The sequence below is a fragment of the Trematomus bernacchii genome, unplaced genomic scaffold (genome assembly GCF_902827165.1).
Source record: "Trematomus bernacchii unplaced genomic scaffold, fTreBer1.1, whole genome shotgun sequence".
Classification (NCBI taxonomy): domain Eukaryota; kingdom Metazoa; phylum Chordata; class Actinopteri; order Perciformes; family Nototheniidae; genus Trematomus; species Trematomus bernacchii.
The window spans coordinates 474,345-546,433 of NW_022987950.1; the positions used below are offsets into that span (position 1 = coordinate 474,345).

The following is a 72,089-nucleotide window of genomic DNA, read 5'->3' on the forward strand; positions in this document are numbered from 1 at the left end:
CTCACTGGGGGGTCAGCTACAGTGCTCCCTGAATGAGCCACACAAAAGCAGAGCAATTGGGGGGTTGAAATATGGCGCTCTGATGAAGAAGAGTTTGAGCCAATCAGCACCTCAGTGCTAATCTACAGTATCAGGATGCCTTTACACACCAGACACTTGGTGTCATAAAGGGAGGACGAGTCAGGAAGCCTGACGGACATGTTCTTCCAGCTCTCGTACAAAGATGAACTTTGAATTGAATGACCAGATGTTTAAAGATGTACAATTAATGATTGTTTTTTATATTTCCAATGACCAGACATGTGTTAAATAGTGGTGATAAATATATTTTGTAAAATCAGATTACACTTTCACACTAAACAAAATTAATAAATAAATATTCTCAGATTATAAAGTATTGAATAATAAGGTATTTCTAATATTATAACAGATAATGTTAATATCCTTAATCATCCAGCAATCAGGCTTAACAACACTACTCTGTAATGTATTGTCCATGCACAGACAGACCTAAAATGATGTTTCAAGTACTGGATTAATTTCAGTTTTGGCCCAAAACAAATATTTATAATAATTAATATAACAATTATGTAGCATATTTGATCCTCAAATTAGAGAAGTATAATTTAAAGAAATTGATATTCTATATTTCAACATTAGATAAACACAGAAGAATCCTTTCCAAGTACCATAAGTAGATGTTCAGGTAAGTATGGCTAATAAGAATAAGTGATAGACTTAATTTGGTACAGATCAGTTGTAGCATTTACAAATGTATGAATTAAAGTTTTAAGAATGTTTAATCTTTCCTTTCCAGGTTTTTACAAAAGTCTTTGAATATTTGCCTAACTTTTCCTTTTCAGATTTTGAACAATGTACTTGACTAAAATGAATGTATTGATTTTACTAAGACTAAGTGCCTTACTCTTGACTAAAGCGTAATGAAGTAAACGTAAAGTAATCCTAAAATTGAGGACACTGCAACTTTGTGGATTACAGATTGATCAAATCACCACTGTGAATGTTATGCCTTAGCTGGATCTCTTATGATCCTAAGTTTTAAATGCTTTTGACTAGTGATTGCCTTAAAGCAAATCTTTAAGCTGCAAGCTGGTTTTGATTTTATAGTTTGATAAATGACATTAACTAATGGTTTAAATGATAAAAGATATTAGTTTAAAACAAATATTTTGCTATTATGTATCTGTGTTTTTATGTGTGTTCATTATTGTGTTTATTGACAAAAGATGCTCCAAACACTGATGAGAGATAATTGTTCCTATTATGATTGCCTGTATCAATCATTGTGATTGAATGTTTCAATCTTACTCTACTTTGTGATGTAATTGAATGTAAGGTGAGACCACACTCAAATCTGAAGACGCCTATTGATTTAAGTATTGACCAGAATTATTAGACTAATGTTTTAAGGTTATCAAAAATGATAAAAAGAGAGGAACTGTTAAGGAATAATTCTTCTAGATATCTAACCTTTTACTCTGACATGTGTTATCTCCTTTAAGGAAAGGCCTTGGTGCCATATGTGTTGTTGTCACCAGTGTGAGACCGGTCAACTTGACCGGCACAAAGGGTAATTGTTGTGAGAACACTGAGGCACTTCTTTATCGGTGTTTGTGGGCTCTAGGATGTGAAATCCTTGAGGCCATGAGTGTCGGACGCAGGTGGCTCAGTGTTTAGTCTACTCCTTCAGAGATGTTGATTTCTCTCTGTGAACCTGTTAAAAGGTCTAGCATAGAGAGAGGCTCTTCAGAATTGACGTGGCAACTCTACCGTGTGGTCAGAACCTCTGACTCTTTGATTTGTGATGTGAATCCTCCGGCCGAATACTCTGAATAAACCCATCAGTGTTTGACATCAAAGCTCCAACTCTCACCGTGTCTCCTTCCTGAGTCGGTGACTCCATGCATTACTACACAGAAGTTTCCTCCACAATATATATTATATATAATATATATATATATATATATAATTATAATAATAATAATATATATATATAATTATAATTATATTATAATTATATATATATATTATAATTATAATATATATATATAATTATAATTATAATTAAAGCTGCAAGCAGCGTTGAGCGGGTCTTCGACGCTCCGCAGGCTGTTGTCCGCACGTCGAGGTGTGTAGGTGTCTCGAGGACTCGGCCGTTGGCAAACGTGGGAAGTTTCAGGCCGATCGGACAACGTAAGTGGGAGTTACAGCAGTATCATACAGTAAACATTGTGTTTGATGGCGAGTGATCTACTGCCATGGAAACGGCATATGATGACATCCCATAATTGGCATAGTGCTGTTGAGGGGCGGACTCGTAGCCATCATCTGAAGTCTGGTGCAGTTTGAACCATTTTCCATTGACTTAAGACAACATCGTGTTTTACGGCGAGTGATTCGTTGCCATGGAAACGGCATACGATGAGATCTCAGATTTCACCTAGAGCTGTTGAGGGCCGGACCATTAACTGTCATCTGAAGTCTGGTGCAGTTTGGACCATTTTCCATGGAGTTATGACAACACTGTGTTTCATGGCGAGGGATCTGTCGCCATGGCAACGGCATATGATGACATCCCATAATTGGCGTAGAGCTGTTCAGGGCCGGACCATTAGCCATCATCTGAAGTCTGGTGCCGTTTGGACCATTTTCCATCGAGTTATGACAACACTGTGTTTCAAGGCGAGGGATCCGTTGCCATGGAAACGGCATACGGTGAGATCTCAGATTTCACGTAGAGCTGTTGAGGGCCGGACCATTAACTGTCATCTGAAGTCTGGTGCCGTTTGGAAGCTTTTCCATTGAATTAAGACAACATGGTGTTTTACGGCGTGGGATGCGTTGCCATGGAAACGGCATACGGTGAGATCTCAGATTTCGCGTAGAGCTGTTGAGTCATGGACCAGTGATATAAAAGTGAAGATTGGGGGACGATGGGACCGTGTCCATTGGGGTTACAGTGACACCGTGTTTTATGGCGAAGGATGCGTTGCCATGGAAATGGCATACGGTGAGATCTCAGATTTCACGTAGAGCTGTTGAGGGCCGGACCATTAACTGTCATCTGAAGTCTGGTGCAGTTTGGATCATTTTCCATTGAATTAAGACAACATCGTGTTTTATGGCGAAGGATGCGTTGCCATGGAAATGGCATACGGTGAGATCTCAGATTTCACGTAGAGCTGTTGAGGGCCGGACCATTAACTGTCATCTGAAGTCTGGTGCCGTTTTGAACCTTTTCCATTGAATTAAGACAACATCGTGTTTTACGGCGTGGGATGCGTTGCCATGGAAACGGCATACGGTGAGATCTCAGATTTCACGTAGAGCTGTTGAGTCATGGACCAGTGATATAAAAGTGAAGATTGGGGGACGATGGGACCGTGTCGATTGGATTTACAGCGACACCGTGTTTTATGGCGAGGAATGCGTTGCCATGGAAACGGCATACGGTGAGATCTCAAATTTCACGTAGAGCTGTTGAGTCATGGACCAGTGATATAAAAGTGAAGATTGTGGGACGATGGGACCGTGTCGATTGGATTTACAGCGACACCGTGTTTTACGGCGAGGAATGCGTTGCCATGGAAACGGCATACGGTGAGATCTCAAATTTCGCGTAGAGCTGTTGAGTCATGGACCAGTGATATAAAAGTGAAGATTGGGGGACGATGGGACCGTGTCCATTGGATTTACAGCGACACGGTGTTTTATGGCGAGGGATTCGTTGCCATGGCAACAGCTTTTGAGGAAAACTCACTTTTGTCATATTAATGTGTTGAGGGCCGGACCATTAACTGTCATCTGAAGTCTGGTGCAGTTTGGACCATTTTCCATCGAGTTATGACAACACTGTGTTTCAAGGCGAGGGATCTGTCGCCATGGAAACAGAATTTGATGACACCCCATAATACGCCTAGATGTGTTGAGGGCTGCATCGGTATCAAACCTGTGAAGTTTTGGGCCGTTTGGAGCATGTTAACTGGAGTTATGAGAAAACCGTGTTTCACGGCGACCATTTTGTTACCATAGCAACGACATTTGACTAAATCTCAAAACTGACACAAATATGTCTTTAGGGCTGTACACATGTGAAGTTTGGGGCCGTTTGGAGCATGTGCAATTGAGTTATGTGGAGTTAAATGAATACACTGTTCAAATTGAAAGCTGCTTTATTCTGAAAACCGGATGTTCACACACTCGACTTCCGGTTTTCGCAGTCAACTTCAGGTTAGCATTGGCAGTTTCCCAGCGGAGTGAAGAAAACACATGAAACTCACGGGACTCACTCCTCAGTTTATACTGTGTTTTGTTTCAATTAATGCATCATTCAGTTACAAATATGTGATATATCTGAACAACAAAGTGGTCAAAAATTATTTTATTCATTTATTGGAAACATTTTCATGATCACTTTTTCGTTTTACATTTTCATTTATTGTCATTTCCATTCAGTCAGTCATTAAGTGCTATTTAACATGTTAATGTGCTACATATCCACACAAACAAAGTGTGCAATCCAATGATTAATGAATGTTAATCTAACTGGGTTTTGATAGATAACATATCTCTTTTTCTTCTCTGAATTATTTTATTTCTATTGTGCACTCTAATCAATATTAATCCAACTATTGTTCGTTTATACATTTTAAGAATGGCGTTCATCTTTTTTGAGAATGAGTTCTTATTTTATTTAATGTATTTGGGTCTACAACAGATGATACAAATGTTTGTGTCAGTAATGTGTACTAACAGAGGCGGGGGTGTTTGTGAAAATAACGGGGACAGAGCTGCTGTCAGACGAACAGCTGTGCGGCGTCATCACAAACGGACGTCGCTTCACGTGACGCTCCGGAGGAAAGGACGACCCATTGCTCTTAAAACTCATTTCCCTGCTTCTCGTGGTTTCCTTGCGTCTCTCCATGCTTCCCTGGTGGGAGGGACTAAACGCAGGGAAACGACGTAAGTGAGGGACGCAAGGATTCCATTTAATCGACCTGAGAAGGACCCCAACTCAGTGAAAGCACCGCCTGATGACCAATCAGAGCTCAGTGTGCAGAGTGTAAAGCTATCAAGTCATATTACAGGATAAAATAAATACAGTTTAAACTGCTGTAGGCTATGCAGGAAAAGAGGTCCGGCAAAAGATCACCGACTGTGTGAACATGAAACAAAATAGAATATCACTGCCCATCTTCAGAGCAATCTGAATATTATTACATTTGCAGCAAGCAAGCTTACTTAAATATCTGCCACAAGATAAGTAACCGGAGCAAAGCAACTCAGAGCATTGCGTAGAGTCTGCGACACTGTGCAGACGTGTCGCACTTATCATTCACATCACATCATCTCACATCATATCATATATTTCCTATCTGTATCAGATTCTCGAGCCGTTTCTGGTCGTGCACACTTACATTGTCACATACTGTATGCCAAAGTATGAACTGCAACACATTAAGTTGACGAAACACTCGAGTCAAACGTAATTAAAGTCAGATCCATTCAAACCTGTTAATGTATGCATTCAAACACTCGGTCATTTTTGTACCAGCTGTTATATTTTCACCTTGCAGCTATGCTGCTTTTACTCTGGATTATGTGTTAAAATCATGGATGTTTAAAGTTTATCTTCTTCATATTTGTCTAACATACATGATAGTTTACTTCATTCATGAAGTATAATGCTGCGCTGTCAGTAGTACGCTTCTCCAGGTTTGTGATTGGTCAAATGTTGCTAACCCCGCCCCTTTCACGTAAAAGCGCTCAGAGAAACCCTGGGTTGATTTATCGATCAGGCTAACGTTGTATCTGCTCCGTCCACACTCACAAGAACATATACAACAGCGACTGTATTCACCATGACACAGACAGTCTGTGTTTTGTTCATGTTTAACTTTTGTCCAGTTTCTGAACAGATATGAGGAGCTGTAAGCTCTGTGTGCTAACAGCTGATGGTTTTCTGATTCAACGTAGGTGACGGCAGGCTGAGATCCTCATCGCTGATTGGCTACCGCGAGAATGCGTCTCACACGCGCACACACACACACACACACACACACACACACACACACACACACAACATTAGCACAGCAACCACATCATTTTTTTACTGTAAATATGAACTATTTCTATTGGAAGGCAAACAAAAAATGTAACAGAAGGAGAGCTCTGATTGGTCGCTCATTTTTTTAAATGTGATATTCATAAATGCATAACATTGCTAACCCAGCAAGCAGTTGATATTCAAATGTAAATATTATATATTTCGATTTTTGTAAGTCATTCAACTATGAACAATTAAATATATTTCAAGGTATACTATATTCAGGGTTCCTGCAGGTTTCGCCTACTCAAATTTAAGGGTTTGTAAGACCTTTTTAAGACCACTGAATAGAATTTAAGACCTATTTCACGGCAAGAAAGTATGAAGGAAAATTGCTATGAAAGAAGAAATACGTCCCATAATTACTTACAAAGTAAATGTAAAGGCATAACAGTACAGCACTGTGTTAGGGTGTTAGACAAAAAGTGTATGTGTGTGTGTGTCTGTGTGTTAGGGGTGTGCAATTAATCATATTTTAATCGCAATTACGATTTTGGCCTGCCACAATTACGAAATTATTTTGCTTTGCTAGATTGTGACAGTGCACTACAACATATTTGATCTAATTAATTTTAGTCTAATTTATTTTTATTTATCATATTTATACATGTTTAATAGCTTGTGGAAGTGCGCTCCAAAATATTTGTTGATCTTGTTTATTGGTATTTATTATTTTGATATTATTTATTTAAATGTATAATTTATTTAATTTATTTTTGCATTGGTTTTGCAGTTGAATTATAGGTTCAGGGTAATCAACAGTTAAAAAGATACTGTTCAAATTATTATTTGTTTTAAATAATTAACACATTAGCAAAACAAACGCTAATTTATTTTTCAAAAGGTGCAGCGGGCTTCAAACACGTTCCCCTCCACTGGTTTCAACCAAGCACTAAATTCGATGTTTTCCAACCAAATACGGTTGAACTTACACTTCCCCATATTTATTTGTAAGTAGATTTGAAGATACATGAGTTTCTGACTGTCGCTAGCTGAAGCTTGCTTGCTAGCTTACTAGCTGGGTGTTCTCCAATAAGGGGCCGGGGGAAACAAAGTTAGTGATTACTGGTTCCATGTTGATTTATTTCAATACAAATTGTTGGGGGGAACTGAAAGGCTCTTACCGTACTGGTTACTTTGCAGCCCGGACATTTCCCCCAAAACACATTTAGACGCTATCGCAACACAGAAGTACCTTTCAAATCCCATCATTTTTAAAACCTTCTAAATCATATTTAAGACCTTTCTTATTTTTTTGGTCATATTTAAGACCTTTTTAAGGCCTTAAATTCAGATTATAAAATGTAAGACTTTTTAAGACCCCGCGGGAACCCTGTATATTTCTATATATATATATATATATTTATTTGCTTTCATTGGTTAGATGACAACAACATGGCTGACAGTTAAGACACACACAGACACCCCAGATAGCAAAAAGTAATTGAATCAACATTGAGATATTGTCACGCTGAAGATTGTGATCAACATTGATGTCAGACACACAAAATGAACTAACAAAAAAAGAGCCATTCAGTTGATTATTACGATTTAATTCAATTATATGAACATTTTGTACATTTTTTGTCTACTTTAGCACACAAAACATTCTCTCTTTTAAAGGTCTTATCATATGCTTTTCTGGTTATTACCCGTCCCCTTGTGTGTTATGTAGGTTTCTCTGCATGTAAACGGTCTGCAGAGTCACAAACCCTCAAAGTACACCCTGTAGCGAGTAAAACTCTAACACAGAAAATACCTGTCTATGCAGCGCTGTATGGAAGCTGTCAGCCGACTCGCCCAGCCCAGCTGTGTGTGTGTGTGCTCAGGCTGAGTTCCTCTGTGTCTCGCAGACCCCATGCCATCATCATGTTCTGTTTAAAGCAGCTTTGCTAGACGTTGATAACATGCATTCTTCACATGCTGAATATATGGATTTGAAAAAATGCACGTTTTGCAACATAACACAAGTTAAGGACATTTCTTGACATAATAAACATCTAGCAAAGCTGCTTTAAACAGAAAATGACGATGGCCTTTGAACACAGATTCTGAGGATGGTTTCTGCTTCTGCTTTTATCCATCAGGTCAAAATAGGATTCACACACCTGGCATCATTGTGATATATCAGGCCTCAGCCTCTTCAGCACATCACAATCAAAGAATTTAAGAATAAACAAATATAACAATTACAATCCAGTGCCTCTTGTCAACTGGCAACTCACAATTCCACACATTTCAATTTCACAGGCAAATGGGACTTCATGCTTAAAATGACTGCATGTGCAAGTACATACATTGAAGTTTTACCTGATCACTAACAATGAACTTGAACAGTAGAAATACTGGATATGCCCCTCTTTTGAACTGGCAACTTACACATCCACACATTCTTTGATTCTCTATTTCAGAAGGGAACTTATATGCTTCAAATGAAATGAATGCTGTGAGGTTTTACATGAGCACTAACCACAATGCACTAGAACAGGCGAAACATAGGTTAAAGTCATGTCTGGCTTCCCCATTAACATTCACAGCAAAAGCTTTGTTTTCCGAGAGCTTATGCGCTGCGAGCGTCGAGAGCCAAGCTCTTAAAAGATAGTCTGAATGGCTTCAAAGGTATACCTCATTTCCTTTGGAAAACCCATGTTCATTGCATAAAGTAGGCCAAAGAGGTATGCAAAGGCAGTAGAGAGGTCTGGTAGGTCATGCAGTACAATGGTCCCTTCCAACACAACAGCCACGTCTCGCACATTTGGCGATATGGCGGCATCATCATCTTCAATGACGGTGAGGATGGCCACAGACACACCTCTGAGCAATCGTTCTTCATGGTCAGTGTCCTGAGGAAAAGTAAAATATGCATGAATGAGTGCTATGGAAAACTAAACAACAAAATACATATCCACTGATTCTAACTTTAGCACCAATCTACTGAGTCTTACCATTCAGCTTGTGGAAGTTATAATTGCAAATCAACAGCACGGCATCTCTGGGCTCAAAATTAAATCTTACACAAAGTGTATTGTGCATAAAATGTATAACTAGTTTAGCTAGTTCCAAAGGTAGATAAAATAGCTAAGTGTGTTTGGTCTAACTTGAAACGTGTGTTTTGCTCCGCTCATCGGTCCGTCAGCGGCTGAGCTTTAGGTGAGCACTGAGCTGCGTGACCTAAACACGGCAAGTGTTGCGGCAAAGTATATATTTTTTCTCTCTCTCTTAATTCCCCAAGCCCCAAAATTCACTCGATGATTAATATACCCGTTTTAGGAAAAGTCACGAAGTTTGAGATGTGTTTTACCCTCAACTAAACAACAAGACCTGTAACACAACAATGTCAGAGTCACCGGCTGCCGGCTACCCCAATAAACAGACGTTAATAACCGGTGTAACGGCGGAACAACAATGCCGCCCCCCCCCCCCCGTTCCGTGTATCGTCACACATACACACAAGTTCTGTATAAAACGTATGAACACGGCTCACAGCGAAAATGTATAACACATACATTTCCGCCAGTCAAGGCTAAGTTTCAACACAGTGGCAACGTTGTCATATCCCAATCAATGCTGTGTGTAAAGTTATAGCGTTATATGTCTGGCTCGGTTTACTTTAACACCGGTCATCTCACCATTTAAATGCATTATAGACGCCTTCAGGTGCTTGAACATAAATTCAACGCCATCTGTAGCTAAGCTAGCAAACCTAACTGTGGTGGGTAGTATCTATCTTTTGGTTTAAATAGTACAGTGCACTTTACTGTTAACATTCCTTGTTAGGTAAAACACACACTTACCTGATTAGGCAAACGAGGTAGACAAATGTCCCAAGAATCCCCAACGTCACAGCGATGTGTCTGACAAATTCACTCAGCGCAGCTCGCCCGCTCAGAGACAGTGACAGCCGGGACCCTGCAGAAACCCCGTAGACGAAAGCAATGCGCATGCGCGCACTGCATAGCAAGCAGTTGACATTCAAATGTAAATATTAACTATTCTGATTGGAGGGGAGAAAATACATATTTTAAGAAGGAGAACTCTGATTGGTTGCTCATTTGATATATGTATTGACGTTCAACTTTTACTGGTTCTCTCTTGCATCTTGTCTGAGGTGAGTGTGTGACTGTTCTTATAAATTCATTGTGAAGCTGGTTAAGATTTGTTTCTAAAATAAGGGCACATTTATGTCATTTATTAACAAGCAGGTTAAATAAAGTAATGTTTGAAGTCATTCAACTATGAACAATTAAATATATTTCAAGGCATACTTTATTTATTCAAGGTTGGAAGAAGTAATCTGATCCTTTACTTTAGAACAAATACTCATTAGCACATTTCTTTGCTAAATATATTTTGCTAAAGTATCAAAAGTTTCATGTAGATCTGCAATCAAAATATTTTTGGGGTATGGGGGGGTCTGGGACCCGGAGTAATCCCGGCGGGCGGGAGCTGTTATGTCCCATCATGACACGTATGGTGTATATATATTATAATGCAGCGCAATCTGTGTGCTCCCTGCCTGTCGGCTCTGCTGATCGATGTATAATAAGGCTCTGCTGCCGTGATGTGCACTGAAAAGTGTTTCTGTCGCAATATTATCGTTGTCGAGCTAGCTAACTAGCATACATTGTCACTATCTGCTAACGTTAGCTTTAGCCTTCGTTTTCTAATAGTTTTTTTCATAGGCTATAAACGGAGGTGGTATAAGTAGGCTATAGATCTTGTACTTGAGTAAAAGTAGAAGTACTCAGATCTTGTACTTGAGTAAAAGTAGAAGCACTCAGATCTTGTACTTGATTACAAGTACTCAGATATTGTACTTGAGTAGTGGGGGGGGGGGGAGGGGTGCAGAGCTTCGTGACCGCGGAGCGTGTGAACGTTGTGATCAGCTGTTTTAGAGACCGACTCTGCTTTGTGACACAAGTTACGGTAAGCATTTCAGATTGTTGCCGCGCATGCGTACCTGCGTACCAGTTATGTGCGCCCCTGGCTGACATGGATGACAGTTAAGACACACACAGACACACTATAGCTCAGTTATATTTTTAATCAAAAAACTATTGAACACTGAAGTAACTATGATTGAATTGACTACAAATATGGCAATGGTGGTAAAGACTACAACAGCCATAATCCATTCTTTGTTTCAGGGACCTCTGCACCTGACCCTTTGATGTGTGATATTTTCATAACATGTCTGCATAGCAAGCAGTTGACATTCAAATGTTAATATTATATATTTCGATTGGAGGGAAATTACAAAAATATTTTAAAGAAGGAGAGCTGTGGTTGGTCGCTCATTTTTTAAAATTCGATATATAGTTTGGTTAAACCAGAGACTGTCCTCTCGTTCATCTTATCTTGTCTGGGGTGAGTGATCATTCCTCTTGTGAATTAATTGTGAAGCTGGTTAAAGCAGAATGTCTAAAATAAAGAGCTTATTTTTGTCATTTATGAACAAAGGAAAGCTGGTTAAATGATTCCATAGCTTAAATAAAGTATTTTTTGAGTCATTCAACTATGAACAATTAAATATATTTCAAGGTATACTATATTCAACGTTGGAAGAAGTAATCAGATCCTCTACTTTAGTACAAGTACTCATTAGCACAATTGTTAGCTAAATGTACTCCAAATATCAAAAGTAAAAGTAGTCTTTATGCAGAATTCATATTTTCACAGAATGATATTATGGTAATTGTATTATCCTGTTTTTATAAATGCAAGAGCATTTAAGCATTTACAACGTGGACCAAATGTTTAATCACCATGTGTGCAAGCATTGTGTTTGCAAGGTTTAATTTTAATTTTATTTTCACAGAGTGACGACTATTGAGCAGTTCATTACTGGTGAGTGTTGGTCAAAGACAGTGTTTGTAGTAACATATACCATGACAATATGTGGAACTTTCCAGTCTTTTCTTTGCAGGGTTTAATGCTGTGTTTTCCCCACAGATTGACAGCTTTGAGCAGTTCTCTACCGGTGAGTTGTGGTCCAAGACACTGTCAGTAGCATAAAGTATAATGAAAACAGATAGGCCCTTTATTAGTGTAAATCTAAGTGATTAGCAGCTTCTAATACAATTGATAATTTTTTTGTTTATAACTATTGTATGCTAAGCTATGCGATTGTATTGTACATTGTGTTAAGTAATTATATTTCCATGTCTGTGATGCTGATTAGTTTCTTCTCTGTTCTAGTTAAACAACCTACCGGCTTGACCAGCTACCCATCTACCTACTCATCTACCTTCTTCACTAGCTACCCATCTACCTTCACCACCTTCTCATCTACCTTCTTCACTAGCTACCCATCTACCTTCACCACCTTCTCATCTACCTTCTTCACTAGCTACCCATCTAGCTTCTTCACCAGCTACCCATTTAACTTCACCGGCTACTCATCTACCTTCAACACCCAGCTTTATCTCGTGAGCAGTTACAGTAAGTACATTTTTGTTGAACAGGATGCATCAACTATTAATGGACTTGTACGCTTTTGTTGCAGTTGAAATAAGTAATTGCGTAATTATTTGTACTATTTAAGGGGTCTGCTAATGTCTTTATTAATTCTAACAATGCCTACATACTTTCAGATGCCACGTGGTAAATCGTCCCGCCGTTCCCAGGCTGCAAAGCTACGCGTGGCTGGGACACGTGTGGGACATCAGCAGCCTGGCAATGCCAGTTTCGCACGTAAGTAGTCGAGGATTTTGTCATTCAATTTTGTATATGTTTAGGGTGTCCATTTTGGTTGTATCATTGTAAAATGTTTTTGCATGTGCATTTTTTACAGGCAGGCTCGTGCACAGATACACCCCTCTGTGGGCAAGCGAGCTAGTTATGATGAGGAGAATTGACTGAAATACACTTGATTTCTTTGCATTCATTTTTAGATAACTATCATGAAGCAGTGTTTGAAACATGGATTTGTTTGAAATATATACATTTTAAAATTCAATCACCGGTAGGACCCTTTATGCATTTGAGCCCTTTCCCTTCTAAAATCCTCTGCACGTGCCCGTTTACAGGTGTTATTGTAGGAAGGTGTGTTATTATTGCTTACATAATTTAAGAATTGTAAAGGTTCGTTAAGTTTAATGTCGGTGTCATTTTCTCTGTTTTTAAATAGCCGCTGGCGGTACGGGTAACCGCCATAGAGTGCAGAAATGGCCAATTTCGTCCCTGACAGGACGACAACACAAGATGGTCATACCAGCGGAGTCTCCAGACAAGGAAGTATGAATTGTTTTCAGATTTTGTTAACAAAGTCTGGGTAATCATTAGTGATTTTCATTTGAAATAATGTCTTCTGTTGTTACAGTTTGTCCTCCTTGTTGGAGCTTCACATCTCCGTTCCATCGTCGATGGAATTGTGAAGATGCCAGAGGGAAGGTTTTCCTTTGGTGCCATGTCCACACCGGGGGCATGCGCAACCCAGCTGCGAACCGAGGCAGCCAATGCTGTGCTGCCTAGGACACCAGATGCAGTCTGTGTGATGGCTCCGAGCAACAACCTAACATCCAGTAGGACCATCACCGAAGCAGGAGAGGACTTTGCGGAGCTCCTCGCCACTGCCCGCAGTCGCTGGCCCAACGTAAGCTTATTTTTTATTGTATTTATTATAGTTCTTATAATATTACATTTTGTATTCTTATTGATGTGGTTGTATGTTTATGAATTTCTGAAAAATTGACATTTTTTTTATCAACAAATTGTGAAAAATAGCGTACCTTTGTAACTTTGATTAGGTTTTTGCCATGGACTTCCCCCCGCGCCTTACCGTTGACCCTGACTACCAAGACATGATGCGTCAGGAATTTCGTCGTGTTGCGGCACGTATGGGTATGTTTAACAAATATTTAGGTTCAAGTACTACCGTAAATCATTTTCCTATTTTTCATTATTCTTTGTTTTAAAAGAGCAAAATATAATATCTGTGTGGATATGTTAGTAATCTTGATCTTGTTGGTTTTTTTTAGGCGTGAAGTACACACCGCTTGCTGAGTACTTCCCTTTCAAAGAACTTGACCTGTGGAGCAGAGATGGCGTGAGTGACATGGCAAATGGAAACGTTTTCTCTGTATACTTGTTTGTAGCTGAAATTCCAAGTTCCGTTCTTGAAAAAACATATTGAAGGTTATGTGCTATTTGTAAATGTATTTGTTTTTGCAGGTGCACTTGAGTGACAGTGCGGGAATGCCAATCCTGGTCGGTTCTATCTGGAATGCAACATACATGCAACTTGTTCCAGCCGAGCCGAAGCCATCTCCTGTTGTCCACAGAAGATCACCGCCTGCGAGGAGAGTCACTCCAAGGGTGATTGTCAAAGGAGAGGTTGCTAAATCACCGCAACTGGATCCTTCCAAGTGGACCGTTTTCGGCCAGGGCAGGAAGGTAATTGTGTGGCAGACATCTTTCAATAAGAGTGATATTCCCTGAGCAGTTTGCCTTGATAATGATGGAAGAGTACCCATTTGATTAACACAAGCTATGCTATTTATCTTTACAGAGGAGCCAACACGATGAACCTGAGCAGTCCATTGATGCACTTAAAGAAGCAGGGACTGTTCAGCAGGAGGTAGGTCAACTTTGTAGTATGCTTTGAAATCATTGGGGTATGTTTATTGCAGTTTATATGTGCATTTCTTTTTCTAAAACAGTGTTTCTTCATTTTTATTTCACAGGAAGTGGAGGAGAGTTATCTTCCACTGACACCTGTGTGGTTTAGCAGTGCAATGTTGGTTGAGATGGACAAGATTAGTCCATCCCATCTTCCTGGCCCTGATGAGTGCACACCACCGGTTCCAACACCACAAAAGGTAATTTGTTTGTATGTTGGTTGATGCCCTATTATAAAATGTATCCTTCCTGACAAACTCTACAGTGAGGACAACTTATACTGTCCATAAGGAGTTATTAGTGGAGGATTAATCATTTTGTTTTCCTTACGTTAGAAAGCAAAGTTGGAGCTGAAGCAGAGGGCTCCTGCCTCCAAGAAAACCCTGGCAAAGCGACAGGTTGTTCTTGTTTTCTTCTTTTTTAAAGGCAATATAGGACTTGTTTAAAACTAAGAAGTTACACGAATATCGGTGGTGTTATTTATTCTCAAGTTTACTAAATTGTTTTGTTTTTTTTAGGGGGAGGCAGCTCCCATTGTTGTGGAGGTGATTTTACGGCCACCTACCAGTAGAGGGACAGTTGCTGTGGAGCAGCAGGTCTGTGGTCTTTGTGTGAACGATGTGCTTTCAGAGTGACATTTGAATGAATCATGCTAATTTATTGACATAGTTACTTTTGCTCATTGTTAAAATAAAATAGTTTCAGTTGTTAGCCTGCATGCAGTCAACGTTGTTTCAAGTGTACACAATCAATGACAAGAAACCTCTCTTTTGAGTTCCATTCAGTATGTGTGTGGGTAAGTAGAAAAACAAAAGTTAATATATAACAATAATCATTTTGTATTAGTAATTGTATATCTTTCTATTATTTAGTTAAACGTTTGTGAAACAATTTAAGACACATAGTGTTTTTAGCAGTTTTTTTATATATGAATTTTCTTCTAGGAGGAGCCATTGCCGGGGTTGGAGCCATTGCCAGGAGTGGAGCCATTTCCAGGGGTGGAGCCATTTCCAGGAGTGGAGCCATTTCCAGGAGTGGAGCCATTTCCAGGAGTGGAGCCATTGCCCCGCGCAGAGCCATCACTGAGCGTGGAGCCATCATCCAGCAAGGAGCCATCATCCAGCAAGGAGCCATCATCCAGCAAGGAGCCATCATCCAGCAAGGAGCCATCACCCAGCGTGATAGTGGATGTTGATGAGGACAACGGATGCAGAACAGGTAAGGGCTATGCTTGCATGTGTTCAGAAAAAGTGCAGCTGGCTGTTGTCGCAGGGACTGTTGTGAGGTATGCATCCGTTTCTGACGATAAAATATCTGTTGCATGTTCTATAGCGGCTGCGATCAAACATTTGATTGCGCCTGTGTGTTCGTGGAGCAGTACAGATATCGATGCCATACGTGTTGCAGGGTCAAAGCTTAACTCGTTTGTATTAGGGGAAGCCCATAAAATGAATGTAAAGCCAAAGAACTTGTGCAGGTTGGTTGAGCAGACCAGTGTGTTTGGACGTAAGTGGAACGTCAATATGGGTCTGCCAGTGTACGGCGAATTTAATTTGTCTGAAGGGGAACAGGTATTGTCGGAGAAGCTGCTTGAACACTTATCCAGGGATGGCATGTGTCTGTTTAGCCTAAATTCCGCAGCCAGTGTCATTATTCAACACAATGACTGTATTGTGGTCGTTGATTGTGGCACACGTGCTGCGTCTGGGTTAGCATCCAGTTATGGCACATCTGTAGCCGTGTTCAACACATGCCTTAATGACCTGATGTTTTACATCAGGAATCTCAATAATTCATTGAATGCACAGAAGTTTAGCATTACAAGACTTTCTGTGAAAGCAGCTGAAGTTAATTCGGAGACGGCTAGAGTCATTGATGGGGATATGGGGTGTGTCAGGGGAACATTCAGTCAGGGTGATCAACGCTTTAAATATGCAGGACTTCAGTGCATGGCTGTCAGTTTGGTAGGCATAGCCAAACACAACATTGACAGCGTGTTTACATGGCAGACCGACAACCTGGATAAAGTTGTTGTACTTGGTGACAATCTGTACACCTCCCTGCGTGACCAACAAGGTATCAGTGGAGGATACAGTCTACTTTCGATTCCAGATCTGCCCAAGGAGACCATTATCGACGGACAAAGATTTCAGTTTCAATACAGTGACTTTGTGTCTGGAAATGTGGATGTGGTTGAGGGTGATCTCATTAAAGCGGGTGTGCAAACCACTTTAAAATATGCACTGGAAAGCATGTGTAGTAAATATGACACATGCTTTCTGACAATGAATGGCGCTACATGTGCCATCATTGGTCAAGGTGGACACTACGCAGTGGTCGACTCCCATGCACGCAGTGCGTCTGGGATGAGCGATGGCGAGGGGCGTAGTGTTGTTCTGTATTTCAGAGGCCTTGAACACGTGTTTGAATACATATGGACATTTGCAGCGTTCCTCAAGAAGTCTCAAAAACAGTTTGAGATCGCTGGTGTCCGAGTCACTCACATAGGCCCAATTGAAAGCAGTAATCTGTCTTTGGGTCCAAGAGTGACTCCCAAAACGACAGAGACTGATTTGGGTTGTAGTTCAGCTATTCAGTCCACCAACATTCAGATGGGTGCAAAGCATAACATTCCAAAGGGATCTTCTGAGTCTCAAAAACAGTTTGAGGTCGCTGGTGTCCGAGTCACTCAAATAGGCCCAATTGAAAGCAGTAATCTGTCTTTGGGTCCAAGAGTGACTCCCAAAACGACAGAGACTGATTTGGGTTGTAGTTCAACTATTCAGTCCACACTTGGCTGCACCAACATTCAGATGGGTGCAAAGCGTAAGATTCGTAAGGGATCTTCTGCTTGCAAAAAATTAAAAAAGAGTGATGTTACCGCAGATAATTCAGACGTTGCTTTTGTCAAAGAAGTAAGAAGTGGACGACTGCAGTTTAATCCTCTTAGTCATCAACTTGCACAAGCTCTTTGTGAGCAGTTACATGTGCATTCAGAAAAAGTAGATTTTGTGTCTACACAAATTGGTTTAATAGGGGCTCCATGTCTCAATGAAAAAATAGAGGGTGACGGAAACTGTTTCTTTAGAGCAGTGAGTCAAGCTGTGTGTGGTACACAAAGGCATCACACAATAATTAGGCGTGCAGTGGTTCATCAAATGCAGAGCAATGCTGTGCCTTATGAGCGTATTTTGACCTCCTCCATGTCAGAATACCTCAGCACATCCAAAATGCGGGAGGTTGGCAGTTGGGCAACAGAATTAGAAATTCAAGCAGCAGCAGATGCGTTTGGAGTTAATATATTCACATATTGTGATCCACGCTGGCTAAAATATAGTTGCGAGAATGGGCAGTTGTCTAATCAGGGGGTTTATTTGGAAAACCGCAATGGTAATCATTATGAGACTGTTGTGTGTGTAAAACAACCTAATTTGCAGAGTTGTTATGGGTATTGCAAATTTGACACTTCTTGTCCAAGACTGTACAATGTCAGACGGACAACTAGGGGCAAAAGGAGGGTTACCGAACAAACGCATGGTACATCGTCTGCTGGGGACACAGATTGTGTGGAAAAGAGTGATGTAAGTAAAATCACTCTTGAATTTAATCCTTTGTGCAATGAAGTGGCAAAAACACTTTGCACAAAGTGTAATATAGACTTTGAAAAGCAGGATGTACAGGGACCTACAGTAACTGGGTCCCTAGGTGTGGTCTGTAAGACCGAAAAAATTAAAGAGGACGCCAATAGTTTCTTCGGAGCGGTAGCTCATGTTCTCAGTGGTTCTCAGAAGAGCCATCGAAAGATTAGAAAGACTGTTGTGAAGCATATGATGAATCACGCAGAACAAACTAAAGTAGTTGGGGGATCTGCTTCAATTTCAGACTACATTGAGAAGTCTCGGATGAAGTATGTAGGACATTGTGCCACAGATGTAGAAATCCAAGGGACAGCAAATGCTCTTGGAGTGGACATTTTTATCTGCAGTGGGGAAAAATGGCTCAAATACACTTGTAATTGTGCAATGCTTTCAAAAGAAAAAATATACTTGAAACATTGTGATAAAAATCATTTTGAGCCAGTGGTTTGTATCAAACCTTACGATGAACAAAGGTGCTTTGAATTGTGTAAAGTGGGGGGTTTGTCAGAGACACGGTCTATGCGTAGCAGTGTCGATATCTGTACTGGGAAGGGTGGGGTTAAAGACAATGCAGAGAGTGTTGCCAGCTGTAGTCGTAGGCATTCAACATATTTAAAAAAGATATACAGCTCAAAAATTAAACGGTATTATAAAAGTAACACAGTGTACCAGCAAACGATTAGGGATGCGTCCATGAAAAAGTATAGTGATGCAAATTATCAAGAGAGAGTAAGAGTCGGTCTTAGAAAAAGGTATTGTGAGGATGAAGATTTCAAACACAGAGCAATTGGACATACTCAGGTTAGATACCATGAAGACCCATTGCATAATCAGATGAGGAAGGATTCAAGTAAAAGAATATATAAAAGTAATCCGTTGAAAGTAAAAGAATATAGTGTAAAAAAATACCATGACGATGATCTGCATAGAGAAAGGGTTATTGCATTAAGCAAACAGAACTATAGACTAAAGGTTTTACATAGAGAGAAAGTTATAGCATTTAACAAACGTAAATATAGGCAAAATAAATTGCATAGAAAGAAGGTAAAATCCATGACTTCAAAAAGGTATCATGGTAATCCAAATTATAAGAAGCGAATAACAGCTAGCAACAAATTGAAGAGGCAACAAATGCAAAAGAATAGACAGGTATTTGATATTGTGATGCAGCAGTTTTTGGCCAAAGTTAAGAATGGACCCGTTTTTGTTTGTAGCTGCTGCGAGAGGTTGTTATTTGAATCGCAGGCCTTGCACTGTAAAAAAGAGAAATATAAGAATCAAGAACTCGCCAATAAATGCATCAGAGACACATATTTACACACATGTACTGATGACTGTGAAGTACCCTGTGTTTGGATTGATATTGGGAGAGGGCAGTCTTGGATCTGCAGCAACTGTGATAACAAACTTAAGAGAGGTGTGATGCCACCTGAATGTGTTCTCAATAATTTGGCAGTAGACCCCATTCCCCCAGAATTGGCTTGTTTGAACAGCATAGAGCAGCATTTAATTGCCAGAAATATACCATTTATGAAGATGGTGGCATTGCCCAAAGGTGGGCAAAATGGAGTTCACGGACCGGTGACGTGTGTTCCAGCCAATATCGTCCAAACTACAAATTTGCTCCCCCGCTCAAGGATGGAAGGTTCCATCTTGCGAATAAAGTTAAAGCGTAGATTGACCTTCAAAGGTCATTTTAAATTTCAATTTGCAGACCCAATGCGCATAATGCGTGCATTACAATATTTAAAAAGAAACAATAAGCACTATAAGGATATTGAATTTAATAAAAGTTGGTATAACGAGTTTTGTAGGGAGGAGGAAGAGAATGAACAAACCCACACCAAGGAAACATCATCAGAGGCTGCTGAGGAACAGCCATGTTTGTTTCAGGACATGGATTTGATGGCTGTGGATACTGATCTGGAAATTGCAGATCAGTTTTCAGAGAGAGAACTGAACATGGCCCCAGCAGAAGGCAATAGTCCTGCAAAAGAAAGTTCATTCATTCCTGTAAGGGTTCCCGAGTTTGAGGAACTGGATGACGCTCTGCTTAATGAGTTTTGGAGGGAACGGGATGATGACTTTGTAGACAATCCGACCTTGATGGATTTGCCAACTAATGAAACGTCTGATGCTAATGCTGATGATGAGCTTTTACACGACAGGCAACAGCATTGCATGTTTCAGGACACATGTCTGATGCCTGTTGATATTGGACAGGAAGTGTTGGATCAATATTTTGATAGTACATTAAATGTCGCTCCAGCAGAGGGTAATAGTCCTGTGAGGCTGTTAGCAGACATTTCCAACGAAGCAAAATGCTTTCCTGTATTGTTCCCACTGGGCATTAACACCTACCGTGATTCGAGGCCCCGCAAGATAACATTAGCACGCTATTTGAATATGCGTGTTTTAAATGCTGATGTTAGGTTTGCACAAAATATAGAATACATTTTTTATGCTCAGTATTTGTCTGAGGTGCAACAGGTATTGTCCAGTGTGTCTATTGCATTGCGAAAAGGCAAAGCAGGCTTTCCATCCAAACCGATAGAAGATAATTTGTTGAATCAGGAAACCATAAGAAAACTGTTGCAATTTGATGATGGCTTTCGTTTTCTCTCACCTATTAGAGGTACTCCAGCATTTTGGCAGCGCGCACAGAGTGACCTCCTCGCTTGTGTGCGTCAACTTGGTGTGCCTACCTGGTTTTGTTCATTCTCTTCGGCTGATCTTAGGTGGGCAAATTTACTCGACGCTATTTTAAAACAGGAAGGTAGAACACAGACCGCTGAAGATTTAGATTGGGCAGACAGATGTGAACTCTTGCGTCGTAATCCTGTGACAGCGGCCAGGATGTTTGACTATAGATGGAATTGTTTTTTGAAAGAAGTACTTATGTCCCCTTCACACCCAATTGGCAAGATTGTAGATTATTTCTATCGCGTGGAATTTCAGCAGCGTGGCTCACCTCATGTGCATTGCTTGTTTTGGATTGAGAATGCACCCAAAATTGATAAGAATACAGATGAAGAGGTGATTCAATTCATCGACACATATGTGACATGTGAATTACCATCACAAGATGAGCCGTTAAAGGACATTGTGACATCTGTGCAACAGCATTCCAAAAGACACTCTAAAACGTGTAAGAAAAATAACACTGTTTGTCGATTTAATTTCCCCCGGCCAGCTACTGCTAGTACATTTATATGTCGCAGCAGTGAAGATCAATGCTTAGCAGAATGTAGCTGTAACTTGACACCATGCGAGTGTGTAAAATTAGAGTCTTTGGCCGAAAAAAAGGAGAAGAAGGAGTTTGCAGTTAAAATTCTGAACTCCGTCAAAAAGGCTCTTTCAGGCGAAAATGTAATATTTGAAAGCCTGGAACAATTATTTGAAAGTCTGGGGATTAATCAAGCGATCTTCGAGGCTGCTTACAAATTGGTTGGTAGAAAGACACACGTTGTATTGAAAAGACAAATTGGCGAAGTCTGGATTAATCAATACAACAAACCACTGTTAAAATGCTGGAATGCCAATATGGACATTCAGTATGTGGTCAATGCCTATGCATGTGTTGTCTATATAATTTCCTACATCTCCAAGGCAGAAAAGGAAATGGGATTATTATTGGGTAATGCACATAAAGAAGCATCACAGCAGGGCAATGTAGATGCCAAGGATGCATTTAAAAAGTTAGGGAGTGTGTATTTACACAACCGAGATGTGTGTGCCCAAGAGGCAGTCTACAGATTGACACACATGTCCCTGAAGACATGCTCTCGCTTGGTCCAATTTGTGACAACAGGGAAAAATACAATTAAAATAAGTAGGCCATTAAGTGTGTTAAAACAGATGGCAGATTCAAATAGTCTAACCACAGACAACATGTGGATGACCGGTTTTGTTGACCGTTACAAAAATCGGCCAAATGACGCAGTTTTTAATAATATGTGTTTGGCAACATTCGCATCCGAATACAGGGTTATGTCACAGAGTGAAAGTCTCAAAAATGCCATCGAACTCCAAAATAATTTCGGGTTTATTATTAAAAGAACGCGAACAAAAGCAGCAGTTGTGCGTTATGCAAAATTTTCAAAAACAAAGTCTCCGGAATTGTTTTTCTACAGCAATTTCCAATTGTTTCTGCCGTATCGCATCGACGAGCAGTTAAAGCCACACAATTCACTGTAGGCCGTTGGGCTACCTACTGTCATGATTTAGGCCACTTTTAATGGGCTTTTACCCGTCTTTTTCCCTGTTTTTAGTGGGTTTTGCATGGTTATCGCTCGCTTCGCGAGCGACTAAATTGATCGTAACGATATTAATTATGCGAGTTGCAGTCACGTGGGCTTCGCCCACGTGACTGGGCTCGCGCGGACTATCTGCCGTTACTATTTCCGAACCTTTTCTGTGCTTTTGCCGGTCGTTTTCCCTGTTTTTGGGTGTTTTTAGCAGGTTTATCGGTCGCTGCGCGACCGATTTCAATAGGGTCTTCGCCGACCTATGGTCTCAGACCCTAATAATAATAATCGGACCAATATCAATAATGTGCTAGTTTATACAGTGACGTGGGCTACGCCCACGTCACTGTAGGCCGTGGGCTACCTCCTGTCATGATTTAGGCCACTTTTAATGGGCTTTTACCCCTATTTTCCCCTGTTTTTAGTGGGTTTTGCATGGTTATCGCTCGCTCCGCGAGCGACTAAATTGATCGTAACGATATTAATTATGCAAGTTGCATTCACGTGGGCTTCGCCCACGTGACTGGGCTCGCGCAGACTATAGGCCGTGGGCTACCTCCTGTCATGATTTAGGCCACTTTTAATGGGCTTTTACCCCTATTTTCCCCTGTTTTTAGTGGGTTTTGCATGGTTATCGCTCGCTTCGCGAGCGACTAAATTGATCGTAACGATATTAATTATGCGAGTTGCTGACTGGGCTCGCGCGGACTATCTGCCGTCACTATTTCCGAACCTTTTCTGTGCTTTTGCCGGTCGTTTTCCTTGTTTTTGGGTGTTTTTAGCAGGTTTATCGGTCGCTGCGCGACCGATTTCAATAGGGTCTTCGCCGACCTATGGTCTCAGACCCTAATAATAATCGGACCAATATCAATAATGTGCTCGTTTACAGTATAGAGAATATAGATAGATATAGATAGATATAGATATAGAGAGAGATATATAGAGAGAGAGATAGAGAGAGATAGATAAGAGAGAATATAGAAGATAGAGATATATAATATAATATATAATATATATATAATATATATATATATATATATATATATAAATATATATATAAATATAAATAATATATATAATATATATATATATATATATATATATATATATATATATATATATATATATATACACTCTGCATATATGTTTGGTTATAATACATTGTATTACAACACAGTGCACAGTTTTTTGTCATAAGACTGCTTAACTCCTGAGCTCTATGACATTTATTTGACATATATATATATACACACGTTACCTCTTCTTCTGTTGCATTATATTGCACACTGGACTTATTATTGGGGGCGTGTGGCGTAGTGGATAGAGCCTTGGTGTTTGGATCAGAGGGTCACAGGTTCAAACCCCACTGTAGTCAGCTTGTCGTTGTGTCCCTGGGCAAGACACTTCACCCCAAATTGCTCCTGTGGGGATTGTCCACAGTATTGACACCATTAATCAAAATATGTAAAGTAACTAAAGGTATTAAATACATGTAGTGGAGTAAAAGTACACAATTTACCTCTGAATTGTAGAGTAGTAGAAGTAGCAAAACATTGAAATAATTAAAGGGGACCTATCATGCAAAATGCACTTTTGTACGTCTTTTATACATGAATATGTGTCCCCGGTGTGTCAGGGAACTCACCAAGTGTCAGAAAACACCAGTGTCAATTTCGTCAACGAAAACTATGACGAAAGATGTTCGTCAACAACCTTTTTTACATGACTAAGACGAGACGATGACGAGCTAAAAATAGATTCTTGATAACGAAAATTTGACGAAATGTATATTTAGTTTTCGTTGACGAGACGAGACGGGACTAAGGTGTTAATGGTGGACTATCGGACATTCAAAATGCAGGGTATTTCCCCCCAATTGCCCGTCTTGTCTGTCAAAATGCATCTTACATTTCTAACTTGCAATATCATTATTTCCGCTCTCTTCACTCCAGAAGAACGATCTCCCTGTGTCTCTCTGTGTGCGGGGGGCGGGGCCTAACAGACACGCTGCAGCGGCACACAGAGATCTGCCGGGGACGGAGCGTTCAGAGAGTATAGAGACACTCTACAAGGCTCGATGTGGACAAAGCTCGTTTGCCATGTTTTCGCGTTAGCGCGTTGACACGAGTAGAGTAGTCTGTCCAAACAGCCGGCCAAAAGGCGTCATGTTCAATCGGAGAAATGCACAATTTTCGACTTCCTTAACTCGTAGCTCTGTTGCCCCAATTACGAGTAACGTTATCACATCAGGTGTGCAGAGGTGGGAGAAGTACTCAGATCTTGTAGCTAAGTAAAAAAATACCAGTGTAGAAAGAGTTCCTCAAGTTAAAGTAGCGACAGTAAAAGTAGTCATTGTGCAGATTGGTCCATTTCAGAATAATATATATGATATGTTTTAAAATGATTGATCATTAAAGTGTTCTCAAAGCTGGTAAATGTGCAGCTAGTTTGAATGACTTTGTATACTGCAGGGTAACTTGTGAATTTACTCCAGGTGGAACTAAAGTCTGAGTTAACACTTGATTATATTTCACATCATTCATCCACATCTGTAAAGTAACTAAAGGTATTAAATACATGTAGTGGAGTAGAAGTACACCATTTAACTATGAACTGTAGTGGAGTAGAAGTACACAGTAGCAAAACATTTAAATACTCCAGTAAAGTACCTGAAAATTTTACTCAAGTACAGTACAATATTTTAACATAATTATATATATTTCATTTATTTCACATTTAAATAAAGCAATTAATTCGGTTAACAATTTGTTAGTTTTTTCCTTTAAAAAATAACAAAAAGTGAATACAAGAATACCGGATCGATAAGCAGTATTGATAAAACTAGTAGTACCGTAGAAAACCTTAACGATACCCATCCCTAGATATTACACAAGTAAAGTGTTAAGAGAGTGAAATGTCTCTTACGAATTTCAACACTTGATGCTGTGTCCCCTTGATTACAATGTCAGAAACCTGTATTTGCCTAACTGAATTGGTTTAAAGAGAGAAAACATTTTGACTAAAAGTTGACTAAAATGTAATTTTTCATCGACTAAAAGTAGACTAAAACGTTTTGAGTTTTCGTCGACTAAAACTAGACTAAAACGTTTTGAGTTTTCGTCGACTAAAACTAGACTAAAACTATGAAGGATAGAAATGACTCAAATGTGACTAAAACTAATAACCATTTTCATCTAAAGACTAAGACTAAATCAAAAACAGCTGCCAAAATTAACACTGGAAAACACAACCCTCTCTCTTTTCCTCCATACCCAAATCTCTAAAAGCGGGGCTGCAACGGAGCTGATACAGATTTGAAATTGTTCTGACGTCAGAAACGGGGAGCTCCGCCTATATGGGCAACTCTCCACCCATCAGGAAAAAAAAATTCTTCCATATAACCATGTATGATTACTAAAGTCAAATTATATAATCCAAATGATGTTAATTGTATTCAACTTCAAAATAATGTTAAGTGTGATATCAAAGTTAAATTAGTAGCAATGACATATTCGGGAAAATTGATGCATCGGCCGCGAGTCTGCACTCTGAAATATTGTCTGTGAGACAAGAACTGAAGAGCTGAGTTGAACCACTTCAGCACGCAGTAGAGGCACACGAAGCGACGATCCGAGATCTGGAGCAAGCTGCCACTGACCACAGCACTCGGATAGGCAAGCTGGAAGCTACAGTTGACATGCTAACTTCACAAGTGAAACGCTTGGATGACAAATGTGAGGATCTTGAGGGCAGGTCCCGGAGGAATAATATGCGCGTGATTGGTATTCCGGAGGGACTGGAGGGAGCCCGTGCCACTGATTTCGTCGCGCAGTTGCTCCGGGACTTGCTCAAGCTGGACGAGAAGCATCTACTCGACCGTGCCCATCGGACCCTTACCTCGGCCCTTTGTTGTAAGGGTACACTTCTTTCATATCTGGAGCCAGATCCTGCAGCGGGCTGGTGAATCCTCTCCTCTTCTCTACAACGGCAAGAGGATCTCAATTTTCCCGGACTATACGTCCTCCGTTGCCAAGAAGCGAGCTGCTTTTGTCCCAGTTAAGCGTACTCTACTGTTACAACCCGGCTCCTGGGCTGCAACATAAAGCGGGGAGGCGAGACGAGGGGTATGATATAATGTTTGTTTATTCATAACAAACAAACAAACAAATAAAAGGAACCAGCAACAGGTCCCTGACGCTGGCACGGGGAAAGTGCCCAGAGGAGAACGAGAGTGACGTATCCGGCTGGGCTCATCTTGAAGGCTTCCGGCCAGGTGTAGCTCATCAAGGCTTATGCAGCTCGTCACACAGGTGCAGCTCGTCAGGCAATGGAACCTGCAAACACAAACACACACACAATCAGACGGCACCCCACGTGGTGTGGAGGGGTCGTCACACTACATTCCTACCCAAATGTGAAGTTTGGTCTCCTCTTCCCGGCAACTCTCAAAATTACCATGCTGAATGGAACGTCACACAGGTTTGAGGATCCTACGGTGGCCACTGACTTTGTTAATAAGAACTGTAAATAGACTGCCTATCCTGCAGTGGGTCTGTTTAAAAACAGTTATGATGGTCGTTCATTCTTCAGCTGGAGATCGCTAGAGTTTGTTGACATTATTGTGGACTACATTTCCCAAGTGCCTTGCCCGGTCCACGTGACCGAGTTCTGATTTATAAATAATAAAAATAAAATTAAGAGAATATATATATATATATATACTAGCATTATTGTTTATTTTTGTACTACATATTGGGCCACTACGGATACCTCTTTACACTGGTTGTTAGTTAAATTATGGGTCAACTTATACACAGTGGTTTGTACAATGTACATTTATTAATTCTTAATATGTCACTTTATCTCAGGTAGCGCAATTGTGTCTCAAAGGCTAACTTGGAGCGTTTAGGTTTAGGCCTAGTTATTAGTTTGGGTTTTGCACATGGCTTTTCGTTTGGGGAGATTGCTTTGCTGGGGTGGGCTGGGGAGCTGGGTTCTGTATGTTTCATGTTCTTGTCTTGTATGTTTTTTTTATTTTTTTTTTATTGTATTCATCATTGCACTTTGTTTTGTTGGTTGTGCTGCCGGTCCTTCATATTTCCGTTTTATCTTTAAATGGTCCAGCCCAGGTTAACTCAACGCCCTGATGGGAGCGCCCTTAAGTTTACTAGTTGGAATTGCAGGGGACTGAACTCCCCAGTTAAGCGCACCAGGGTCATGCGCCATCTTCAATATTTGGGTGCTCAAGTGATTTATCTTCAAGAAACACACTTCAAACCATCTGTTTTTTCTAGACTTAGGAATGGATGGATTGGACATGCTTACTATTCATCATTCAACAGCAAGTCTAGAGGAGTTGCTATCTTGATACACAAATCGGTTCCCTTTGCTTTTACTCGGATTGTCTCTGATCCGAATGGCAGATACCTGATTGTTATTGTTATTGGCATGATATATGACACCCCTGTTCTACTTGTGAATGTGTACGCCCCTAACTGGGAAGATGTGAATTTTTTCGGCAGCTCTTTTCTAACCTTCCTGACATGTCCTCACACTTCCTTATCTTAGGTGGTGACTTTAATTGTTGGCTTAGCCCACATCTGGACCACTCCTCCAAGAAGACTGTTACGCTTTCGGGGTCTGCTAAGACGATTAGAGACTTCATGAGTGAGTTTGCAATAACGGATCCCTGGCGCTTCTTTAACCCCACCGGTAAAGCATACTCCTTTTTCTTCCATGTTCACCACATGTTCACTCGGATAGACTACTTTATGGTAGATGACAGACTTCTCCCTTCCGTGAGCTCCTGTTCATATGAGACTACAGTTATTTCGGATCATGCCCCTGTCGTAATGAGTATCAGATTTAAGGGTTCTGTACGCACGTAAACCCCATGGCGTTTAAACACGCATTTGCTTTCGGATGAACATTTTACAGAGCTGATTTCCAACCAAATTGACATATTTCTTAGCATTAACAAGACTCCGGACATTTCTGCATCTGTGTTATGGGAGACATTGAAAGCTTATATTAGAGGGCAAATGATTTCCTATGTAAGCCATGAGAGGAAACAGAAAAGAGAGAGATTAACTGAACTAACGAGGCGTATTGCTCAGCTGGATGACCTCTATTCCGTTTCACCAACTCCAGATGTGTATAAGGAACGCCTCATTCTTCAATCGGAATTGAATACGTTGACCGCAGACCAGGCTGCTGTACTTCTTCTTAAGGCTAGAAGTAATTATTACAAACAGGGTGACAAAGCTGGCAGATTACTGGCCCATCAATTACGACAGAATGTTGCCTCTTACCCGATTCCCAGAATCCAAACATCCTCGGACATTACGATCGATCCCCAAAGAATTAATGATGAGTTTAGAGACTATTATACTTTGTTATACACATCTGAAAACACAGAAGTAGCGCTACGGCTATTGGGCCAACTCTCCACCTATCAGGGGAATGTGGGGTTGGGCCACGGCCGGCCATTGCCGCTCGAAAGCGCTGGAGACGGTGTTATGCCAGGCCTGTAAGTGGCGCTATAGTCTGCCACAAAAGCAGCGAAGAAGACTTCCCGCCCATAGTTACCATGGTTACCCTTCTGTTTATTCTCTGCTGTGGCTTTTTTTCTCCCTCCCCGAGGCAAGCGTTTGCTCCCGCTGCTTTAATTCAATGCAATCCCTCCCCGTCGAGGCAAGCGCTGTAATTCTCTCCGGTTAGTCCACCAGCAGATGACAAACACCCACCTCTCCGCCTCTTCCAAGGAACGAGGGGACCGTGCGGCAGAGTTTCAGTTTCTTTCGCCGGTCAAGATGTCCGTTAAAGTTTCAATCTTCCGGACAAAATTAGAAAAGTGCCGGTCAAAGGTCTTCTTTGTTATTTATTGAGCTTTAAAACAAATGAATAACGACTCTATATAATAAAACACGGAGGACGGAGGTCTCTTTTTCTCCCCCTCTTCTGACAGCCCAGCAGCTGATCAGAGCACGTCTCCCCTCTCCTGCAGGGGGGCGTGGTCAGCAGAATCAGACCCGTAGACAGCAAACAGCACATAGAGCGAAATGAGGCATGGCTAAAATGCATGATCTGTTTGGTATTTTGAAAACAGAAACGTATAAATATACCTTATATAGGTATGGCCCTACAATATATCATTTAAATATAGCATGATAGGTCCACTTTAAGATGCACAATCTACCAGCCTTCCGCAAATTCTTTACCTGAAGCTGTGATATCTTTAGATGCAGAAAAGGCATTTGATCGTGTGGAGTGGAAGTATCTTTTTCACACCTTGGAGAAATGTGGCTTTGGAAAGAACTTTACCTCATGGGTGAAGCTATTGTACTCCTCTCCCCTAGCTTCAGTGAGGACGAATAATACGCATTCTGAATATTTCCCTCTCCACCGCTCCACCAGGCAGGGTTGTCCATTGAGCCCTCTCTTATTTGCCTTGGCTATTGAACCCCTCTCCATCGCTCTTCGTTGTGACCCCCGCATTAGAGGTATTTTCAGAAATGGGGTAGAACAGAGAGCTTCTCTTTATGCGGATGACCTTCTTCTTTATGTCTCTAATTTATCTGTGTCTGTCCCTGCAGCTCTCTCTATCCTTAGCTCATTTGGTGCTGTATCCGGTTATAAACTCAATTTAAGTAAAAGCGAATTGTTCCCTTTAAATAGAGCGGCGCGTGAGTTCCCTTAACATAGTCTACCATTTAAAACTGCACTACACAGCTTCACTTACCTCGGGATCCAGGTGACCGATACATTTAAAGATCTTTATAAAGCAAATTTTGCCCCCCTTTTGTCCCGCGTACAGGAAGACTTTGACCGCTGGTCAGTGTTAAATCTGTCTCTGGTTGCCCGAATTAATTCTATAAAGATGAATATACTCCCCTAATTATATTTATTTCAATGTGTGCCCATTTTCCTCCCTCAAACTTTTTTTCGTAAAACTGACACTATTATCTCTAACTTTATTTGGAACAACAAAACCCCAAGGATACGCAAGCAATTTTTACAGAGACTAAAGGCGCGGGGTGGACTTGCTCTGCCGAATTTGAGGTTCTATTATTGGGCTACAAATCTGAGAATAATACAGTCCTGGCTGCAGTCTGACTCACAGCACTCTCCGCCTGTTTGGCTTGAAATGGAGGCTGCTTCCTGTAGTCCAGTATCTCTTTCAGCATTGGCTCACTCTCCCATTAAGACCCCCTCCTCTGCTTACACTAAAAATGTAATTGTCAAAGCATCCTTGAAAATTTGGAATCAGTTCAGACTATTCTTTGATCTCCAAACATACTCTACATTAGCCCCTTTAACTGCAAACCATGTTTTTCCTCCATCCTTAGTGGATGGCGCATTTACTATTTGGTTTAACCAAGGCATTAAAACATTCAAAGACCTTTATATTCACAACACATTTGCCTCTTTCCAACAGCTATCTGATAAATTTGCACTACCTAGGCAACATTTCTTCAGGTATCTACAGATTCGCAGTTTTGTTAATAATAGATTTCCTCAGTTTCCTAATCACCCAGCTGATTTGCCGCTAGACACACTCCTTAGGCCGTTACCTACTTTGAAGGGAATTATGACGTGTATTTACGCTCAGATTTATTCTTTTCGTTTGGTTACCCTGAACTCCATTAAATCTCTTTGGGAAATAGATCTTGGGGAGGAGATTTCTGAAGAACTTTGGGAAAAAGCCCTTGCCAATGTACATAAATCTTCTATTTGTGCTAGACATGGACTGATTCAGTGCAAAGTAGTGCATCGCACACACTTTACTAAGCTCAGGCTCTCTAAAATATATAAGGAGGTGGACCCAACTTGTGACAGATGTAGCCAAGCACCGGCGAGTCATGTACACATGTTCTGGTCTTGTCCGGTTTTACACTCTTATTGGACTGACATCTTTAGATCACTGTCGGAAATCACTGGAAAACCGATCGCTCTTAATGCTATGACCGCACTGTTTGGTGTAACCCCACCCACATGGCCACTCTCTTCTCTGGAGACAGCCTACATAGCCTTTGTTACCTTACTAGCCAGACGCCTGATATTGCTCATGTAGAAGTCTCCAATATCCCCTTCACACACCTTGTGGTTAAAAGAAGTCCTAAATTCAGCCAAACTCGAGAAAATAAGGTGCATACTGAGGGGCTTCCTGGGGAAATTCCACAAGATGTGGAACCCCTTCTACAGGTATATATGGGAGCTGGACATGCCGGATGTCTCTGTACAATAGGGTGGTGGTCCTGCGGTGTTAAACTGTGATTAGTGGGCGGCTGACTGACCAACAAGTGCTATGTTTTTATTTGATATATTTGGTCTTTTTGTTCCATTTATAGACATTGTTTGATCTCTACTTTTTCATTATGTTATTAATAATGGACTTAGACTCAGAGCCTTTAGATTTTGTTGTTGATTTTTGTCCGGTCACAGTCCATTTTTTGTTTTGTTTGTTTGTTTGGTTTTTTTTTGTTTTTTTTTCTGTCCTGTCTGACTCGAGTCACACTGTTGTCATCCTTACTTGTTTGCCAACTGCTATTATGCTGTCTGTCTGGCTGTTTGTTTATAAAAAAATTAAATTAAATTTTTTTAAAAATGATTGTCATATAATGATATATCTTGTTTAATCTATTTTTAAGTTAATCCAAAGACACAATGACCGGATAAAGATAAACAAATACAAATAAACAAAATATTAGAAGACAAAAAAACAGCAGCTAGGTATTCCCATGTTTTGGTTAGTTAGGGTATTCTGCTAATAATTTTTTTGGAGTCTTGATTTGAATGATATCACAACACTTATGACATATAAACCATCTTTATATCTCTCTATCTGTACGCAGTACTCTTAATGCCTTCATACACCACAGCAGCCCCCAGGATGAGGGGCCACAGCGTTATTCAGTGGATCGGTGAGGACGAGTCTGAGTCTCTCTTAATATCTCCCTCTTACTGTCGATATACGTTTATATTTCCCACTATTTTGGCAGGTCGAAGCTCTTGAGAAGTGGGCTGTCCTCCATGATTGATCTGGAGCAGTACGAGGAGGAGGACAGCTTGAGTATGTTTTTAAACAATATATGACAAACAAGTTGGATATCTGTCAGCTTGTTAGCATTGATGACGCCTTGACCTAAGATACACAATTTAGGCAGGACATACTTTCCATACTACTGTTCTGCTCTAAGTCAGATGCTAATAAGAGTTTTTCAAAATGATGAGTAAAATTGTGTTTTTTATAAAACAAGATGTCCAAGCAGACAAACCTCTTATTTTCATTGTCATAAGGATTATGTCCTAAAAGTATCTGGGTCACATTGTCACACTCAAACACACTTAAAATAATGTATATATTTATTTTGTTTATGTTCAATTTTTGATCCACAGTGTCATCATGAACTCACCAGTGCAGTTCTTTCCTCTTTGGATAATTGTCATGTTTGCACAGGACCTGTCTCAAGCCTAAAATGGATTGGTTTTACGTGTAAATGTAAGTACCTGTCAAACAACACAGTTTTTAGTTTTTACTCTGAGATGATAAACATTTCAATAAAACCAACTTAATTTAAAACTACAGATGGAGCCTCTTATTTTGGACCCCAGCATACAGCTTCCTGCCGACTGCCAGCCAGTTGCCAGCCAGTTGCCTGCCAAAGACCAGTATTCAGGAATGTTAGGCCCTCCCACTATTCTCCAATTTCAGGGTTTAACCAGGAGATGGCGCTATATATTAAATAACTAAGACTTAGTTTTTCACAATAGAAAATGCAGATATTATATAAAAAACTAAAGTTAAAATCTTGTTTTTAATGCCCCAAGAGCAATAACATCTTGTCACAAGCTTTTTGGAAGAAAAAGACTGACTCAAGAGACCTGTAGTTGACTAATTACAGGCCTCAATAAAGTTCTGCCATTGGTTGTGAAAAACAACGGTGGACATAGTGGAAAGTGAAATTGACATTGTCGAATTTAATAAAAATACAAAATAATGTATCTGTGTACGTGTTTTACTATGTGATCTGCACTTATCAAACATCTAATTAAGGCGAGACACCCCAGGTGAATAGGGTATTTTTAACTTAAAGATATCAGCTAAATATTTCTCCAGTTAATTACTTACAATAAGGCAATTGTTTTTTGTATTACAAGTTTTCTGAAATAGCATGTTTAAATATCCAAATGAACCATTATCTCATGAAATATGCGCATATTTTAACACATTTCAGGAACCGAAATCTGAACTTTGGATAAAGCCAGGATCAAAATTATTGTTTCATTTTGTAGTCATATTAGTATCTAAGGCTTTTACAGAAGGGATTTTGGATATCTCTTTTTATCACTCCATAAATCAGAAAATACTGTCAACAGCCCTAAAATATCAATTTTCACCATGTTTTTAGGTATAAAATGTTATATAATTCAGGCTATGAATTATATATGACCAAACCCTTCTGTAAAAGCCTTCATAATATTGATAGGAATATAACTGGAAGGTTTGGTGTATGTAACTGCTGAGTGATTCTACAATTTAGGGTACATTCCATGTCCATTGATGTCCATTGATGATAATTATAATTATTCTAACTATTTTCTTCAAAAATATCATATTTTGCCTATTATTGGAAAGCATGTTATAATATCACACAAACATTATGTGCATCCTATGCTTTATTTAGCTTGAAATGTGTCATGATGTTCTTAAATTGTCAGTTTTTGCTATGTCCGTTTTTCAGTTGAGGGTGTCTTGGATTCAAAATAATGAATAAAAACCATTAAAGTAAATTTAAAAAATGATTCATTTATTTCAAAAGTCTAAATACTAAAGAATAATAACATATTTTTAATTGATTTCCCCCTTTAAATAATTTAAATATCTTAATATATGAATGTCCGCAAAAGTTCTGTCAACTATGTTACTAACAGAACTTCCCCCTTTAACTCAAAAATTGTTTGTCCCAATACCATGTCACCAGCATCACATGATGCCATGTTCCTCTTTGGCAGACATTTTGAACACACTGTGGTGATTGTCCTCTACATTTTTACAATATTTTATGTATAATAGCACATGGTCAATTAATATACTCATTGACAATCAACAATGTTACGTACATTGTTATGGTTTACAATTGTTTAATGATTTTAATTCAATTATATGTGCAAATGTGATGTTAACCTGTTCAAGAAAATGACATGTGGTCATCCAGGCAAGGCCTACCATTGAAATGATGGGTCAAAATAGGGAAATTGTCAACTAGGTTACCTGTCAACTAAGTTACCCAGTACTGTAATAACTGTAGTAACTTAGTTGACAGGTAACCTAGTTGACAATTTGTACGACATGTAGACGTCATTACACATCATTATCAATGGAATTTTGCACTTCTGCCTTGAAATTAACATAGTGCTGATGGTTAATAATGTGTCCAGTCAACTATGTTATTTGCGTCAAATGTTTGACTTTCATTGTCAACTATGTTGCACCTCATTTTTTCAAATTTAAAATATCTAAAATAGTGCTTCTGATATCCTTTATAGTATAATGTATATCTACACAGGTTGGAGTTTTACATGACATCTCTTAAAACTATCAAAATGACCTGTATGGTAGTTTTATAATACAAAATATCCCTAAACTTAATGACAGTGCTGAACATATCACATGAAAAAACAAAACTTTAATACAATTATTTTTTAAACTTTAAAAAATCTTTGGATATATGGTAGAATAGACTCAAGAGCCTTTCAAATTTGATTTTACTTGAAGTGCAGGACTTAATCAAATGATTGTAATGACATCAAGTTTGTCCGTAACATAGTTGACAAACTGAGTAGTGAAAACATCCTTTCCCTTAAAATAAAAAAATATATAAAAATGTTTAAGCTTTGCAACTAGTGGATATGTTACACTGAGGAATATACTAACTTGAACCACTGATTGTTCTATCTATACATTTTATTTGGCATTAGTAAATAATTATGCACATTTACAGATATTTTACATGATATGAGTGATAACACGTGTTATAAGGGCTATTTCGCACAATAGGTGTGCCTTGAGATTTTTACTTGTCCTTTGGTGTGCCTTGGGCACAAAAAGTTTGGGAACCACTGCTGTAGAGAAATGTAAACGTTCACCATCCCCCACCCGCCTACTGTATGTTGCTTTTTGACATGTAAATGGGTAACTACCCCCCTCTGAGTGAATACCTGTTGTACCTGTCCGGGGCTAAGCCCATAGGACGATGCTCTGATGTCATCACCCTCGCACATTGGTCATATGTTTACAAAAAACGATGTTAACACTTTCTCGTTCTTAATATATGCTATATTTAGGGTCGATATGTGTTGAATTTACTTTAAAATAGCAGATCACTGTGATTCACTTCTCCGCGGCTCCTCCGTGCAGAGAGACCCCCCCCCGTTGACAATTCACGAGCGTCTAACTCTCTCCCCCCTGTGAAGAGATATCACAGGGGGGGGTTGGGACACACACATTCCGATGGCCAATTCGTTTTAAACAAAGAGTGGGGTGGGGGCTGGTGAACGGTATGGTCAATGTTTGTAAACACTGTGACATTTTGACTTTATTTGATCATTTCAGTTAAAAACTAACGTTCATATTTCATATTACTGTTTTGCCTGGCTGGACCTGTAATTTACAGGAAAGGAGTGCACGCTACTAAAGAGACACGCTACCATGGAAACCAAACAATGGTGTTGCTGTATTGAAGTCCGAGTGGAAACAGTCATATTTGGAGCGTTATGTTAGAATGAAACAGCGAGGTCGTGACTCACAAAAAAAAAGTGTTACTTCACTAACTGTAAGCTTGTCACTCAGAGTAACCTACAGTTAACTTAACTGTTGGAAAAGAAAGATCAGAGTTAGGAGTGTGAACACACAGCTGAGAGCTGCCGTTTCATTCTGACTGTTTAAAAAACGGTAACAACGGACTATTTTTCTTAGCGGATGCATGTAAATTTAAATCAATACATAGAACTATGTTTTAAATCAATAAAAATATTTTCTAAATCCATAAAAGCATTTTAATTAATATTGGGAGTCATGTCGTTACTTTGTTGAGAATGTGGCCATGTAATAAGCGGGGTAATTTGCAGCGACTTGGTCATTATGGGGAAAAATAACACCCAGGGATCAAGATCCCTCCGCGACGCGGAGGGATCAGTAATTTTTAGTGAATTACTGAGTTTAGGCACGTTAATAACATTTTAATGAAGTTGAATACAGTATATTCATATTTGTCAGTGATTTCATGTCAATTCGGCGAACATAAACGATTAAATTAGGATTAAAAATCGAGAGCCGGCTGCTGTTCGTTACGGTAACCCAACTAGGACACTTGACACAGTGGCTTTTGGCAAAGCACACAAAGAAAACAAAAAAAAACCGAGAGAGATGAGTTATTGTTATTACAACGTGACTTCACTATTATTTAACAACTATTTTTATTGGGTTCTTTTATTTGGGGTTAAGTACATTGTCAGAATAAGTGAGAAATGGATTTAACTTCTGTTAGACAGCTATCATACTGAATAAATATTTATGCAAAAATGTATGGCATTAATAATGTATATCTAATTACATTTAAAAATGTATGGCATTAATAATGTATATCTAATTACATTAACTGTGAATGTCTTTCATTTTATTTAAAATGAAATAAAATTACATAAAACATTTTCCATAAAAAGTTGATTCAAGAACAAATCAGTACTTTTCTTATATGACTATTATTGCTAAATTTGAAAGGTCTTTACCAGCTTTGGAATTATATATATATATATATATATATAGCACCTTCTGCCATCCCATCTCTACTGACATATGGATCTTAACAAAGATCCGCTATACATTAGTACCAGATATACTGTACACGGACATTTTAGTGAACCAGACCAGCTGTTTCCGCCGGGTCTTCGCTTCCCGGGCATCACGTTGTTTACAAGTGTGTTCAGATGCTAAATGACAAGTGCAAGTGACAATTGTTGTCGTCTTCTCTGTGAACGTTTTTTTCTCCGTTATTTTGCCATTTTCAGATTTAAATTTCGAGCGGAAAGCTAACCAGGAAGTAATAATTACTTAAGCGGAGAACGGAGAAAGTAAACGTTACAGCAGGCATAACAACAGCCGGTGTTTATTTTATTATAATATATATCATTTGTTTTAAAGCTCAATATATAGTTCTATCCGTGACATATGGATCTTAACAAAGATCCGCTATACATTAGTACCAGATATACTGTACACGGACATTTTAGTGAACCAGACCAGCTGTTTCCGCCGGGTCTTCGCTTCCCGGGCATCACGTTGTTTACAAGTGTGTTCAGATGCTAAATGACAAGTGCAAGTGACAATTGTTGTCGTCTTCTCTGTGAACGTTTTTTTCTCCGTTATTTTGCCATTTTCAGATTTAAATTTCGAGCGGAAAGCTAACCAGGAAGTAATAATTACTTAAGCGGAGAACGGAGAAAGTAAACGTTACAGCAGGCATAACAACAGCCGGTGTTTATTTTATTATAATATATATCATTTGTTTTAAAGCTCAATATATAGTTCTATCCGTGACATATGGATCTTAACAAAGATCCGCTATACATTAGTACCAGATATACTGTACACGGACATTTTAGTGAACCAGACCAGCTGTTTCCGCCGGGTTTTCGCTTCCCGGGCATCACGTTGTTTACAAGTGTGTTCAGATGCTAAATAAAAGTTTAGCTTGTACTTTTGATACCCCGCCTCTCGGCACCACAACATCCAGTTTACTGTATTTCACATGAGCGATGTCGAACATTGAAAAGTCCTTATAAAATCTCTGTTATTAGATCAGTACTTTTCTTATATGACTATTATTGACTTGAACACTGAGAATGTATTTATTAACTTCAGACATTTGAAATATTTGAAATCAGATGAAAACAAACTGTAACGGACCCTGCCGTGTTATCTATGATTACTATGCCTTACTGTACATTCATAATTTCAGCCGGAGGGAGGTGGGCGGCGCTGCGGAGGAGCAGATTGCGAGTGAGGTGCCTGTTCTAAACGAACTATTCCAGCTGTTATAAAGCATTAAATAAAAAGTAAGCAAGGAATACAGAATGTTTCGTTACGTAACTTTGTTGAGAATGTGGCCATGTACATGTAATACATGGGATCATTTGCAGCGACTTGGTCATTGTGGGGAAAAATAACACCCATCCTGATCGTTTCAATGAAGTTGAATACAGAATATTCATATTTGTCAGTGATTTCATGTCAATTCGGCGAACATAAACATCAATGATGATGATTAAATTAGGATTAAAAATCGGGAGAGCCGGCTCGTTCGTTTTTTCCGACTAAACAACATCTATTATTTAGAAGTTGATTTCACATGACTCCAGTGTGGAACCCCACTGCACCCCCTGGTGGATCAATGATCCATTGCAGCTGGCTTCACAATAATTAAATGTATTTATCATGGGGGCGGTATCAAGTCTGACTGGGGGCCGGCCGGCCATCACGGAACGTGCACGAACCGATCACGACCCTCGCACTTTAAACTGTCCAAAATAAGACGCTTCATCTGTAAAATTCAATTTGACTTACTTTCTTCTTTGTTATATAGTGAAATGCACAGTGATTAGATGTTAAAATAATGCTCAAGAAATGTTACCAGTACATTTTTATGGATAATGAAGAAAATACAAACTTGGTGTTCCTTTTTTGTTTAAAGGTGAAGAACATTGGCCTTTCCAGTAATGAAGGTTCCTTCTGTGATAAAGACTACATTCCCGAAACTGCGTCTAGCAGCGATGGATCCAGCGCTGATGAAGACTGCCCACCTGACTCTGAAGCAAATAACGATTGGGATCATCTCATTGCCACCATCAGGGATTCAAACAGTGGTGGCCGGCCCATAGGGGCGCTAGGGGCGCCGCCCCCCCTCTTCCCACATTAAAAATTAAAAATATTAAAAAATTTAAAAAATATATATTTAAAAAATATATTTTTTATTTTTATTTTTATTTTTAATAAACAAGGTAAATATTATATAATTGGTATCAGTAAAATGTATAATCTACAATAAAATCTTGTTTAAAATTGTGTTACGATGTCTAAAGTTACTGATAAGTCACATGTTTCCTGCCTGGCCTTGCCCGTGTATCATTACTCCCTCTCGTCTGGGCGCTATGCACAGCGCCCAGACGAGAGTGCAGCAAGTGCAGCAGAAGCCAACTGTTGCTATCTTTAAACTATGCCGCCGAAACATAATTTCAGCCAATCAGCGTCGTCAAATCTGATAGTCACAGGGCTCCTACGTGAGCGCCCGGTGCAGTCTGTGAGTTGTTTGGACTCGTATCCAAGGAGACAAAACAGGAAGCTGTCATACACTCTGGAAGCTACCATTAGCAGCTAATGAAAACTCCGTTTTTGACATAAAAATGGAATTATGGATCATCAATCATTTTTCAAAGTGACAGACACATTGGATTAACCTATGGATTAACCTTCAGCTGCGTTTTTCTCGTTTTTGATCAGAATTGTTATTCTGCAAAAGGTGAGCATATCTCCATGTTTTGCTACCTAAAGCTACATTGTGTGATGTCTGTATTTGCTTCCCCTGTCGCGAGTTCTGATCGCTCAGTGATGATACTTGTATTTCTAGAATTTGTGGAATCTCAGTTTGTAAGCTTGTTTGTGCATATCCGATAAGTATATCGATTGATTTATACCTAGAGTGCGTTATCATTTTTTCGCTCAGGGCTTATTTAGACGCTTCTTGTGAGACTTGTGTTTTGTTTCGGTAAACATGGTTCATATCATCAGTTAGATGCGTTTCCTCTGAGTAGGACACATGAATAGTTTATTACATTTTAAGAAGCCCTGAGACACAGGGGAAACCAGGAATAGTCGGTAACCAGCTTTATTAAAGGCAATAGGCTGGTAGGAGACGAAACGGCAGATAGTAGGCAAAGGGCTGGTCGGGGACAGGCGAGGGTTCCAGGAGAAAGCAAGACGGGAGTCGCAGGTACAGACCGGGTCAGGGAGCAGGCGAGGCAGAATAGTCCGGGTACAGGCAGGGTCAGGAAACAGGCGAGGCAGGCTGGTCAGGGACAGGCAGGGTCGAAACCGGGAGAGCAATCTGGAAGATAATGCGGGAAAGACTGGCATGCTGCAAAGTACGATCTGGCACTGAGGTGAAAGTGAAGTGGGCCTATATACTAATGGAGCTGATGGGTGTAACAGAGTGAGAGAGAGAGACAGGGTGTGACTACCAGGTGACTAAGGAATGTTAATGCAGAAAATAGGTGAGTGAGAAAGCAGACTGTGACAGGTGGTTTGTGTTCCAGCTGTCGATCAGCTGTGCGCAGCGTCTTCACTGCAGCCTGTGCGTCTCCACTGCAGCCTGTGCGTCTCAAACCCCCGCAACAAACTCTATATCCACCAGTTAAAGGAAATACAACTAATGTATTGTGTTATATTAGATGTACAATTTACCACATATGGTGTTCTTAGTTTCCATACCTCCTTTGTTTTACGAGCGACTTATCAAGTATTGGCGAACGGCATATAACATGATTAAACAAGATAGTATAAACCATGCTTGTATTTATACAACCTAGAGAAAAGATAAACGGCGTCAGTTTAAAGTAATTCTGTCCTTCTGTTTACTGCATCATTTGAGAATACATTTATCGAGGGGTGATCAATAACATTCCAGTATTTATTTATTTCTCCAAGTTATGTTTTTGTGTGCACTGAGGAGTCTCAAACAGGCGTTTGTGTAATCATTTTAAGATTGGCTTTAATCAATTTTTGAAAATGAATTCTTCATATATGATAAATGAAAGGTAACATTTTATTTATGGTATTTGTTAAGGAATAATTCTTCTAGATATCTAACCTTTTACTCTGACATGTGTTATCTCCTTTAAGGAAAGGCCTTGGTGCCATATGTGTTGTTGTCACCAGTGTGTGACCGGTCAACTTGACTGGCACAAAGGGTAATTGTTGTGAGAACACTGAGGCACTTCTTTATCGGTGTTTGTGGGCTCTCGGATGTGAAATCCTTGAGGCCATGAGCGTCGGACGCAGATGATTCAGTGTTTAGTCTACTCCTTCAGAGATGTTGATTTCTCTCTGTGAACCTGTTAAAAGGTCTAGCATAGAGAGAGGCTCTTCAGAATTGATGTGGCAACTCTACCGTGTAGTCAGAACCTCTGACTCTTTGATTTGTGATGTGAATCCTCCGGCCGAATACTCTGAATAAACCCATCAGTGTTTGACATCAAAGCTCCAACTCTCACCGTGTCTCCTTCCTGAGTCGGTGACTCCATGCATTACTACACAGAAGTTTCCTCCACAGTATTATTTCCACATATTTCTCTCCATTGTTCCTTCTGCCAACGGTGTCGCAGTTTCTCGTCTCTCCCGTTTTTGTGTGTACCGCGTACGGATGGGTCAGATTGTGCGTGGAGGACCGCACAATTTCCCGTGAAGTTTGTTTTTTATAAATCGCAAAGATTGCTTAGAAACTGGCGTACGCCATCTTTTGAGCGTACGCAATGTTTATAAATGAGATACATCCAACTCACAGGTTTATCATTGCTTTGAGAAAAAAGTGAAGTTATGGTTATTTGTTCTGGGAATGTCATTTTGGAGCCTGAGACCTGGACAACAGGCTCGGGGCTTAACAGGTTAACTGGGCACCCATTATGAGACATGTCATGGCCTGGCTCTTGGCCATAACAAAAAGCGTGGGAAGGACAAGAATATATAGGAAAATATATTTATTAACCTCTTACGCACCGCTCCCCCCGGTACCGGGCGGATAAACGCGTCATTTGCAGGAAACAACGTCTAAGGAATGTTAATATTTAATAAACTATGAATGTTTTATATCCATGTAACGGGAAGAAACTCAGCTAACTGATCTTTTAAAAAAATGTTCCCAACAAAACCCCACAATGCTAACATTCAGCCTCTGAATTAGCCACGAGCGAAAAAATGCTAACCTATCACTGCACCTAAACTCACTCATAACTCCCTTATTACTTATCCTAGATGCACAGCAAACCCATCGATTAGCATCGTCTGGAGACACAGAATCGATGGGTGCCCACCTCAACACTCAGTGATAAACATTTGCGACTCTATAAACGAAAACGTACATCAAAAAAAGGGGCGCTAGGTAGCTACAAACGCTAACATGGCTTACCTTGGTCAAAACTGGTCTTCAATGGCATTAAAACGATAAAAAACGATGCTGCAGTTAATCCATAGGTTAATCCAATGTGTCTGTGTCCTCTTTGAAATGATTTCTGATAATCCATAAGCAATAAAACTGCTTTTTCGTTTCCAGATGTCAGAGCGAGAGATCGCTTCACTCTGATGACAACCTGCATGCGCGAAGTCCTCACCGTTTGTTTTCACAATGAGTGTGTGTGGGGGAACCATCAAAATCGACCAATGGGTTCCAGAGATATGAAGAAAAAAAACATTTTCACCCAAATCACCTCAGAGGTGGAGTGTTTTTGGCTAAACCTCTCTAAAAAGGTCAAATGTCACTTGTTTTGCATCAATCTTGATACAGGGTACTTATTATATGTTGTACTTTGGATTCCTAAAGCTTTTAGTCTACCTTACCATCATCCAAGGGTAGTTTTCACTATAAGTAAAAAGGAATTTTTGGACGGACACTATAATTTACAGTTTTTTGCTATGTAAAATCTGAATTTTCTTTAAAATAAAAAACATCTATATTGATTCTGACTTTTCTACATCCAACTGACAGGTTTATCATTACTTTGAGTAAAAAGATTATTAATTTAACCCTTTTAGAAGGGAAGATATGGTCATTTGTTCTGGGAATGTCATTTTCGAGCCTGAGACCTGAAAAACAGGCTCAGGGCTTAACAGGTTAACAGCTTCAGTACAATTTTGAGATACTTTTACTTGAGTATTTCAGTTTTATGTTACTTTGCACTACAATTCAGAGGTAAATGGTGTACTTTTACTCCACTACATTTCTTATGTACCTTTAGTTACTTTACAGATTTGGATTAATGATGTGAAATATAATCAAGTCTTAAATCAGACTTTAGTTACACCTGGACTAAATTCACAAGCTACCCTGCAAGTATACAAAGTCATTAAAACTAGTTGTAGTTATATATATATATATATATATATATATATATATATATATATATATATATATATATATATAAACATATATGTTTTGATTATAACTATTGATGCATTAAAGTGTTTATATATGTCATTCTGAAATGGACCAATCTGCATAATGAGTACTTTTGTTACTTTAAGTATATTTCCATGCTTATACTTTTACTTGAGTAACATTTTGAATGAAGGATTTATACTTCTAAGAGAGTATTCCAACACTCTGGTACTTCTACTTCCTCTGGATCTCTCACTTATGATCGGCTCAATATTTTAACAGATCATGCAAAGCTGGACAAATCTTCAACCCTTAATGTCTCCTTTCCTGCAGTACTGGGAGAGCTGATTACTCTTCACACCAGCTTTGCCAGACCTTCCCCACAATAATGAAACCATTTGAAATAATAAAGTAGCACAATATACTTCCCTCTCTCCACTTCTTGTCTCTTTTATTTTCCTTTACTTCCTTTTTCTTTTATTTCCTTGTTTAGTTTGTTTTAATTTGTATTTATTAAATGACTGATTTGTTTTTTGTATCTCCTTTTTATTTATATTAGGTGCAATACATTTTTGTTTTATGAATACTTACTAAATGAAGCTTAGCGCAAGTTCAAACAGGAAGACCGTCTTTACTCATTGATTCACATATTCCCAGCTTACTACTCTCTCTCCTCTCAGTGATCGGGGGCGTCACTCCCCAGCTAAACCTATCACTTCGCCTCTATTCCCACAAGCCTATCATTGTGCATTGCTAAACCTTTAAATCTGCTCTCTCCCCTTCCTCACAGTTGTCCTTTCAGGTGACTCAACGCAGCCCTCCTCCACCCCTTACCTTCCTTTCTTCCAAATCCAGGGTCAAGCTTAAACCACTCCTCCTCAGACCGACCTCCATCAATCCCTTCATGCTTCCACCACCACCAGTGTCTAGACCCCAAGGGGGGGGTTTATCGGCTCAGTTTTCCCGAACTAACTTCTCTTGCTGTGACAGATTTAGGTAAATTTGAATTTACTCCATAAGTTCATTATTAGGTCATGTAGACACAGGTACCACCGGGGAAAATCCCCAGTAGATAAACTGTTGAAGTTGTGAAATTTGAAACGTTACGGCCCGTCCACACGGCGGCGTGCGTTGAAGCTTCAACGCTTCTGCCCATTCACTTTGAATGGGGTGACGTCACGCTTCGCCAAACTGCATTGTGGGAGTGTCGCTACGCGTTGCTCGCTTCAAAAGTTGAGCAATGTTCAACTTTTGAAGCTTCGACGGAAGCGTCAGCCAATCAAATCATATGCCAGTACAAGCTCTAGCCAATCAAACCGCGTGCCCTTGTGTCCGGGGCGGGAGATTCATGTGATTGGTTGTTGGTCGAGTTTCAGACACGCCCACCTGCAAGCTTTAACGCACGCCGCCGTGTGGACGCTGCGTTACAATAACAAAACAGTGTTAGCATTAAGGTAAAACAAAGGGCATACATGAGTGACTACATAAAAAATATTCAAATGTACAGTATATAAAATATATATATATATTTTTAGCCAGCTAACATCAGGAGTGTTGTGACTACTCTGTTTCCATGGGAACAGCCGGACGGGATGACTTCACGTGACAAGAGATAATTAAACTTGGTAACCCTTTATATTAAGGTACACAAATTCACCATCAACTAGTTGTTAATTACCATGCATATTAGCAGTATATTGGCTCTTTATTAGTCATTAAAAAACACTTATTAATGCCTTATTCTACATGACCATATTCTACAATAATAGGCCATTAGTTGAGAGTTTTCCTCAATAACCCTCTAATTAGTGCTTATTTATTGCAAGTAAGGAAGTTGTTGTACATGAGTTTTGGTCTTAATATGCTCTGCTCAATATGGGCCTAATAAGGCAGTAGTAGTACAAGAATAGTAATTCTCCCATAACAACACTTAACAAATATGATCTATTCTTATGTAACAATACATGAAACTATAAGTGTTAAAAAAAACGACAATAACTTCCCTTCTAAAAGGGGTCAATTAATAATCTTTTTTCTCAAAGCAATGATAAACCTGTGAGTTGGATGTAGAAAAGTCAGAATCAATATAGATGTTTTTTTATTTTAAAGTAAATTCAGATTGAACATAGTAAAAAAATGTAAATTATAGTGTCCGTCCAAAAATAAACCATTACTTATAGTGAAAACCACCCTTGAATGATGGGATAGTATACTAAAAGCTTTAGGAATCCAAACTATAACATATAATAAGTACCCTGTATCAAGATTGATGCAAAACAAGTGACATTTGACCTTTTTAGAGAGGTTTAGCAACAACAAAAAACACCTCTGGGGTCATTTGGGTAGAAATGGGTGTATTTGCCGTTTCTCTGGAACCCATTGGTCGATTTTGATGATTGACATCTCTTTTGAACAGTTAGAGCCAATATAATCGAAGGGGAATTTCCACATACACACACACGTTACCATTGAGAAATGAGAGCTATGCGCACGGAGTTTGCCCATGCAAACGCTCTGAAATCTGAAAACTGAAAACTAGATTTATTGCTAATGGATTATCAGAAATAATTTCAAAGTGACACAGACACATTGGATTAACCTATGGATTAACCTTCAGCAGCGTTTTTATCGTTTTAATGCAATTGAAGACAACTTTTGATCAGAAAACAACAAAGGTAAGACATATTGCCGTGTTGGCTACCTAATGCTACGTGGTGTGATGTTTTTGTTAGCTTCTCATGTCGCGAGTTCGGAACGGTCAGTAATGATACTAATACCTGTCGAATCCGTGGAATCTCAGCTTGCTAATCGATATCTTGTTTGTGCAGATACGATAAGTAATAAGGGTATTTTAACGTGAGTTCTGTGCTAAGTGTGTTAGCTTTTTTTCGCTCAGGGCTAATTCAGAGCCTTTGTTATTACCCTTATGTTTCGTTTTGCTAAAAATTGTTAATATTGTCTGATAGCTGAGTTTCTTCCCGTTAAGTGGGTATGACACATTAATAGGTTTTTAAATGTTAAAGGACACATGTCATGCTTTTCCGGTTATTACCCGTCCCCTTGTGTGTTATGAAGGTTTTTATGCATGTAAACGGTGTGCAGAGTCAAAACCCTCAAAGTACACCCTGTAGCGAGTACAACTCTAACACAGAAAATACCTCCCCAAAACGCCTCGTTGGAGATACGTCATTATCCATTTGATTTGATACGTTACGTCCACGGAGCCGTTACGTTAAGCCCCCGCTGATTGGTCCAAATTGACCAATCCACGGACTTCCTCACACACACACAGTGCAGGCAGCTCTGCTGATTTCTCCTCCCTGGCTGCAGGCTGATAACAGACAGTTGGGATCGCGGCGAAATTCTCTCTGCAGACCCATTCTCACAGCGTTTATCAACCTTTTTCTTACTCAATATCAAGCCACACTTATTGTTTTTACTTCGGTTGTGAGTTTGTGTGTGCTCAGGATGAGTTTGGCTGTGTTTCGCTGTGTATCGCTAACAAGGAAACAACACCTCCACGGAGCTCAGCGCCATTCACAACGTCCCGACCAATCAGAGCACACTGTGCTCACAGGGAGGGTGGGGGCTGGAGCTATTGGAGCTACAACGAGCCGTTAAAGGCAGAGAGTGAAATTCAGTGAATACACGTAGTTTACAGAGATGCTGTATGAGAAACCAATGTGAGTTTGGAAAAATGCACAATATAAATCTATTCTAGTAGACCTCAACAATGGAATTATGATCAGTGGAAATGGCCATGACATGTTTCCTTTAAGAAGCCCTCAGACGCTGTTTCTTACAGATGTTGCGATTTTTTCCTCGCCCGCGGGGGAATAGGGCTTAACAGATTAATTAAGTCTAAATAACTCCAAATTTTGTATTTATATTAGAGATGGCAAATCCGGATCCTTTTACGGACTCAGGGTCTTCTGAGTCAGTCATTGAAGAGATCCGGATCATACGAGTCATTTGAGTCATATGAGTCAGCATCACCAAGACCGTAGAAATCCTATCGGTGAAACCGAAAAGTTGATGCATTTCACGAGCATATTATTATTCCATATATTTTGAATATATATATATATTTGTATATATATATATAATATCTGCATGTATATTTTCTATTTCGACATGTATATTTTATATTTTATTTAATTTTTCTTTCTATTCTTGTATATTTTGTAGTTTTGTTTTATTGTAAAATGCCTTTTATGCTGCTGTAACAACAATTTCCCAATTTGGGATCAATAAAGTACTATCTATCTATCTATCTATTAAACTGACGTTATATTAACCTCCGCTACACAGTGTATTTTGCTTTAATAAAAAATGTTGATCACAAAAAAAAGGGTTATTTTGCGATTTGGCGAATCTGAGTCTGCTGTTGACTCGTGCATGAGGACGAGTCTGCTGGATCTCTGGATCTGCTGCTATATACGGCTCCGAGTCCGCAAGAGTCTGCTCTGCTGTGTGTTGCACAGTGAGTCAGGATTTGCGAATCTGAGTCTGCTGTGGACTCGTGCATGACGACGAGTCTGCTGGATCTCTGGATCAGCTGCTATATGGTTACGGCTCCGAGTCCGCACGAGTCTGATCTGCTGTGTGTTGCACAGTGAGTCAGGATTTGCGAATCTGCGAATCTGCGAGTCTGCTGTTGACTCGTGCATAATATAGCGCGGGAGCCGGGTGCTGGAGGAGGGGCTATGCTCGTGCACATGACGAGTATGGATCGCTGGATCTGCTATGCTATTACGGTTAGGAGCCGTCGGCTCCTCTGAGTCCCCACGAGTCTGCAGGAAGTTTCACTGATCCGCGTCCCCTCCCCTGAGCCAAACGATCACTTCTGGCAGGCAGCTATCCTGTATACTTGCTAAAGGGTAGGTAGATGGACTTGGGGTACGTTGTAATGTGATTTTACATGTTATAAAGAGAGTAGCGAGTGACGCAATTTATAGTTTTAATTTGTACGTCACACCAAGTGTGGGACTCAAGGACTCGGGTTAATGGAGAGGGGAGACTCGTCACGACCAGCTCATTTCTAGGATCCGGGTTAATGATCCGGATGAATCAGGACTCGCCCATCTCTAATTTATATCTAAGAACATGTTCCCTATTTTAAAGTGAAGTCTTGTTCATAAGTTAGTAGTTTGACTCTAATTGGGTATTTATATCTAAGAACATTTTTCCTATTTTAAAGTGAAGTCTTGTTCATAACCAATAAGAAATATCAGTTTTATTAATGAACCACTAAAGAGAGGTTCAGACACATCCCAAAACATGTCAAGTTCTCCAAGGCTGAGAACACATATGCAGCCTGTACTTTTTAATAAAACAGATTTTTAACAGAGTTTATGTATTTGTGATCATACTGTGTGACCTGCTTGATTGTACTTACACAATAGGTGTACTGTTCTCTCTGTGTTGTACTGTCTCAGTGTGAACATAGATTCAACAGCCAGCCAAACTCTTTTGAGAGCCAGGGAATGAGCAGCCATGCTCCTTTATTGACTTATTTGCAGTCCACTGACATTCAAACGGAGTGAAACTATAAAAAAAGAAGTTACAAGGCACTTAATGATCTCATACATGCAAGTGTAACATACACAGATTAACACATAGGACCGCTAAGTGTAATAATAATAATTAGAGGGTTATTGAGGAAAAACTAAGCCTATTACTTGTAGGATATGGTCATTTCGAAAAAAGGCATTAATAAATGTTTTATAATGACTAATAAAGAGCCAATATACTGCTAATATGCATGGTAATCAACAACTAGTTGATGGTGAATTTGAGTACCTTAATATAAAGTGTTGCCTTAAACTTTATTAAAACATTGCAGATCAGAAGGCCATTACCTTTTAAAATCTGAAACATTCTGAGAGATTAAAATGAAACATAAATGAAACAATCATGTGAGAAATAATCACACTTTATTGGATATAGTTTATATTTCAGAAAGACATATTTAATTACATTTCATGACCATATGTGACAAAAAAACGTATATCCTCAATTTTAAGAAGCTGGAAGAAGCAAATATTTAGCATTTTTGCCTGAAAGATGCTATATTAACGTAAAAGATTATTATTATTGTTATTTATTTTTTATTGTTTATACAATGTATGAAGACTGGGGTAGTAAAACACAGTCAGAGACAATTAGAAAGACAAATCAAGACAATAGTACAGTTCAGTGTACAAAGGTCAGGTCAAAGAAAAGACAGACATTGTTAAGATCCTAGATTTGTATAGCAATCCCATTTGGCCCATTATTTATCCCTCTTCTCCTATTGGAGTCGGAGAGTGAAAGTCATGTTCTCCATAGAGCGGATATAATTGATTATGTTAATAAGGAGAGCAATATTACAAATATTATAATTACAAATATTAATTGCGGCCATAATAACCTTCAGATGGTATCACTTTTATCAAGGCATTTAGATATGTTACCAAGGTACAGTCATGTCAGATTTCAGGTGTAGAGCATTTTAGATTACATGGTCCACTTCTTTCAGAAAAGGCTTTACATGTGTACAGGCCCAGAAAACGTGTGCATGGTCTGCAAAAGCAGATCCAAACTCCCTCCAGCAAGGTAGCTGAGACCCAATAAATTTGGATTTTTGGTTGGTGGTAATAAAGAAACAGGTACGTTTTTTCCAGGAGTAGTCTCTCCAGAACAAGAGTTAGTGGAAGTGGCTTGGGTTTCCCATGAGTTTTGCCAATGTAAAATAATTGAGGAAAATTGCTTCAAGTTTCTATCACTAATAAGGTTACAACATAAGAATAGTCATACTTATTTTCCATAACTCCTTGAGATATTTATTATTATCATGTAATTATATTAAATCTATAAAATGTCAGAAAAGTAAAATGTATCCAATAGTCTGAGCAGTTACATTACGCCTTGTTTTCATCGACCAACTGACTAAGTTCCAAAGATTGGAAGTTTATGACTGTAAAGGACAAAGAAAAGACATACAATTCCTTATTTGAGGGAATTTAATTAAAGTTAGCCCCCCAGAAAAAATGTCAGACCAAGAATAAGACATACAATTGTTTTTCTACATTACTCATTTGAAGATATTCTGAGACAACTTCACAGCTCACCGTTGTTATTGGCAATAAGATTTCACTGGAGTTGCCTTCAGTTAAATCGTACATTATTTTACAAATTCTTGTCACATGTTATCTTCTCTAACCAAATGTAAGAAAAAAGCCATAAAAGCAGTGACAGCAGTTCTACTCTAAAGCTCATCCTCCTCGTGGAAAACGTTTCCATCCTGCTGTGTCCTCCACATCAGTTCGACGTTGAATCCCTTGTCCATTAGCTTCTTTTTGATCTGAGATACAAAACTCCTGATCATTATCACACAAATAGAGAAATGGCATCTTTATATGCCCCTTTCACACCAACGCGGTTCCAGGGCCGGTTCGGAACTTGAGCCTGATAAGCACCGGTGTTTCCTGTTCACACCGCAGCGGAGCAGGCTCTTTTCCCCGAAAACCGGTTCTTACCAAGCTCGAAAAAATAATCCGTCTTGAAGCAAGAACCGCATTACGTCAGAGGCGGGGGGCGGGATTAATCTGATCAACAACAACAAAATGCCGTAAATTCTGTTCAGCAACACACACAACTAAGAACCAGGATGGATGCCAGTAAATGTGGATCGCTGAAGAGACAAATTACCTCCTCTGGATTTGGTCAACGCAAGAGGTACAGAGGAAGATGGACGTCACAACGCGGTCTAAAGCTATTTTCCAGCAGCTGGAGCTGGCCACTGCTGGATACCACCGGACTCTGGAGCAAATAAGCAACAGGCTAAAAAAACTCAAGAAAGACTACCGGGATCGTTGTTGTTGTTGTCGATATGAGGGATTTCCGCACGGTTTGGCTTTATGAAGCAGGCACGTAAACGGTTACGTCATGACGCAAACGATGACGCAATGACGCAGCCCCACTCGGGCTCTGGGCGGTGTGAACAAAACGGGGGCTGAAAAGAAAAACCGGTTCCGAACCAGAAGAGCGCAATCACGGAGCTAGAACGGGAGCTGCATTGGTGTGAAAGGGGCAATAGTGTACTCATGTAGTATAACATACAACAAATATCCCTAAGATGGCGCCAACCTGTTGGGCTTTAGCAGGTCTTGCCATTCCCCTTACCTCTTCTTTAGTAAATGTTATGGCATTTGCAATATTACATTTCTCAGATTTGTAAATAGTATTTATACCTTTTCCTGTTTAAATTGGTGGCAGGTAGGTAACTTTGTGTTTATTTGAAAAGTTATCTGCTGGTTTTCGCATATAAGTAGAAAACATGCTTTACCTGCACAATGATTTCCTTCTGCACGGTCTTGTCCTTAAGATTTAGATTAGAGTTGTTCTCCACTCGCAGCTTTATTACTTGCTTTGAAATAGGCACATCTTTGAAAAAAATCAAAGAAATAGTTTCTTCTAAATCAGCAGACTCAGTTGTATCACTTGCTTTGTCGTGTGCTTTTGCGATTTTTACTTACGTTTGTAGCAGATGAATGGAATCTTGCTCTTACAGCTCTGGCTCACCCATATTCCACCCTTGTGAAGTGCAGCCACACAATTCTCAGAGTGAGGATGACTTCTAGCCCAGTATCTAAAGGAAGACTTAAATCCATCGGACCACTTCCAGGGGTCTCTGTAAAGGCTGACCCGGGCTGGTTCCCATGCAGGAACCCGCTCCTGTACAGATACAGGAGCTCGTATCTGGAACCTTGGGACTTCATAGGTCTTCTGGTTCTCTGTCATTTTTCTGATACTGGCCAGGTCTGTGTAGTGTGCTCTGCAGTAGCTCTGGGCCTCAGTCCAGTTCATGGAGATGATGTTGGTGAAGACAAATGTCACACTCGACCCTGAAAATGGACCAGAATAAAGTAGAGGCATTCTAACATACAGCCTGCCATCAATGCCACATCTGTGGTGTACATGTATGTTGTGTATTTCTTAACAGTCTCTCTAAATGAATACAAAAAAGAAATGTCTTCCACACTAATATTGGGCAAGAAACTTTGGAGTTTTGACTCATAATTAAACCTTGGGGCTCATAAGTGGAGGTAGAAGTATTCAGATCTTATAGAAGCCACATGTAAGGACTTTGTGCTTTATTTATAATATGTTTTATTTCTTACGTTTTATAGAGTGGTGTAGTGATGACGTATTTAGGCCAGAACCAGAAATTAGCATTGCAAGGGGCCCCTGGACAAAAAAGCAATGGGATTTCGCCATTGGAATTTGGTATATTGCAAAAATTAAGCTCTGTAGCCAACACACGTTTATGATACCTTACATGTTTTGTTCAGCTCAATAATCTCCACATAATAACACCACTTTGTGATTTTTGAAGAGCAAATAAAATTGGCAGAAATAAAAAGCTAACGTAAGGCTGTAAACAAACTACATTATGGACGCATCACTGTGTTTTACATTATGCATTTAGTAGTTTATTAAGTCACTTGTTAGAAACTCCCATGTTTATGACACATAGCTTCTGACATTCACGAGTGGAGTATTACTGTGTGTCATAGAACAAAACTTGAACATTTCATCAGCCTGTGATAACCACAGACCATATTTCAGGCTTTTAACCAGGAAATGCATTCAGGTAGTGGATTTATTTGTGGGCATCAAGTTGTTTCTGCCCTGTGTTAACCAGTTAAGCCTGTTTTTCAGGTCTCAGGCCTGTAAAGTAAATTAATAATCTATTTTCTCAAACAATGATAAACCTGTGAGTTGGATGTAGAAAAGTCAGAATCAATATAGAATTTATTTTATTTTAAGTAAATTCTGATTGAAAATGTAAATGATAGTGTCCGTCCAAAAAAAAAAACATTACTTATAGTGAAAACCACCCTTGAATGATGGGATCGGAGACTAAAAGCTTTAGGAATCCAAACTATAACATATAATAAGTACCCTGTATCAATATTTATGCAAAACAAGTTACATTTGACCTTTTTAGAGAGATTTAGAAAAAAAAAAACACTTCTGGGGTCATTTGGGTGCATTTTCCATATCTCTGGCCCCCCTCGGTCGATTTTGATGATTGACACCTCTTTTTAACCGTTCGAGCCAATAAAATAGAGGGGAAGTTCCTAAAATTCATCTAAACATTACCCATTGGTGAATGAGTGATGCGTAGCCAGAATGCCCAAAACCGGAAGCTGTCATACACTCTCGTAGCAGCTAATATGAAATCTCCGTTATTGACATAAATATGAAGATGGATTATCAGTAATAATTTCAAAGTGACACAGACACATTGGATTAACCTTCAGCAGCGTTGTATGCATTTTAATGCCATTGAACACAACTTTTGATCAGAAAACAGCAACGGTAAGACTTATTTTCTGTTTTGGTCCCGTAAAGCTACGTTGTGTGTTGTCTGGGTTTGCTACCCCTGCCGCGTGTTTTGGTCGCTCAGTGATGATACTTATACCCCTAGAATCTGTGGAATATCTTGTTTGTGCAGATCCGATAAGTAATAAGGTATCTCTACCGTGAGTTCTGTGCTAAGTGTGTTAGCATTTTTTCGCTCAGGGCTAATTCAGAGGGTTGGTATGACCCTTGTGTTTCGTTTAGCTAAAAATGGTTAATATTGTCTGATAGCTGAGTTTCTTCCCGTTAAGTGGGTATGACACATTCATAGTTTGTTAACCTGTTAAGCACCGAGCCTGCTTTTCATGTTTCAGGCTCGAAAATGACATTCCCAAAACAAATGATTACAACTTAACTTCTAAAAGGGTTATATGAATAATTTCTTTTATCAAAGCAAGGTTACATCTGTGAGTTGGATGTAGAAGTATCAGAATCAATATAAATGTTTTTTATTTTAAAGAAAATTCAGATTTTACATAGTAAAAAACTGTAAATTATAGTGTCCGTCCAAAAATTATTTTTTACAGATAGTGAAAACTACCCTTGGATGATGGGTTAGTAGACTAAAAGCTTTAGGAATCCAAAGTACAACATATAATAAGTACCCTGTATCAAGATTGATGCAAAACAAGTGAAATTTGACCTTTTTAGAGAGATTTAGCCAAAAAAACCCACTTCTGGGGTCATTTGGGTGGATTTGACCTATCTCTGGCCCCCCTTACTCGATTGGGATCGTTGACACACCTTTCTGACCGTTAGAGCCAATAGAATCGAAGGGGGAGGCCCACTCACACACTCATTGTAAAGAGAAAATGTGGGGGCTACGCGTCTAGAAATGAAACTATTTTTGCAGATTTTGTCCTTCTGGAGTTTGGAAATTAAAAAGCCGTTTTATTGCTTATGGATTATCAGAAATAATTTCAAAGAAGGCACAGATACATAGGATGAACCTATGGATTAACTGCAGTATCGTTTTTTTATCGTTTGAATGCCATTGAAGACCAGTTTTGACCAAGGTAAGCCATGTTAGCTTTCTAGCTACCTAGCTCCACATGTTATGATGTACGCTTTCGTTTATAGCGTCGCGAATGTTTATCACTGAGTGTTGAGGAGGGCACCCACAGATTCAGTGTCTCCAGGACACCAAAAACGAGTGGTTGGCTGTGCATCTAGGATAAGTAATAAGGGAGTTAGAGTGAGTTTAAGTGCCGTTTTAGGTAAATTTTTTCCGCTCGTGGGTAATTCAGAGGCTGAGTGCTAGCATTGTGGGGTTTTTTTGGAAAAAAAAATTAAAAAGATCAGTTAGCTGAGTTTCTTCCCGTTACATGGATATTAAATATTAACATTCCTTAGACGTTGTTCCCTGCAAATAACGTGTTTTTCCGCCCGGTACCGGGCGGGCCGTGCGTAACAGGTTAAATGTTAAGAAGCCCTGTTTCTTGCAAGATGTTGCGTTTTGCCCCCGGTATCGGGGGCATGGGGCTTAAGACCTTTGCACCTTTTTTCTTTTGGTGCCATTAGCCACAAGACACTCTGTTACAGGTAAATGCTACATTTAAATACTAATTAACTACGGATGTTTCAGCTGTTAAATTACATTAGCTTTACATAGTAGTGGAACTCAGTGGAATACAAGCAATCAAATTGTGAGAATTTGAGTGAAAAGGGAAATGTTAAACATCTGAAACCTGACATGGATATACAAGTAGAAACACTTTTTTAGAAAAAGGTTTGGAACCACTTGTTTGGTTAGAGTCCAACGCATTTTCTTTCTTAAGATTTTGATATGATTTTAAATGTAATATATTTATCTTAACACTAGAACCGCCAATGGGTAAATTTGACCCGCAGCTGTTTCTTGATTGTATGTAACTTCTTTTCAATAAAAATATTCAAGTCTCCCAGTCTGTGACTTTTCTGAAAGGTGTGTTATGTAGCTAGTGTTAATGTCGTTAACTAAAACTATGACGAAATATGTTCGTCAACGACCTTTTTTTCCATGACTAAAACGAGACGATGACGAGACGGCACCGACGGCAGTAAACAATAACTGTAACGAAATCAACATGCAATATCGTTGACGAAAAGTGATGAGACGAAAATGTATATATATATTATATATATATATATATATATATATATTTATATATATATACATATTTATATATATATATATATGTATATATTTATATATATATACATATTTATATATATATATATATATATATATATATATACATATTTATATATATATATATATATATACATTTATATATATATTACATATATATATATCTATCTATCTCTCTCCTCTTATATCTATCATATTATATCTCTCTCTCTATCTCTCTCTATCTCTCTCTTATATATATCTATCTCTATCTCTATATCTCTATCTATATCTCTATCTCCATATTTATATATATATATATATATACATTTATATATATATATATATACACATAGAGAGAGAGAGAGATACTTCACGCTATCTTCACACTAGATATCATATGAAAGCTGAGAGTCCACAGATTCTATTGGTATAAGTTTCATCACTGTGCGATCAAAACTCATTGTTAACCCTGTGTTCTAGTATGATAAATAAAAGAACATTGTACCTTGAAAATCAATGCTAATAGCGGGTGCATTTTACCCGTTGGCGGTTTTAGGTATACAGCGACCCCTGGCGGTTCTAGTGTTAAGTTAATAGTCTTACCACTGACGTCAAAGCAGATTGCATTGAAGTGTTCTTCACAACTACCAGCATCCCATAGTTCATCAACAGAGCTGTTCAGTGTGCAGTGTTCTCGTCGGTCAGAGTTGCTTGGTGCAAAATTGTTGAAGCCTGTGTTTGACAGTGACCAACTCCAGGTGTCCCGGTCATCGTACAGCCCTATCCAGGCTTTCTGAAAGCGATTTTAATTACAGTATTAACAATTACACTATAATGTAACTTTTAAAGCAGTTCAAGCAGATGTAAGTCTGTTAAATATTTGTCTAATCCTCTTAAACTTTATTACAGGATTTTACAATTGCTTTGCTTTACTTTCACAACCAATTTCAATTTGAAAAACTAACAGGACAGGTGCACATTTTTCCCATATGAATATTGAAACAGGTAAGAGTTCCACATTCCTTGTTCTGTGTAAAAGTTTATACAAAAGTTTATTTTAAGTACATTCAAGGCTTCATCTTCCATGAATATTTTCCATGCTTTCAGTCTTTCTTCAAAATTCCCTCCGTTTGTTATTGTTACTCTGCAGCTGAAAAAGTGTCTGATGAAACACAATAATGGAGTTTTATACTAAAACACTGGTACCACTTTACAATAAGTCTACCCTTATAAAGGATTCAAGGTTGTGAATTAGGTTGTAAATACTTTATTAATCATTAAGAACCATTTATAAACCAGTTCTAACATTACATTACATGTTACTTTTTAGACGCTTTTATCCAAAGCGACTTACATACTCAATACTGTGGGCAATCCCCACAGGAGCAATTTGGGGTGAAGTGTCTAAAAACGCACTAATCCACTGCGCCACACGCCTGCCTAACATAGTTTTCATACATCGACACAGGCTCACTACTTGGCAAGATGACTAAGCCTTATATTGGCTACTTAGCGAGAATCAACTCAGTGAGCAACAGATACCAAGGATGCTGGCTGATGAAGAAGACGAAGTAAGCTAGCCAATATCAGACTTAGCAGTACAGATAAATGTGGGCTCACTATTTGGCAAGCAACCGGTCACAGTTGCCCTGTTTATCTCATGTCTTATAAAAGCTTATTAATGATTTATAAAGTGTTCCCAACCTAATTAATAAATTAATTACAAACTATTCGTAAACCCTTTATAAGGGTAGTCTTATTGTAAAGTGGTACCAAAACACTTTATACTTTACTCTACTGCACTTGATGGGCATTTTTCAACTTTTTACACCACTACAGTTTAGTTGCAAGTTACTATGTAGGGTCACATTTTATAACGTTCAAACCTGTCACCAGCATAAAAGTTAGAAAATTGCTTTGAATTAAAACAAACAAGTAAACTCACTATCCATTTTCTTACCGATGTATTTGAACCGAAACTGTCGTTCAGGAGCTTCACAACCTCCATGCTGTGTACAGTGGCCAGGTCTGTGTATTTCTCTCTGCAGTAACTTTGTGCTTCGATCATGTTCTTCATTTCATCAACAAAATAGTGCTGACGGTCAACAAATGATGAGACAGCACTCAGCCCTGTAGAGACACAGATACACATTTATTCAGGCTATAATCTGACTAATTACATTTTAGTGTGCTAGGATGAAAAACATCCTAGCACACTGAAATGTAATTAGTCAGAAAATTTAAAACAGAAATCTTTACTTTTAACTGCAATTCATTTAGTTCTTTTTTAAGAGATCACCTTAAAAAACATTTGGACAAATGTACAGCCTACAATGCAATTAATCATTCTATTTATCAAGAATCCGAAATGTCCTCTATAATTAATATTTTCATGTGCCTCAGATTTTTGGAAAATAATCAATATATAAACAAAAAATATATCTCATAATTTGAAACACTTGCCTGCAGCAGCCATGATAAGCAGTAGAACTACGTCCATCTTAGTTTGCTCTGATTGTTTCAATGCGTGGCTTCGGATGACAACTGTTGTTATAGCTGAGTGTTACACATACATGGCTTGTATCACCTGGATTCATTTGTGACGTCATTCTTGTTTGCATATTAGGAAGATAATAAGCATATTTACCTGATGTAGCCCCGCCCATTGTCCAACCTCTGCACCTGTTTTAGTTTTTCCAGTTAAGCACTCAGAGCATTGTACACAATGAATTTTATTTCGGATCATTTACAGCTACACTAAACCCATGAAATGGTTTTACAGTAGCCCTTCGAATCAGTTACTGGGCGGAAGGTTGACATGAAAATAGCCCAAAATAGTATATAAGGACATTTTTGGAAAAAACTCTGCTATGTATAGTAACGTTAGCTATCTAGATAACAAGTAAACATTACCTATCAGGCTAACTAGCAAATGTTAACTGTTTAGCAAACTAGCTAACATTACCCATCTATCTAACAAACTGGCTAGCGAACATTAGCGATATATCTATCTATCTAACAAGCTAGAAAACGTTAGCTGTCTACTTAACCAGCTAATAATTGTTAGCTTAGCCATAGGGCAGGCGAAGCATAGGGCAAATAGTAATAGGAATACCAAATGAAGAGGATCACTTAAGTTCTAAAAATGCATCTCCTTGGGACCTTCAATATCTGAGGGAAATGTCAAGGGAATGTATCTTATTGTTCAAGACATTTCAGCCTGAACCACAAATGTAAACCCAATGCTGGCACTACAGTAAGCAGGGCCGGCCCTAGACATTTTGGTGCCCTAGGCGAGATTATGATTTGGTCTACTATTTTTGTGTTTTGCCTTATAAATTGTCATTTCCTTACAGTATAATCAAGTTTTACACATCCCAGAATCAGCACAACCTCAGCTAATGATATATGTCACTCATTAGAGACTTATATACACTATAATAGGGGATCTTTTATTTTTACTTATTTCATTAAAAATAACTGCTAACCATAACATTGAAAGAAACATTCAACACAGAAAATTGCACACATTTATTATCATTGTATCAGAACTTGTTAGAAGATTCTAACTTATTCTGTTCATTAGTTATGCCCATTCTTTTGGGCAGTGTCTGGGTGTTTTCTTTGCCAGGAATTGTCATTTGTTTGTGCTGTCAATTTTGAAGACTACACATGATATATATCATGGCAGTTCCTGTCCACAATCACACATGACATGCTGAGCAGATTCGTCTGAATTTTCATCGACATCGTCACCTTGAAAAATCAGCTCCAAAGCCTCAGCTGTAGTAAACTTCCTTGCCATACCTCAGTCTACTTTTAAGACACTAAAAGAACGTATTCCAACTTTTATTTTGTTTTCGCGCGTGGAATTATATCTGCTCTCGTTTCAGTACACATAACATCGGAACTGACAGGCAACCCTCTGAATCAGACTCTGATTGGCTGTGACTGCATCCACTCAGAGTGTCCGATTCAGAAACGTGACTCTTACACTCTTTACGTCACAAACAAAGATGGTGGATGAAAATAGACCTATAAAACAAACAGAAAACGATAAGTAATGCGCCAGAATCAAGTTGAGACTATCCGCATCTTTTAAAACTTTACGCACATCCGTTTCACCGAAATAAGTAAACGCCTCTCAATGAAAAACTTAATAGAGTTGTTTATTGCCGTTTCTGTAGTTTAAGAGGAAAAACACGACATGTCTCTGGCTGAAACAGCTGAGAAGTTATGATGCTTTGAACACAACTTGATATTTGGGATCGTATACGGCCCCGTGGGCCTCAGAGGGTTAAATTACCTTTAATGTAAAATAGCAGCAGGTAAAGCAGTGGTGGCAGTAATAGTCTATTCATAACAGAAGTGCGAATGTCACCAAAAAATACATAAAAGTCAAACAAATAAATAATATAATGCCAAAAATGATGCTATTAAGTAGTTTGAGTCACGCAGTTTACGGAAGCAAAAATTTGATTTACTTGTAGGGTCGAGTGGGGTAGGATGAGCCAGTGGGTGAGTTGACCTACCCCCTTTATATAGAGAACTGTGCACATTTGTTGTCATGTGACCATAAATTCAGGAAGCACACATCATTTCTATGGCAGATGGAAGTTAGCAAACTGCTATAATCTGGTCATCTTATCTCTTTGAGATTGATGTTCTTTTTGCACATGGTCCCTGACAACTAAAACAATAAACTAAACTATTTGGCTGCGTTGGAGAGGAGCACATGGTAAAGTGGTAAATAGTTTTTTTTTCACAATAAACCATGTTTTGCTCGTAAAAGTAAATGTTCAACATGTCAGGTATAATAACTGTTATGTAAAAGCAAATGTATCCAGGTCGGAAAATATGTATCATACATGTTGGTTATTTAGCAAGTATAAAACCATGTGAATCATTTATCTAAAGATTAGCATGAGTGATTAAATTAGAGAAGTTTTTATTACAAAAAAGTGGCTGTAAGGCAAAGTGAGCCAGATGCTTTGGGGTAAATTGAGCCAGTGGTTCAACTTAAACCCCCCAATGAGGCACTGAAGTTATGTTAAGTCTCTCTAGTTTAAAATGCTATTTCAATGTAGTTTTACACAACTGATTTGTTTTTAATGTTTTAAACATGCAGAAAAGCTATCGTGCCAGGAAAGTCCAAGAGAAAGATTGAGGAGATGGAGAGAGTAGCCACTGATGGCAAGGCTGGAAAATTCATCAGAGCAGTGGCAAAAGATAGAAATATTGACAGATCAACCCTGTGTAGAGACATACAAAGGAGGGAGAACAAGGAAGTGGAAACAGTAGGGTACAGAGGAACAGCCAAGAGGGTCTTCACACAGGAGAGAGAAGGAGTTGCAGACCAGATCAAAGAACTGGATGACCAGTTCCATGTCCTTACTCCAAAGACATGCTGTGGACTGGCCTTTGAATTAGCAGACAGAAACAACACCAAACAACTCAGGTTTACATTTCAAAAATTCATTTGGGAAATTGACCCCGCAATGGCTCAATTTACCCCTTGACGCGGATCAACTTTCCCCTTAGATGGGGCAAGTCGAGCCACATCATATTTTCATGACCATTTGTGATAGACTTTTTTCATTTTTATTGACAGAAGACATCCCATTGTTCCTTGCCTAGAGGACAACATAAGTAAAAACGGGCTCATCTTAACCCACTCTCTCCTACTTACATTTTAAAGGCATATGTTGTACTTTTTCCGCCTCTATATTTATTTTATAATTTCAGTTACATTGTACTTTGCATATTTAAATTATTAATTAATGAATAATGGTGTGTTATTATAGGTTAGGCTACCCAGCGGTGTATTCAGTCATTTAAAAAAACCTCTACCAAGTGCAACATAGAATGCATCAATCAACTAAAGACAAAATCAAATGTATGTATATATATATATTAAAACAAAACTGCAGGTTTCAATCTTTGACAGTTACCCTGACAACGCTTTCCCTTACGATGAGCTCCGCCCACTCACAAGTGACAGATGACTCATGGGGCATGTGAGGGGACATGATTGTAAAAAATAAAATACACTCAGAATTATTAAAGCCGAAGAACAGCATTTAAAAAATACTGCAGTGTGTTGTTTTATAACCATTGCTGGTTTTCTTATATTTGTATTTTCATGAATTAGTCTTTTACTTTAATTTTGAAGGCATTCATAAGATGCTTCTGTCACAAGAAAATAGTGTTTATCTTTTGATAACATTTTAAATTCACAACTATAAAATCTGCAAATTACGCCCATTTGCTGCGTTTTCTTTCAGAAATCCAAATTCCTAAAGATCAAAAAATCGAAATCTTCCATATTGATGATCTGATACACAGAATTAACCTATACAAACCCATTGAACCTTTTCTCATTCCCTGTTTTTTATAAGTTGAAATTAAATATTCATGTATTGATTTTGCTTTTACATGTTACCGTCTTGTTTGTCTGACTGTACATTTTTAGCGGCAATTTTTGTCATTCTGACAGGGAGGCAAACTGCAGTTATTACACTTAGCGTTTTGAAATATGTGTAACTGTTAATATAAAACCCACACTGCTCAAACTTCGTTACTTTTCCTAAAATTGGTATATTTATTTATTTTGGGGCGTGGGGAATGAAGAGAAACAAATATATGAGCATTTTATGAGCATGGGATTTTGACCCCTCATATAAACAAATGCATAATGCTGCGCTATACTTTGCGGCCACACGCCGTTGCCAAGCAACGCTTATTGTTTAGGTCCTTTGATAAGCAGGCAGTTATGTAATTAGCTATAACTAGCTAGATCTGATAGATTTGGACATAAACGCGAGTGAAGTATAACCGGACGCGAGAGAGAGATCAGAGATCAGATCAGCTGCTGCTGACGGAGAACACGCAGCTCTGCATGATCACAGCTCCGCCGCGGACCGTTGAGTGGAGCAAAATTAAATACACTAAGAGTTAGACCTAACACACGTAGCTAGTTTATCTAATCTGGAACAAGCTAAACTAGTTATAAATATATGTATTATTTACTGTCGGGTCACTTAGGCCTATTACAGGTTCAGCGACCTGCACGAGACTGACGGGCTGTCAGGAGAGGGAGAGGAAAAGAGAGCACCCCGTTTATTTTTCCCATTTTATTATCCAGAATTACTGTAAACCTTTGAATAAAGTGGTTAATCTACTATTAGTAGTTTGTTTAAATGCATTACTTATGTTGTTTTTTTCATTAACATAAAATAAATCTCACGTACCCCCTGCAGTACTCCAACGTACCCCGAGGGGTCCGCGTACCCCCATTTGAGAACCACTGGTTTAGGCTACCCAGCGGTGTATTCAGTCATTTAAAAAAAACTCTACCAAGTGCAACATAGAATGCATCAATCAACTAAAGACAAAATCAAATGTATGTATATATATATATTAAAACAAAACTGCAGGTTTCAATCTTTGACAGTTACCCTGACAACGCTTTCCCTTACGATGAGCTCCGCCCACTCACAAGTGACAGATGACTCATGGGGCATGTGAGGGGACATGATTGTAAAAAATAAAATACACTCAGAATTATTAAAGCCGAAGAACAGCATTTAAAAAATACTGCAGTGTGTTGTTTTATAACCATTGCTGGTTTTCTTATATTTGTATTTTCATGAATTAGTCTTTTACTTTAATTTTGAAGGCATTCATAAGATGCTTCTGTCACAAGAAAATAGTGTTTATCTTTTGATAACATTTTAAATTCACAACTATAAAATCTGCAAATTACGCCCATTTGCTGCGTTTTCTTTCAGAAATCCAAATTCCTAAAGATCAAAAATCGAAATCTTCCATATTGATGATCTGATACACAGAATTAACCTATACAAACCCATTGAACCTTTTCTCATTCCCTGTTTTTTATAAGTTGAAATTAAATATTCATGTATTGATTTTGCTTTTACATGTTACCGTCTTGTTTGTCTGACTGTACATTTTTAGCGGCAATTTCTGGTCTTGTGTATTATTAAGATCTTGTTATTTTTAAGACATGAAAGATCAAATATAAATCAGTTAATGATGAAATATCTCCCCTTCATCTTTGTTCAACAGTTTCTCGCTCACTCTCATTGATCCCCTTGATACTCTGTTGGAAAGATCGGAAAAAAAACATGAACAAAAATTGCAGTTTTTGAATTAACTCACGGGACTTCTCATGCTGTATTCTTTGATCACGTCTGACATAGGTAGAGACAGACTAACTTTTCTGTTAAAGTTTAGTAAGAACTCATGTTTTATTTCACCTTTCTGAAGGTTTTGTGAAACCACACAGAGTTTCAGCGCGGTGGCGTCTCTCCTTACAACACCGCAGACTTTGACAACGACGTCAACGCCTCAGTGTCCGAAACCAACATTAGAGGTACAGAGGGAGGGGGGGAATACATACGAATAGTTTTGTTTTCAAACACACACACAGCATACACAACAAAATGATTGTATCAGCCACTGGAATGAAAGAACAGACTGTTGCTTTCTAACCAAATGATATGCAAATATTAGTGACATGTGATCCTGCCATCAGATAGCCAGATACATTTCCCCACATCATTAACAGTTCAGCTACCTGCATCGTGTTTCCATGTTGTTGTGGAACATGTCCCCTTTCATTTTTGTTTATGTCAGCTTTTTCTTTACAATCTTTTTTTTGTTGACATACTAGTTTATATTGTATTTTTCATTTTCTGACATGTCAAGTTCTAAATGATAAGTGGCTTAAATAAAGCCCATGTTAATAATAATCATGTACACATTAATTAATCATGTAAATACCTGTTGCAACCAACCATGTCAGAATAATGGCCTTCCATCACTTTATGCTGGGAAAATGAGCTTTTGTGCATTAAACCACAGGTGATTGGGAACAAATAAGCAAAAACTAAAATAACTAACTTACTCAAACTATTGGAAAGAATACACATGGAAGATTATAATAAAATATGTTAAGACAACCCATATTCAAAATTAGAAGAAATAAAATGTAACCTCAAGATGCTGCTTAGAACATGTTTCCTGGTATAAAAAGACACTTGCACACACACACACACACACACACACACACACACACAGACACAGACACAGACACAGACACACACACACACACACACACACACACACACAACACACACACACACACACACACACACACACACCACACACACACACACACACACACACACACACACACACACACACACACACACACACACACACACACACTACACCACACACACACACACACTACACCACACACAGGAGAATGAAAGTTATGACCAGGATGTTTCTTTGCTTCCAAACCAAACTAAATGCAAATGTTAACAAATTTAAATCCATGGTCAGATAATGTGTTTTTAGGAAGTTTGATGAATATCAATACGTTTGTGTCAGGAAAGGGAAGTAAAAGCATCTTTGCACTCTTTGAACACTCAATGACAAGAGGGAAGAGATGGCAGCAACACACAACACTGAATAATGATCCAAACTTAACAAAGTGTTTTATATTAAAATTATAACTAAGGTCGGAAAAAAAACAACCTCCCCCCTCCCTCTGAAACTCACTCCTCAAACACATATGTGACTGCCCCAATGTCACCATGTTCAGATCAAAACTCAGAACTGCGTTTAATGCGTAATTAACGTTGTGTTTTATATATTTTAAGTATTTTGTTTTAACTATGTTTTTATGATTTTGTACTCTGCAGAGTGTCTTTGAGTTTCTAGAAAAGCGCTCTATAAATAAAATGTATTATTATTAAACAAATGCCTTCTTTTTTTAATTTTTCACCTTAAAAAAGGTTCAGCTTAGTTAAAAAGCAAAACAATACAAAGATTATGCAAAACTTTAGTATTTCCATCGTAACCATTGTTGTTTAAACTGAAAATACATTGCAGGTCTAATTTACCTGACCCTCCACATAGTCCTTCCTTTTTGCAGGTCTACCAGACCTTGAGGAGCCTGGCGCCTTATCAGTGCACGTCCTACAGATGTTACAAGCCTCTCCTATTCAAGAGGACACCGAAATCTTCAAGGAAGAATTCCATTTTCACTATCACTTCCTTTCTAACCCTATATGCATCTTTACCCACTAATAGACCAGAGGAGAGAGTTACCACTTGTTGTGCATGTGTGCATATAACTGTGTGTATTTGTATATGTATGTGCATGATGTAAAAAGTGTGTACTGTGTGTACTGTATGTACCTGTATAAAACGCATGTGTGTGTGTATGACAGAGTGGAAACTGAATTTCCCCCTCGGAGGATTAATATTACATTACATTACATTACATTACATTGCATTTAGCTGACGCTTTTATTCAAAGCGACTTACAATAAGTGCATTCGACCAGGAAGATACAAACTTGAAGAAAACAGAATCATATAAGTACATCAGGTTTCATAGAGCCAAAACATTTCAAGTGCTACTCAACTGGCTTTAGATAAGCGAGTCCTTTATTAGTATATAAGTGCTTTGTTAGTAATTCTATCGCTCGAAGTGGAGTCGAAAGAGATGTGTTTTTAGTCTGCGCCGGAAGATGTGTAAGCTTTCTGCTGTCCTGATGTCAATGGGGAGCTCATTCCACAATTCTGGAGCCAGGATAGCAAACCAACGTGTTTTTGCTGATGGGAACTTGGGTCCCCCTCGCAGTGAGGGTGCAGCGAGCCATTTGGCTGATGCAGAGCGAAGTGCACGTGCTGGGGTGTATGGTTTAACCATGTCCTGGATGTAGGAAGGGCCAGATCCATTCACAGCATGGTACGCAAGTATCATTGTTTTGAAGTGGATTCTAGCAGTTACCGGAAGCCAGTGAAGGGAGCGGAGGAGTGGTGTGGTGTGGGAAAATGTTGGAAGGTTGAAGACCAGATGAGCCGCTGCATTCTGGATGAGCTGCAGAGGTCGGATGGCACATGCAGGTAGACCAGCCAGGAGGGAGTTGCAGTAGTCTCGGCGTGAGATGATTAGAGCCTGGACCAGAACCTGCGTCGCTTCCTGGGTCAGGTGCGGACGTATCCTCCTGATGTTATAAAGAGTGTATCTGCAGCAGTGGGTTGGAGCAACGATGTTTGCAGTAATAAAGCTCCATCTTCTTCTTGTTCCACTCCCCCTCGAGTTATCTGCATTCTGAGACCGAAGTTGTGAAGGTTAAAACTGAAAGCAAGGGTTTTTGTTTCTTACTAAAGTGCCTTTTTCTTTTCACAAGTTTACTCATAAAAGTAAATGTTCAACATGTCAGGTATAATAACTGTTATGTAAAAGCAAATGTATCCAGGTCGGAAAATATGTATCATACATGTTGGTTATTTAGCAAGTATAAAACCATGTGAATCATTTATCTAAAGATTAGCATGAGTGATTAAATTAGAGAAGTTTTTATTACAAAAAAGTGGCTGTAAGGCAAAGTGAGCCAGATGCTTTGGGGTAAATTGAGACAGTGGTTCAACTTAAACCCCCCAATGAGGCACTGAAGTTATGTTAAGTCTCTCTAGTTTAAAATGCTATTTCAATGTAGTTTTACACAACTGATTTGTTTTTAATGTTTTAAACATGCAGAAAAGCTATCGTGCCAGGAAAGTCCAAGAGAAAGATTGAGGAGATGGAGAGAGTAGCCACTGATGGCAAGGCTGGAAAATTCATCAGAGCAGTGGCAAAAGATAGAAATATTGACAGGTCAACCCTGTGTAGAGACATACAAAGGAGGGAGAACAAGGAAGTGGAAACAGTAGGGTACAGAGGAACAGCCAAGAGGGTCTTCACACAGGAGAGAGAAGGAGTTGCAGACCAGATCAAAGAACTGGATGACCAGTTCCATGTCCTTACTCCAAAGACATGCTGTGGACTGGCCTTTGAATTAGCAGACAGAAACAACACCAAACAACTCAGGTTTACATTTCAAAAATTCATTTGGGAAATTGACCCCGCAATGGCTCAATTTACCCCTTGACGCGGATCAACTTTCCCCTTAGATGGGGCAAGTCGAGCCACATCATATTTTCATGACCATTTGTGATAGACTTTTTTCATTTTTATTGACAGAAGACATCCCATTGTTCCTTGCCTAGAGGACAACATAAGTAAAAACGGGCTCATCTTAACCCACTCTCTCCTACTTACATTTTAAAGGCATATGTTGTACTTTTTCCGCCTCTATATTTATTTTATAATTTCAGTTACATTGTACTTTGCATATTTAAATGATTAATTAATGAATAATGGTGTGTTATTATAGGTTAGGCTACCCAGCGGTGTATTCAGTCATTTAAAAAAAGTTTAGGCCAGTGGTTCTCAAACTGTTTTCAATAATGTACCCCCTTTGAAAAAAAAATTCAGCCAAGTACCCCCTGATCAGCGCAAAATCAATTTGTTAAGGAAAAAATGCCTATTTAAAGAGGTACAGTACAGTGCTGCACCATCGGTGTCTGATTTGTTAAAACAACAACATTGTAACTGAGAAACACTTAAATGCTACATTTCAAATGTTTACATTCTATCACTAAATTCATGGCAAACCAATTTCAACATCATGCAATAACACTGAGATGACATTAGTTGCATTGAACTGATCTTTTTAATAAGTTATACTTACAATTTAGTGAGAAACATGGGCTTGCGCTTCACTGAGGATTTTTGTCATTCTGACAGGGAGGCAAACTGCAGTTATTACACTTAGCGTTTTGAAATATGTGTAACTGTTAATATAAAACCCACACTGCTCAAACTTCGTTACTTTTCCTAAAATTGGTATATTTATTTATTTTGGGGCGTGGGGAATGAAGAGAAACAAATATATGAGCATTTTATGAGCATGGGATTTTGACCCCTCATATAAACAAATGCATAATGCTGCGCTATACTTTGCGGCCACACGCCGTTGCCAAGCAACGCTTATTGTTTAGGTCCTTTGATAAGCAGGCAGTTATGTAATTAGCTATAACTAGCTAGATCTGATAGATTTGGACATAAACGCGAGTGAAGTATAACCGGACGCGAGAGAGAGATCAGAGATCAGATCAGCTGCTGCTGACGGAGAACACGCAGCTCTGCATGATCACAGCTCCGCCGCGGACCGTTGAGTGGAGCAAAATTAAATACACTAAGAGTTAGACCTAACACACGTAGCTAGTTTATCTAATCTGGAACAAGCTAAACTAGTTATAAATATATGTATTATTTACTGTCGGGTCACTTAGGCCTATTACAGGTTCAGCGACCTGCACGAGACTGACGGGCTGTCAGGAGAGGGAGAGGAAAAGAGAGCACCCCGTTTATTTTTCCCATTTTATTATCCAGAATTACTGTAAACCTTTGAATAAAGTGGTTAATCTACTATTAGTAGTTTGTTTAAATGCATTACTTATGTTGTTTTTTTCATTAACATAAAATAAATCTCACGTACCCCCTGCAGTACTCCAACGTACCCCGAGGGGTCCGCGTACCCCCATTTGAGAACCACTGGTTTAGGCTACCCAGCGGTGTATTCAGTCATTTAAAAAAAACTCTACCAAGTGCAACATAGAATGCATCAATCAACTAAAGACAAAATCAAATGTATGTATATATATATATTAAAACAAAACTGCAGGTTTCAATCTTTGACAGTTACCCTGACAACGCTTTCCCTTACGATGAGCTCCGCCCACTCACAAGTGACATACGACTCATGGGGCATGTGAGGGGACATGATTGTAAAAAATAGCCGAAGAACAGCATTTAAAAAATACTGCAGTGTGTTGTTTTATAACCATTGCTGGTTTTCTTATATTTGTATTTTCATGAATTAGTCTTTTACTTTAATTTTGAAGGCATTCATAAGATGCTTCTGTCACAAGAAAATAGTGTTTATCTTTTGATAACATTTTAAATTCACAACTATAAAATCTGCAAATTACGCCCATTTGCTGCGTTTTCTTTCAGAAATCCAAATTCCTAAAGATCAAAAAATCGAAATCTTCCATATTGATGATCTGATACACAGAATTAACCTATACAAACCCATTGAACCTTTTCTCATTCCCTGTTTTTTATAAGTTGAAATTAAATATTCATGTATTGATTTTGCTTTTACATGTTACCGTCTTGTTTGTCTGACTGTACATTTTTAGCGGCAATTTCTGGTCTTGTGTATTATTAAGATCTTGTTATTTTTAAGACATGAAAGATCAAATATAAATCAGTTAATGATGAAATATCTCCCCTTCATCTTTGTTCAACAGTTTCTCGCTCACTCTCATTGATCCCCTTGATACTCTGTTGGAAAGATCGGAAAAAAAACATGAACAAAAATTGCAGTTTTTGAATTAACTCACGGGACTTCTCATGCTGTATTCTTTGATCACGTCTGACATAGGTAGAGACAGACTAACTTTTCTGTTAAAGTTTAGTAAGAACTCATGTTTTATTTCACCTTTCTGAAGGTTTTGTGAAACCACACAGAGTTTCAGCAGCGCGGTGGCGTCTCTCCTTACAACACCGCAGACTTTGACAACGACGTCAACGCCTCAGTGTCCGAAACCAACATTAGAGGTACAGAGGGAGGGGGGGAATACATACGAATAGTTTTGTTTTCAAACACACACACAGCATACACAACAAAATGATTGTATCAGCCACTGGAATGAAAGAACAGACTGTTGCTTTCTAACCAAATGATATGCAAATATTAGTGACATGTGATCCTGCCATCAGATAGCCAGATACATTTCCCCACATCATTAACAGTTCAGCTACCTGCATCGTGTTTCCATGTTGTTGTGGAACATGTCCCCTTTCATTTTTGTTTATGTCAGCTTTTTCTTTACAATCTTTTTTTTGTTGACATACTAGTTTATATTGTATTTTTCATTTTCTGACATGTCAAGTTCTAAATGATAAGTGGCTTAAATAAAGCCCATGTTAATAATAATCATGTACACATTAATTAATCATGTAAATACCTGTTGCAACCAACCATGTCAGAATAATGGCCTTCCATCACTTTATGCTGGGAAAATGAGCTTTTGTGCATTAAACCACAGGTGATTGGGAACAAATAAGCAAAAACTAAAATAACTAACTTACTCAAACTATTGGAAAGAATACACATGGAAGATTATAATAAAATATGTTAAGACAACCCATATTCAAAATTAGAAGAAATAAAATGTAACCTCAAGATGCTGCTTAGAACATGTTTCCTGGTATAAAAACACTTGCAGACACACACGCCTGCACGCACGCACGCACACAGATTACACAGTAAATCCATTTATCCCACTCGAGAATGAAAGTTATGACCAGGATGTTTCTTTGCTTCCAAACCAAACTAAATGCAAATGTTAACAAAGTTAAATCCATGGTCAGATAATGTGTTTTGAGGAAGTTTGATGAATATCAATACGTTTGTGTCAGGAAAGGGAAGTAAAAGCATCTTTGCACTCTTTGAACACTCAATGACAAGAGGGAAGAGATGGCAGCAACACACAACACTGAATAATGATCCAAACTTAACAAAGTGTTTTATATTAAAATTATAACTAAGGTCGGAAAAAAAACAACCTCCCCCCTCCCTCTGAAACTCACTCCTGCGACTGCCCCAATGTCACCATGTTCAAATCACTGATCAAAACTCAGAACTGCGTTTAATGCGTAATTAACGTTGTGTTTTATATATTTTAAGTATTTTGTTTTAACTATGTTTTTATGATTTTGTACTCTGCAGAGTGT

General features: G+C 38.8%; 2 protein-coding genes across 2 annotated transcripts; one reads left to right on the plus strand and one right to left on the minus strand.

Annotated features, from left to right (window-relative positions):
• Positions 1 to 12,440: 12,440 nt before the first annotated feature.
• On the plus strand, positions 12,441 to 44,223 carry LOC117470827. Its single transcript, XM_034115712.1, has 13 exons — positions 12,441 to 12,568; positions 12,721 to 12,820; positions 13,257 to 13,363; positions 13,449 to 13,721; positions 13,876 to 13,969; positions 14,107 to 14,174; positions 14,300 to 14,521; positions 14,637 to 14,705; positions 14,812 to 14,946; positions 15,082 to 15,144; positions 15,265 to 15,342; positions 15,691 to 16,963; positions 44,168 to 44,223. Exons 2-13 carry the CDS (start codon positions 12,721 to 12,723, stop codon positions 44,221 to 44,223), a joined length of 2,538 nt encoding a protein of 845 aa, XP_033971603.1. The 5' UTR covers positions 12,441 to 12,568.
• Positions 44,224 to 49,753: 5,530 nt separating this feature from the next.
• Positions 49,754 to 58,906, minus strand: LOC117470839 (lymphocyte antigen 75-like). The gene is made up of 6 exons (XM_034115722.1): positions 58,821 to 58,906; positions 58,318 to 58,487; positions 56,961 to 57,150; positions 52,354 to 52,722; positions 52,164 to 52,261; positions 49,754 to 51,179 (listed from the first exon to the last, which is right to left on the minus strand). The coding sequence occupies exons 1-6, from the start codon at positions 58,855 to 58,857 to the stop codon at positions 51,084 to 51,086; spliced, it is 960 nt and encodes a 319-aa protein (XP_033971613.1). The 5' UTR covers positions 58,858 to 58,906; the 3' UTR covers positions 49,754 to 51,083.
• Between the last annotated feature and the right edge of the window lie 13,183 nt (positions 58,907 to 72,089).

Coding starts and splice junctions, on each gene's coding strand:
- LOC117470827 (XM_034115712.1), top strand. CDS start 12,721: ATGCCACGTGGTAAATCGTCCCGCCGTTCCCAGGCTGCAAAGCTACGC. Junction 12,821..13,256: donor TGGCAATGCCAGTTTCGCAC/GTAAGTAGTCGA, acceptor GTTTTTAAATAG/CCGCTGGCGGTACGGGTAAC. Junction 16,964..44,167: donor GGGTGATCTCATTAAAGCGG/GTGTGCAAACCA, acceptor CCTTTCCTGCAG/TACTGGGAGAGCTGATTACT.
- LOC117470839 (XM_034115722.1), bottom strand. CDS start 58,857: ATGGACGTAGTTCTACTGCTTATCATGGCTGCTGCAG. Junction 58,488..58,820: donor GCTTATCATGGCTGCTGCAG/GCAAGTGTTTCA, acceptor GTGTCTCTACAG/GGCTGAGTGCTGTCTCATCA. Junction 51,180..52,163: donor AGAAGGAAATCATTGTGCAG/GTAAAGCATGTT, acceptor TTTGTATCTCAG/ATCAAAAAGAAGCTAATGGA.